This window comes from Aquarana catesbeiana, linkage group LG11 (genome assembly GCF_042186555.1).
Source record: "Aquarana catesbeiana isolate 2022-GZ linkage group LG11, ASM4218655v1, whole genome shotgun sequence".
Taxonomy (NCBI): Eukaryota; Metazoa; Chordata; class Amphibia; order Anura; family Ranidae; genus Aquarana; species Aquarana catesbeiana.
In genome coordinates, this window is record NC_133334.1 from 51968636 (window position 1) to 52029588 (window position 60953).

The 60953-nt window shown below is 44.5% G+C and overlaps 1 protein-coding gene and 1 long non-coding RNA gene across 3 annotated transcripts; both read left to right on the forward strand.

Moving 5' to 3' along the window:
* The first annotated feature begins 17095 nt into the window (after positions 1–17095).
* On the forward strand, positions 17096–21959 carry LOC141112021 (uncharacterized). The gene is made up of 2 exons (XR_012236497.1): positions 17096–17556; positions 20570–21959. It is a non-coding gene; the product is annotated as an uncharacterized lncRNA (long non-coding RNA).
* Positions 21960–35609: 13650 nt separating this feature from the next.
* PSMC3 (proteasome 26S subunit, ATPase 3) lies at positions 35610–59992 on the forward strand. 2 transcript variants are annotated; one of them, XM_073604353.1, is made up of 12 exons: positions 35610–35767; positions 38200–38283; positions 40727–40852; positions 43293–43397; positions 45127–45189; positions 47511–47648; positions 47735–47878; positions 47959–48107; positions 51229–51325; positions 53269–53414; positions 57435–57516; positions 59774–59992. In XM_073604353.1, exons 1-12 carry the CDS (start codon positions 35741–35743, stop codon positions 59882–59884), a joined length of 1272 nt encoding a protein of 423 aa, XP_073460454.1. In that variant the 5' UTR covers positions 35610–35740; the 3' UTR covers positions 59885–59992. The 2 variants fall into 2 exon arrangements, with proteins under 2 accessions (XP_073460454.1, XP_073460455.1); XM_073604354.1 differs by having other exon boundaries at positions 35614–35767; positions 38203–38283.
* Positions 59993–60953: the final 961 nt, after the last annotated feature.

Here is a 60953-nt window from a genome sequence, read left to right on the forward strand (position 1 = left end):
GTATTTTTGGTATCCCGTTGGCACAGGATAAAACAGAGGGCCCGACCACAGTGCTTAGCTTCTTGGGTATAGTCATTGACTCCGAGGCAATGGAATGTCGATTGCCGGAGGACAAATTGGTGTCTTTGAGAAGGGAGATTCGGGCGACTGTGGCGTTGCGTAAGATTCAGCTTAGAGGCCTGCAGTCATTGCTGGGCAAGCTTAATTTTGCATGCCGCATAATTCTAATGGGCAGGGTTTTCTGCCGACGGCTGTCGGCAGCTACAGCAGGTATCAGGTCCCCTCATCATTTTATCCGGATGACCCGTGAACATCGGGCCGATCTGAGGGTGTGGGACACCTTTTTGTCCACATACAATGGTAAATCGCTGTGGTTGGCGGGGCCGCTGAGCAATTGCGATTTGCAACTGTTCACGGACGCAGCCGGGTCTTCGGGTTACGGGGCGTTTTACCAGGGGCATTGGAGTGCTGAACCCTGGCCGAAGGAATGGCAGGAAGCGGGATTCTGCAAAAACCTGGTGCTGCTGGAGCTGTTTCCGGTGGTGCTGGCAGTCGAAATTTGGGGTGAGTTGTTCAGGGATTTGAAGATCCGCTTGAACTGCGACAATTTGGGGGTGGTGCAGGTGATTAACCGCATTTCGGCTTCATCGCCACCGGTAGTTCGGCTGTTGCGGCACTTGGTGCTGCGCTGCTTACAGATGAATATCTTTTTGTATGCGGTACATCTTCCGGGGGTGGATAACAAGTTGGCTGACGCCTTGTCTCGTTTCCAGTGGGACAAATTCCGGGACTTGGCTCCGTCGGCAGACCAACAAGGGGTTCGGTGTCCCCGAGGGCTGTGGTCGATCGTTTTGGAACCCTCACTCGGTGGATAAAGGGCTCGGTGAGTGTATCCACCTGGGGGGCTTATGAAAAAGTGTGGGCCGAATGGTTTGAGCTTGTCAAACAAGTGGGAGTGGACCCTGGATGTGAAGACGTGAGGTTGCTAGTGGTCTACTTTGTCTCCAGGAATCTGGAGCAAGGGGTGTCGGTTTCGATGATGGACCGCAAGCTCGCCGGTTTGGCATTCTTGTTCAAGTTGCAAGGGGGGACAGATTTCACAAAAGAATTTTGGGTGAGACAAGTGATGAAGGGCTATCGGCGGTCGCAAAAACGCAAGGATACTAGGAGGCCATTGACTTTTAGCAACCTGCGAGTTCTATCTGATCAGTTGGGCAAAGTATGCGCGTCGGCTTACGAGGCATTGCTATTCCGGACAGCTTTTTCGCTGGCCTTTTTTGGTGCCTTTCGGATAAGTGAACTGGTTAGCCCTTCTAGGAAGGTTTCGGGGGGCTTGGGGGTACAGGATGTGAAGGTCACGGGAGTTAGCTTGGAGGTATGGTTGAGACGGTCAAAAACGGATCAGATTGGAAAAGGGGTTAAAGTGCAACTATACCATATGCAGGATCCTTTGGTATGCCCGGTGAGCGTTATGAGGGAATTTTTGGGATGCCGCCCGGTGAGGGAAGGGACTTTGTTGATCCACAATGACGGGTCTCCTTTAACAAAATTTCAGTTTGTGGCTGTTTTCAGGAAATGCTTGAAAGCGGGGGGTTTGGATTCTACGCAGTATGCTTCGCACTCCTTCCGCATTGGAGCGGCCACAGAGGCGGCTCGATGTGGGTTGGACGAAGCGGCTGTTAAGCGCATTGGCCGTTGGGAGTCTAGGAGATTCAGTACATATGTGCGGCCACACTTGGTGGTGGAGTAGAAGGGCGGATCACCGATGTTTTTTGGGGAGGTCGAGAATTAGTTTTGTGGCAGGGGATTGATTATGGTGTGTGTTATTTGATTTTGGTTATCTGTGGTTTTTTCTCTTTTCTTTTAGGTGGAATCAAGAGGGGTCTCGTATGGATATTGGGCCACTCTTATGTGTTTTGGGGGGCAAAACGGGCAGATATGAGACCTAAGGGGAGACAGTTGGGGATTCCCAGGGAGGATGCTTGTGTACGTTGGGTGGGCAGGCCAGGGATGCAATGGGCTAGGGTTTTGCCTGAAATACAGCATTTTGCACGCCTGGACAGACCACCCGACGTGTTGGTGCTTCATGTTGGAGGCAACGACCTGGGTGGGCGTCCCAGCCGGGAGCTCATAAAGGACGTTAAGATCGATTTCTTACGTCTGAGAACTTCCTTCCCTGAGATGGTGATTGTTTGGTCCGATATTGTGGCCAGGACAAATTGGAGATTGGCCAGGTCGGTGGACCGGCTAAACAAAACCAGGATTAAAGTGAACAAAAGGGTGGGCCAGTTTGTCATACGAAATGGAGGTTTGGTAGTTCGCCACAGGGAGTTGGAGAAGGATGTGGGGCTATATTTGAGAAGGGACGGAGTGCACCTGTCGGAAGTGGGTATTGACCTTTGGTCCATGGGTTTGGAGGAAGGGATTCGGAGGGCACTGCGTGTGTGGAGGAGCTCCCAAGGGTAAGGGGGGTCACCCTTGTTAGCGTTGGCGGTGGTGGTGGTCTTTGATGGTGGTAACTAACCCAGGAGATGGAAGTGTGGGGGGACTCAACGGTTATGGGCCCCTATTGGTGTGTACAGTTAACACTGATTAGCTGAAGATGGTAATGGTGACACTGCGGGTAACGAGTTGTCTTTGGGCTGATGTTATCACGGCCATAGGCCTTTTATGATAGAAGGCCCGCAGTGTAGATGTGGAACAGAATTTACGTTGGGAAGTGCCGTCATTGACCACCAGGAGGAGAAACTGACAGTTGATATTGTTACGTTTAAAAGGTTACAGATTTATATATATATTTATATATATTTTATATAGTTTTATATTGGTTAATAAAAGGCTGCTATGGCCAGTTTTACTCCAACAAGGTGTTGTGTCATCAATGTAGTTAAGGATAATGGGGACTTAAAGTTGGGGTATGATAGATGGCGGCAGCCATATAAGAGAAAAGGTGTGCATCTTATTTGCACTGGTCAAGGGAGGCCTGGAGCAGGTGGAATAGAATGAAACTAGCAGAGGGCCGGCATGACAGGGAGATAAGGGTACAGCAGGGGTTAAAATAAAGGTTGTTTTAGATTTGTAAGCAGGGGATTGGGTAAAAGTTAATGTTTTAATGGGAGGGGTTTAGGTTATTTAAGGGTCAGGAGGGGTCTCCCGGGCATCATTGTGGGGAGAATTACAGTGAGGAGGAAGTTTCCCACCCACCCTCCCTGAATATGTGTTTTGTGTATATTGGTTAATGTTTATTTACAGGTGGTATGAAGGATTACGTCGTGGCAGCAGATGGATGGCGGTGGTGGTGGTCTTTGATGGTGGTAACTAACCCAGGAGATGGAAGTGTGGGGGGACTCAACGGTTATGGGCCCCTATTGGTGTGTACAGTTAACACTGATTAGCTGAAGATGGTAATGGTGACACTGCGGGTAACGAGTTGTCTTTGGGCTGATGTTATCACGGCCATAGGCCTTTTATGATAGAAGGCCCGCAGTGTAGATGTGGAACAGAATTTACGTTGGGAAGTGCCGTCATTGACCACCAGGAGGAGAAACTGACAGTTGATATTGTTACGTTTAAAAGGTTACAGATTTATATATATATTTATATATATTTTATATAGTTTTATATTGGTTAATAAAAGGCTGCTATGGCCAGTTTTACTCCAACAAGGTGTTGTGTCATCAATGTAGTTAAGGATAATGGGGACTTAAAGTTGGGGTATGATAGATGGCGGCAGCCATATAAGAGAAAAGGTGTGCATCTTATTTGCACTGGTCATGGGGTCCGGTGCATTTTTGAAGCATTCCAGTGCGGTTTTTTATGTGTTTTATTGCCTTCCAGTGTAGCAAAAATGTAGCATTTTCTTTTTTTCTGGAACTGGAAAGCCCCGGGGCACTGCACTGGTGTGACCTCTGTCATTGGAAACCATATAACCTACTTTTCAATGCGTTTGGGGGAAAAACGCACTGGACTGTATGTGGTGTGAATTACATTTTTTTTTTTTTAATATTTCGGACATTAACCACTTCAGCTCCAGGAGATTTACCCCCCTTCATGACCAGGCCATTTTTTGTGATACGGCTCTGCGTTATTTTAACTAATAATTGCGAGGTCGTGCGACTCTGTACCCAAATAAAATGTACGGCCTTTTTTTCCCCCACAAATACAGCTTTCTTTTGGTGGTATTTGATCACCTCTGAGTTTTTTTTTTTTGTTTTTGTTTTTTTTGCACTAGAAACAAAAAAAGACAATTTTGGAAAAAATAAATATTTTTTGCTTTGTGCTATAAGGGCCGGTTCACAGTGGTGCGCTGTGCGAAATCGCATGTGATTCACACCGCACTGCAGTGCAAATCACATGCGATGCAATTTCAGCCATATGGATAGTATGGCTGAAATCACATTCGGACCAATCTCACACAGGACCCGTTTTTTGGTCCACACCAGAATCGAATCGCAGGGGTGATCACACCTATGGGATCCGATTCATGTCCGAACTGACAGTTCCCAGTGCGATATGCGAGCTGAAATGGGGGTGTCATTAACATTGTATTGACACTCCCAGCGGTTCACATGTGGCAATGGGAACTGCCGTGTGAGTCGGGTTGGGTTTCTTTGCCTGCACTGTTTTAAAACAAAGTTCACCTTTTGCACCATGTTACATGTTAAACCCATATTTAGGGTGTTACATGGTGCAAATGTCACCTCTCCCCCGCAGCCGCTGTCACTTCTAAATTGTGTGAGGCTTTCCAGGGCCATTTACCGTTATCCGCTGGGTCCTCGGGACCCGGCGGTCACGGATACTCCCGCGTGCGCGCCCGATTCTGGGAGGACGTCATAGTACGCCCTCCCAGAATTATCGAGCCACACTGTAGCCATTTTTTAATTTGTTTTTTAAAGGACTAACGTCTATAGTAAAACTCTTGGTTCAACCCCCCCCCCCCCATTACCCCAGTAGTATTTTCAACTCTTATTAATCTTTATTTTCTTGCTCTCTTAATTTTTTTTTCCCCCCACTGTTTGTGTGTAAAAAAATTAATTTTTCTCCATTTATTTACAATATATATCTCAATTTGCTGATATTGAATACATTTGAATATGTTTATTTAAAAAAAATAAAACGTTTAAACACAATTATGGCTTTGTTAATGTGTATTTTTTTTTAAAAAATTTTATTCAGTCCAACAGAAATTGTGTGTGGTATTTGCAAGGCTGTTTTAAATGGGCTTTTGCATGCATCCTCTGCAGCATTAAAAGGGTATACTGGAGGCCACATATTAATGAGGTGCATTGGCTCGATCAGATTCAGGGTGAAAGTGTGTTCTGCTAACTCCAAGCCAGGATGTGGTCTGAGCAGGGAAAAGTGTACCAGAGGTATGTGGTCTGAGCAGGCTAAGGTGTGTGCGAAGAGATCCAGTCAGAGTATGGGGTAAGGTCAGGCCCGTCTTTAAGGCGGGGCAAAAGGGGAAGTTGCCCCGGGCCCAGTTATTTTTGTGGGGTCCAAAGCAGCTGCCCCTTGAGCCCAGGGGTTGCTCATAGCTACAGGGGCCCATGCTGCCTCCCTATCATATCAGTGCAGCTGAGCGCTCTCCCCTCACACCGCTACACAGGTCACTACAGGTCTCGGGTCTGCTGTGCTATCACAGGGAAAAGGTGCAGCTGCAGGTTGTCTTTGTGCTCGCAACCTGCTGCCCCCCCCCCTCCTCCTGTCAGCAGCCAGCTCTGTCTAATCGCCGCTCGCTCGCTCTTCCACCTCCCTTCAGCTAAGCAGAACAAGCTGCCAATCAGAAGAGACTTGAGAGGCATGAATGGGACATGTAGTCTCAAGGAATTGCCTATTCATGGAAGTCCATGGGGCCTGAACTTGACCCTGCTTTTTGAATAGGGAGCAAGATTTGCCCAGGCAAAAATTCACCAGGACGGCCCCGTGAGAGACTGAGCTGCTGAAAAACCACCAAGCGAGTACTATGTGGGGGAGACTGGAAGAGTGAGAGGACGTGTTGCTGAGCCACTGCCAGGATATAGACCTTGCTGCAGTGCCTACTGGAGATGTCACAGGCAGGCAGTGAGCTTTAATGATGTGCTGTTATCTCTAGCAACCATTAAGTGGTAATGATGCACAGTAACCTATAGCAACCAATCTGTGAGCGGTAATGTGCAGTAACTTTTAGCAACAAAGCAGCTGTAATGTGTGCTGTATCCTCTGGCAACCAATCTCAATTGCTGCCTGATCTGCTGTAGTAAACTTATTTTGAGTCTAGCTGCTCTCCTAGCTGGTGGAGAGTGAAATTGCATGGCGCCAGCGGCGGTGTGTCCATAAAGGGCGCAGGAGCGCCGCCCCCCCCCTCTCCTGGCACCGCTCTAATCCCTATAGATAGCTTCATGCATTGCATGAAGCTATCTATGGTCGCTGCTGACACCCCCTATTCAGGTGTCCGGACCCTTTTCAGGCACCGAGCACCTGAATTACAGTGGTGGGGGTGTTTTTTGGAAGCACCTGATTAGAGCCTTCAGCTCTAATAGGCGCCCAAAAATGTAAGGAGCGGGCGCAACACTGTGCGTTCGCTTCTCACTCAGCTGTATGTTAGAAAAACGAAGGAATTCACTTTGCTAACATTGAACCCCCTTTCAGCCAATCAGGTGTGCCAGGTCTGTGTTACCTGTCACCTGATTGGCTGAAACGACAGGCACTGTGATTGGACACCTATCAGGCGTCCAATCATAGCAGAGGAGGAGTGGGCAGGAGAAGATGGGGAAGAAATGGAGGACACCGCTCGCCGCCGTCACCAGCTGCCCACCCGAGACAAGGTAAGTGCCGGGCAGACGGGGGGCACAGTGGCAACATTTCGGGCACAGTGGCTGCATTTGATAGGCACGTTGAGGCTGCAATTGATGTTTTTTTTTTTCAGAATTTTTCAGTTTGTTTCTGCCCCCCAAAAAATTTTGAGCACCAGCCGCCATTGTATGGCGCATGGCCCAAAAATGTATGCCCAGGGTCCAATCGATATTAAAGACAGCCCTGGGTAAGGTGCAGGATAGTTGTGTGAATCAAGTGTTAGCTTTGCAGGAGGGAACACCATACCCAGGAACCCCTCTTGTGCTGCCACTGAATGACTGTGTCAGTGCTTGTACCCAGCTGCTGCATCACCAGGCTTCCCTGTATCCCTAACTTTGCAGCTCTGTAATCAATACATCATTAATGTGTATGTATAGCCAATAATTTATTATAAACCCCTTGTTCTGTTTGGAGATTTATTCTCCGTATTTGTCCTGTTGGCTAATGATACTGATGTGAAAAAGACAATTTTACAGTTGTCTCCACACCAGGAATAGAGGGGAAATCTTCAAAAGGGGATAATAGTTCTGGGGACAACTTTCTAAGAGGGGAGTTACCTTTCATTCATAGAGATTTTTTTTCTAAATTCCTGTTCTGTCTAAATCAGAACCGGCGTCAGCCTTTTGAAGTCCCTATAGCAAGGCTGGAGTTTGAGAAGAAGCCGCAGTACAAGGAGCCATGTTGTGAGCTGACAAGAAGCGTGTTAATGAGAGGAGAAAGCAAGAAGAGACATAAGGTCATGACTTTGCTGCTTCTCTCTCCACTGTTCAGTCACAGGCTGGGACAGGTCCAGGATGAACTGGGCTCAGAGGAAGTGGATTGAATGATGCACATCTAGTGGCAAAAATAGTACTGGAGGCGAAATCGTAATTCCCTTGTGCTGTTCATTTTATCTTGTGTTTTTTTTTTTGCTGGAGTTCTGCTTTACATTTTGTTACCTTTAATTGAAAAGCAAACTTTTTCAGTCATATAAGTATTAAAATTCCAGTGGATCTGGGATTGATCGAGTCTAGTATAATATTGAATTTCTGCCTAGAATATGATATAACCAGGGCTTTGCTTAGAGTGTGAAATTCCTGGGGCCCCTGTCAGGCACTCTAAGGAGAAATATGACAATGATTCCCTTTGGCCAAACTCTACGGACAGTGAGATGCACTTAGAGGCAAAGCTAAATAGAGCCTGAGACTGGTCACTGCATACACAGCACACACATTTCACAGTCCTTCTACCCACCATACAGGCTTCCATTACCGTGCTACGTGTAAGAGACTTCGCTACATATAAACCTCAGCAAATATGTATATCTCTTCCTGTGGGATCTCTGGGACAGGAAGTGATCTAGATCAGCTCCAGGGATACTATTTCTTTTGTGGGATTTATTGAAGTTTATCCAAAAACTGATGCAGCCATTTTGTTTCCATCTCCATAGAACATACCCCTTAAAGTGTTCTTGCAGGCTCCACCACTGCGCAGGACCAGCATTGGGGTGATAATGAAGGCACTTTGGAGTGTCTGCACTCAACTCACTTTTCTTGGTCACTGACACACTCCTGACATCTTGCTGCTCAATAGGGAGCCTCACTATTGGCCGTGATGCATTGCATAGTTGTATGGCAAGAACATGACCAGGCGATAAGGTGTTTGAGTTACTGGCTCATAATAAAGCTAAAGGCCATAGTTACACAGTTGATAAGGTGGAATAAAGACACCAGGTCAGAAGTCTTTGTTCTGGGTGAGAAATTACTAAAATCTGAGCTCTTGCAACATTTTTAGAAGTCCAGCAATAGCAGTGCATACATTTCAACTAGAAGCTAAAGAGTCTTCTTTTCTTTCTGGACATTTCCCATTGGGTGTCCTTTGGCGGGTTCTCCCAGGTTCCTGAAAAATCCAGCAGCGTAATGATGTCACAATAAGAGACAACGGAAAGAAACCAGTCAGTAGTAGGCCAGTAGTGATCAGGAGCTTTCCGTCAGTCACCAGTAATTGTCCCAGGAGTGCAGCTGTATTTACATTCTGGTATGCAAATATGTGGCCGCTCAACGTCAAGGCCCGCCCACCAAGAGGCTGCGTATATTTGCATGCTGTCAGCGAGGAGGCGTTAATATAAGCAGATCTAAAGTCTGCAAGGCTTTCTTCCTCGCCAGATGTGATGTCCACAAGTTTCCTTGTTGACACTTCCATCTTTGCCCAGTCTTCCATGCTAGGTGTCTTCAGATATCTTTATTGGTCAGTTTGTGATGTTGGCACTCTTACACATGTTTATGGGAGCCTCTCCTGCAATAAAATCCTACTTATCAGCAATTTTCAAATTAAAGGGGTTGTAAAGGTTCATGTTTTTTTACCTTAATACTTTCTATGCATTAAGGTGAAAAAACATCCGACGATTAGCGGCACCCCAATTTACTTACCTGAGCCCTCGAAAGTCCTGCGTCGTGAACGCGCTGGCTTCTCGATCGGCCTCCTCGGCTCATTCATTGGATGATTGATAGCAGTGCAGCCATTGGCTCCCGCTGCTGTCAATCAAATCAATGACGCGGCGGGCCAGGAGGCGGGGCCGAGTGATACAGACGAAGGCTGTAGCCGCCCACTGTATCATGGGAGCGTGCCCGCAAGCTAACCCCCTTGGGGGAGAGCTTCCCAGAGGGGGGGATAGCTGATACGGGGAGGAGCCGAGACAGCCGCCGAGGGACCCCAGAAGACGAGGATCGGGGCCACTCTGTGCAAAACGAGCTGCACAGTGGAGGTAAGTATGACATGTTTGTTATTTAAAAAAAAAAAAAAAAAAAAAAGGAACCTTTACAACCCCCCCTTTAAGGCTATAGTTTTTCTTTAGCCCCTCACGCCTAAGGGTAAAACAAATCTTAATGCCTAAGCACAATTTTGCAACTTTGACATGCGTCGGGCACAGGGTTCCCCTTAATATCCATACCAGACCTGAAGGGCCTGGTATGGAATTTGGGGGGACCCCCACGCAATTTTTTTTTTAAATTTTGGTTCAGGGTTCTCCTTAATATTCATACCAGACCCGAAGGGCCTGGTAATGGACTAGGGGGGGATCCCATGCCGTTTTTTTCAATTACTTTTATCTGTATTGCCGAGACCCGACAATTCATTATAACAGCTAGTAGTTTTAGATCACTTTTTTTTCCTTTAGAAATGTAATTTTGCTCTCGGACTGTTCTAAACACGGGAAAAATGCGCCACTTTACAGGCATATTATAGACACCCCCCGGGTACGAAATTTAAAGGAATATTTATTATTAAAATCACTGCTCCCGAAAAAACGGACATTTTTAAAACTTTTTTTGCATTGATACATGTCCCCTGGGGCAGAACACGGGTCCCCAAACACTTTTTATGACAATACCATGCATATAAGCCTTTAAAATTAGCACTTTTGATTTCTCCCATAGACTTTTAAAGGGTGTTCCGCGGCTTTCGAATTTGCCGCGAACACCCCAAATTGTTTGCTACTCAGCGAACACCCGATGTTGGACTTGTACTTACGTTTGATTTGAACATCCGGCTCATCCCTACTCCTAGATAACAACAGAACCATTATACCTCCCAAAATTAAGTAACAACAGACCCCCCCTATACCCCCTACTCTTGGAAAACACCAGAACCACTATACCCCTCCTCCACACACATACACTATACTACCAACTATGGGCAATGTGTGCCCCCTTGGCAGGGATCTCTGTGCCCACATTGGGTGGTGTGTGCCCCCTGACTGGGATCTCTGTAACCCCTATAGGCGTGTGCAGCCTATTGCATTAGGGTGTGCACTCCAAAGCTCAAACACACATACGTGTGTGTGTGTGTGTGTGTGTGTGTGTGTGTGTGTGTGTGTGTGTGTGTGTATATATATATATATATATATATATACACACACACACACACACACACACATATTGTCAAAAGAATTGTGACGTCTGCCTTTACACGCACGTGAACTTCAATGGCATCCCAGTCTTAGTCCACCCTTTGCAGCTATAACAGCTTCAACTCTTCAGGGAAGGTTGTCCACAAGGTTTAGGTTGCGTTTATGGGAAAGTTTGACCATTCTTCCAGAAGCGCATTTGTGAGATCAGGCACTGATGTTAGACGAGAAGGTCTGGCTCGCAGTCTCTGCTCTAATTCATCCCAAAGCTGGTCTATCGAGTTAAGTTCAGGACTCTGTGCAGGCCAGTCAAGTTCCTCCACCCCAAACTCGCTTATCCATGTCTTTATGGACCTCGCTTTGTGCTCTGCTCCAAATCATTTGGTGGAGGGGGGATTATGGTGTAGGGGTTGTTTTTCAGGGGTTGGGCTTGGCCCCTTAGTTCCAGTGAAGGGAACACTTAGGGCACTTTCACACTGCCAGCGCCCAAGCGTCGGCGGTAAAGTGCTGCTATTTTTAGCGGCGCTTTACCATCGTTTTAGCTGTGCTATTTGGCCACTAGCGGGCCCCTTTTAACCCCCGCTAGTGGCCGAAAAAGGGTTAAAACTGCCCACATCGGCGGTTTGCCCGACGGTATGGCGGCGCTGCCCATTGATTTCAATAGGCAGGGGCGCTTTAGGATCGGGCTATTCACCACTCCTACAGCGCTGCAGAGAAGCCGCCTGCAGGACTTTTTGTGATGCCCTGCCAGCGCAGCGTCCCGGTGTGAAAGCACTCAGGCTTTAACACTGAGATTGCAGCTGAGGCTTTTTTAGCGCTAAAATGCCTGAAAAAGCCTCCAGTGTTAAAGGGGTCTTAAGGCCTCAGTATACCAAGACATTTTGGACAATTTCATGCTCCCAACTTTGTGGGAACAGTTTGGGGACAGCCCCTTCCTGTTCTAACATGACTGCACACCAGAGCACAGAGCAAGGTCCATAAACATGGACTTAGCAGGGGTGGCGGAAATGAACTTCAAGTACAATAATTCACATTATAATAGTAACTAAAACATTTAAAATTAAGTGTAACAATCTAAAAAATGTAAATTACAAAGTGCTATAATGAAGGAAACCTCCCAACTAAAAAGTTGCAATTAGATAGTTTGTATTGCAATTATCTGTAGAGGGGTTTCCACCATCCCTGCTAAGTTTAATTTGTTATGTCTTGTTTTCAGTTTGATGTGTATTATATGTGAAGTTACAATAAATATCACAGAGATCGGTATTGTGGTAATATTGAAGTTTATTGAGATTTCCATACATTGGAGGATTCCACCATTATTGTTAAAGTGGTGTTCCGGCCGAAATTATACTTTTTAAATAAAAATACCCCTATAATACACATGCTTAATGTATTCCAGTAAGTATAGTCTGTAAACTAAGGTCTGTTTTGTTAGTTTATAGCATTAGTTTGTTATGTTATAAACTTACAGCAGGCCGTGGCCATCTTAAGTGTGGGCATCTGAAGCCAGACTGTATTTCTTCCTGGATCTCATCCTTGCAGATCTCGCACATGCTCAGTGCAGCACAAGCAGTGTAATAGGTTTCAGGTCAGGTTTCCATAGCAACGGCAGTTTCAGAGGAAGTTGCCAACCCCTTCCCAGAAGGCATTGCAAACAGGAAATGGTGCGATGGGCCGCGGCCAGGGAGGAGGAAGTAAAAAATGAACACAGCAGATATACAGTAGGTGCTAAAAAAAAATATATATATATATATATATATATATATATATATATATATATATATATATATATATATATCCAATTTGTTTACAGTGCACAGTTTAGTGAGGGATGCTGAAGAGTTGTAAAAGTGGGTGGAACTCCACTTTAAGTTATTGATTAGTAAGTTAGTGCTGCACTTTTTTTTCTGATGTGGGAACACATAACAGTGCTTAGCGGCAAACCTTTTACTGACACTTTTTTATTTTACCTCCAGTAGTTTCTTGTAAATAGTAGTGTGGTGATTACCTATTATACTAAAGATCGTCATGTGACATTAATAAACATCAACGGATTTCAGTTGTGCCCCCCCAATGGATAATGTGCCTGGCTGCTGAGTTCATCTCCCCATCCCTGCACTCAGTGTACTGATGGGCACTGATTGGCAGCACTGATGGGCACTAATAGCTGCCCCTCATTGACACTGATAGGTGGCAATGATTGGCAGCACTGATAGGGCACACTGTTGGGCACTGATTGGCACTGATAGGTGGCACTGATTGGCAGTGTTAACCACTTAAGGACTAGCCTCGTTTTGAGATTTTGGTGTTTACATGTTTAAAACAGTTTTTTTTTGCTAGAAAATTACTTAGGACCCCTCAAACATTATATATGTTTTTTTTTCTAACACCCTATAAAATGGCGGTCATTGCAATACTTTTTTTCACACTGTATTTGCGCAGCTATCTTACAAGCGTGCCTTTTTTGGGGGAAAATTCACTTTTTTGAATAAAAAAATAAGACAATATTGAAGTTAGCCCAATTTTTTTTTTATATTGTGAAAGATAATGTTATGCCAAGTAAATTGATTCCCAACATGTCACGCTTCAAAATTGCGCCCGCTCATGGAATGGCGTCAAACTTTTACCCTCAAAAATCTCCATAGGCGATGTTTTAAAAAGTCTACAGGTTGCATGTTTTGAGTTACAGAGGAGGTCCAGGGCTAGAATTATTGCTCTCACTCTAACGATTGCGGCAATACCTCACATGTGTGGTTTGACCACCGTTTTCATATGCGGGCGCTACTCACAAATGCGTTCGCTTCTGCACATGAGCTCGTCGGTACGGGGCGCGTTTAAAAAAGTGTTTTATTTTCTTATTTATTTTACTTAATTTTATTTGTTTTTACAGTTAAAAAAAAAAAATTTGGGTCACTTTATTCCTATTACAAGGAATGTAAACATCCCTTGTAATATAAAAAAGCATGACAGGACCTCTTAAATATGAGACCCGGGGTCAAAAAGTCCTCAGATCTCATATTTAGACTAAAATGCAATAAAAAAAAAAATAAAAAATTGTCATTTGAAAAAAAATGTGCCTTTAAGACGTATTGGCAGAAGTGACGTTTTGACGTGGCCCAAGAAAATGTATGCCCAGGGTCCAATCGCTATTAAAGACAGCCCTGGGTAAGGTGCAGGATAGTTGTGTGAATCAAGAGTTAGCTTTGCAGGAGGGACCACCATACCCAGGAACCCCTCTTGTGCTGCCACTGAATGACTGTGTCGGTGCTTGTACCCAGCTGCTGCATCACCAGGCTTCCCTGTATCCCTAACTTTGCAGCTCTGTAATCAATACATCATTAATGTGTATGTATAGCCAATAATTTATTAAAACCCCTTGTTCCGTTTGGAGATTTATTCTCCGTATTTGTCCTGTTGGCTAATGATACTGATGTGAAAAAGACAATCAAAAGTATTGGGACTTCTGCCTTTACAGGCACATGAACTGCAATGGCATCCCGGTCTTAGTCCGTAGGGTTCAATATTGAGTTGGTCCACCCTTTGCAGCTATAACAGCTTCATCTCTTCTGGGAAGGCTGTCCACAAGGTTTAGGTTGCGTTTATGGGAATGTTTGACCATTCTTCAAGAAGCGCATTTGTGAGGTCAGGCACTGATGTTGGACGAGAAGGCCTGGCTCGCAGTCTCCGCTCTAATTCATCCCAAAGGTGGTCTATCGAGTTGAGTTCAGGACTCTGTGCAGGCCAGTCAAGTTCCTCCACCCCAAACTCGCTTATCCATGTCTTTATGGACCTTGCTTTGTGCTCTGGTCCAAATCATTTGGTGGAGGGGGGATTATGGTGTGGGGTTGTTTTTCAGGGGTTGGGCTTGGCCTCTTAGTTCCAGTGAAGGGAACACTTAGGGCACTTTCACACTGCCAGCGCCCAGGTGTCGGCGGTAAAGCGGCGGTATTTTTAGCGGCTCTTTACCGTCATTTTAGCGGCGCTATTCGGCCGCTAGCGGGCCCCTTTTAACCCCCGCTAGCGGCCAAAAAAGGGTTAAAACCGCCCACAGCGGCGGTTTGCCCGATGGTACGGTGACGCTGCCCATTGATTTCAATAGGCAGGGGCGCTTTAGGAGCGATGTATTCACCGCTCCTACAGCGCTGCAGAAAAGCCGCCTGCAGGACTTTTTGTGACGCCCTGTCAGCACAGCGCCCCGGTGTGAAAGCACTCAGGCTTTCACACTGGCATTGCAGCTGAGGCTTATTTCAGGCGCTATGTTTAGCGCTAAAGTGTCTGAAAAAGGCCTCCAGTGTGAAAGGGGTCTTAAGGCCTCAATATACCTTTTGGACAATTTCATGCTCCTAACTTTGTGGGAACAGTTTGGGGACGGCCCCTTCCTGTTCTAACATGACTGCCCACCAGAGCACAGAGCAAGGTCCATAAAGACATGGACTTAGCAGGGGTGGGGGAAATGAACTTCAAGTACAATAATTCACATTATAATTGTTACACTTAATTTTATATGTTTTAGTTACTATCTAAAAAAATGTAAATGACAAAGTGCTATAATGAAGGAAACCTCCCAACTAAAAAGTTGCAATTAGATAGTTTGTATTGCAATTATCTGTAGAGGGGTTTCCACCATCCCTGCTAAGTTTAATTTGTTATGTCTTGTTTTCAGTGTGATGTGTATTATATGTGAAGTTACAATAAATATCACAGAGATCGGTATTGTGGTAAAATTGAAGTTTATTGAGATTTCCATACATTGGAGGTTCCACCATTATTGTTAATTTATTGATTAGTAAGTTAGTGCTGTACTTTTTTTTTCTGATGTGGGAACACATAACAGTGCTTAGCAGCAAACCTTTTACTGACACTTTTTTATTCTACCTTCAGTAGTTTATTGTAAATAGTAGTGTGGTGATTACCTATTATACTAAAGATCGTCATGTGACATTAATAAACATCAATGGATTTCAGTTGTGCCCGACCCTCCCCCCCCCCCCATGGATAATGTGCCTGGCTGCTGAGTTCATCTCCCCATCCCTGCACTCTGTGTACTGATGGGCACTGATTGGCAGCAATGATGGGCACTAATAGTTGCCCCTGATTGACACTGATAGGTGGCAATGATTGGCAGGACTGATGGGCACTGATAGGCAGCACTGATTAGTGGCACTGATGGGCAGCACGGATTGCCACTAATTGGCAGCACTGATAGGCCGCACTGTTGGGCACTGATTGGCAGCACTGATTGGCTGTGTTAATGGGCACTAATTGGCAGCACTGATAGGCAGCACTGATGGACACTGATTGGCAGCGTTAATGGGCACTATGTGGTGGCACTGATTATCAGCACTGATAGGCAGCATTGATTGGCACTGGCAGGGCAGAGGGGGGATTTCACACACAGCAGACAGTGAGACTTGTCAGATCCGCTCTGTGTGTGAAACTGTCTGCAGATCATGGAACTACTTGCAGGAGAGATCACAACTCAGCCGGTGTTCTGACGAGAAGTGTCCCCCCATCAGATAGTGTCCGCCCCGTACTGCGCAGGTGCAGCGCTTGTGCAGTACGGAGAACAAGGAAAGTCTCTGAAGTTGACCAGCTGACCATCAGCTGTACACGGCGCTTGGGCACTTAATAGTCAACGCTTTGTAACAGGGCCCCTCACTTCGCTCGGCATATTTATATTCTACCTCTATGTCTACTTGGATAGTGGGGCATAAACCTGGACTCAGGGCAGAATAAGTGCGCAGGCGCCGTGTAGAGCTGACATCAGCTGTTCAACTTCGGAGACTTTCGGCGTCTGGTTTGTCCTCCGTACTGCGCCTGCGCAGTACAGGGCAGACACTCCGATGGGGGACAGTATTCGACAAGACACCTGGATGCCGGGGATGGGCGGGCCTAAGCAGCTATCAACACCAGCCAATGATTGGGCTGCTGTAGAAAGGGGGCGGAGCCACATAAATGGAGCGGGCCGCCCACACTCCATCCCATTGGCTGATGTGTGATAACTGTTCGGTCCCGCCCACCCCCGACATCCCCTCTGAATAGTGACAGCTGATCTTTGTCTCTACAAGCCGTGACATTATCTGACAGATCTCACACTCAGCGGCTCTGACAACACTCACCATCTGCTGCCTGTCAGACTGTTCTATAGACAGCCAGCGGGGGTCACACACAACATTTCGGGGCAGATCTCCGGGAGACAGCACGGGTGATTAGGGTGTGCTCAGACACTACCGGCACACCCCCTGTGTACTCCTATGGAGTCTTCCCTCAGACCAGAAAGGAGGAGAGAAAACACTGAGAGATCATTACACAAGCCGGGTCCAGCTCTCTATTGTCCCCCCCCCCCCCCCCACATCCCCCCACTGGACCCCCCTCACTGATAAGGTGACATCACTGATAATGACACTTACTATGTTCTCCGATAGATGGAGATGAAAAGCCGGGGATGTAGTTTCCGATTAGTCCACTATTGGGCGCTGTGCCGGTTCTGTCAAAAAAGCTGTCGGAAGACACGCCCTCTCCGTGACGCAGCGACAATAGAAATGGCGCCGCTAAGCTGTCCCGTGCTTACTATGAGTCATCCACCCGCCGCCTCCGCCAATCAGAGGAAGCGCGTGGATGACCCCCCCCTTCCCGCCTGCCCAACAGTAGCCACGAGCTCGCGCTCAGCCCCGATCTACAGAGACAGGAGAGGAGTACAGAAAGCTGGAGAGAGGATTCGGGTTACTCCTCCCTCCAGCCTGCAGGTGGCAATAGAGAGCTGTACAGTGAGAGAAGGCTGCCGTTCTACCTCCGTCTCTATCCCCTTGTCACATGACTGGAGGAGGAAAGATGTGTCTGTAAGTACGAGGGGGGAGGGGAGACAACTTACCCCACACCTTCCATCTCTACTCCTCCTACAACCCCCCTCTATTCCTTATACCCCACCAGACACCCCCTCTCTTATCTCCCCCCAGACACCCCCGTCTCTTCCTCATCTCTCCCCCCCTCTTCTCTTCCTCATCTCTCCCCCCCTCTTCTCTTTCTCATCTCCCCCCCCTCTTCTCTTCCTCATCTCCCCCCCTCACAGCTAAGGAGCTGCTCGATTGTTCACAAGCAGGGGGAGCGGACGTCCCCCCCCCCAATTTAAGTACTAAGTACCGTAGTTTGTCATCATTCCACAAGTGTGCACAATTTCAAAGCATGACATGTTAGGATTATATTTACTTGGTGTAACATCTTTCATATTATCCAAAAAAAATTGAGCTAACATTACTGTTTTGTTTTTTTTTAAATTCATTAAAACGTATTTGTTCCCCAAATATTGTATTTGAAAGACCGCTGAGCAAATATAGTGTGACATAAAATATTGTAACAACCACCATTTTGATCTCTGATATATATATAATTTTTTGGGGGGGTTCCAAGTAATTTTCTAGTAGAGTTGTTCTGATACTGGTATCTGTGCCGATACTGAGCATTTGAACGAGTATCGGTACTTGTGCAAATGCCCCGATACGTGAAACCGATACCTTCGGCTCGGTACTTTCAGTTGTTAGCTGAAATTCTCCACTAACAGTTGAAATTTACAGAAAAAAATGCTGGCAATTATTGGTTGTTAAGGAACAGGGCCGTCGCATCCTTAACAACCAATCACATGTCCTCACGATTTCCCTCCCTGCCGCCTCTTTCCCTCTCACCAGCTGTCATCAGGCTCGGGGCCGCATGTCCGTGTAAACTTCCTGCATTAGAGGTGAGCAAGCCCAGCCCCCCCCCCCATCCCACTGTCCTCCCCCCCCCCCCCATCCCACTGTCCTCCCCCCCCTCCATCCCACTGTCCTCCCCCCCCCATCCCACTGTCCTCCCCCTCCTGCCGGGTGCAGCTCTCACATTTATCTCTGCTCATCGCCGCTCCACTATTTCTGTCAGGAGTGAGTCCCGTGTGGTCCCGGCACAGATCTGTCCTTTCCTTGGCAGCTCCACAGCTCTGCACATAGCGAGGCTTCTCCCAGTGCCCTGTGTGTCCATCCTCTCCCCCCTCCCCCCCCTCTCTCTCTCTCTCCCCCCCCCTCCCCCCCCTCTCTCTCTCTCCCCCCCCTCTCTCTCTCTCCCCCCCTCCCCCCCTCTCTCTCTCTCTCCCCCTCCCCCCCTCTCTCTCTCTCTCCCCCTCCCCCCCTCTCTCTCTCTCTCCCCCTCCCCCCCCTCTCTCTCTCTCTCCCTCCCCCCCCCTCTCTCTCTCTCTCCCTCCCCCCCCCTCTCTCTCTCTCTCCCTCCCCCCCCCTCTCTCTCTCTCTCTCCCTCCCCCCCTCTCTCTCTCTCTCTCTCTCTCTCTCTCTCTCTCTCTCTCTCTCCTCCCCCCCTCTCTCTCTCCCTCCCCCCCTCTCTCTCTCCCTCCCCCCCTCTCTCTCCCTCCTCTCTCTCCCTCCCCCCCCTCCCCCCCTCTCTCCCCCTCCCCCCCCTCCCCCCCTCTCTCCCCCCCCCCCCCGTTTTATGTTATTAACACTATATAGATAATCAGAATTTGAGACAGTAGTGCAGCACATCTATTTATACTTATTTTTGGTGGGGAACATTGGGTGTTTGCACCAGCTGAATGTATTCAATCACGTTTAAGTGGCAGCACATACTTTTTTTTTTTTTTTTTAATTTCAATAGACAGCAGTAGCCAGGATTGTGACTCCCCTCCCCGCTTTATCAGCCCTCCTTCTTTTTTTTTTTTTTCTCATTTAGCACATCTTCACCCCAGCCTCACCCAACTCCCCCTACCTCCCAAACCACCCCTTTACCTACTCTTCTATAGGTATCGGTATCGGCAAGTACTTTAAAAAAAAGTATCGGTACTTGTACTTGGTGTCAAAAAATGGTATCGGTGGATCCCTATTTTCTAGTTAAAAATACTGATTTTAACTTGTAAGCATCAAGTGTCAGAAAAAGGCCTGGTCTTGAAGTGGTTAAATCCATGTTGTGTTTTTTGAATACTATACTGCTTTTGCAGCCTGGGCAGTGGTGCTGCTTTGTCCCTCTTCATGATGGGTCGTCACACAGCTTACCCTGCAGACTCTCTACTTCTCCCTGCCAGAGCTGCTGGGCTGGAGAAGAGGAGAAAGAGGAATCTGCGGGTGCTGGACGGCGGTCCCACCTACCACTCAGACAGCAGGAGGGCAAGGATTGGCTGCAGAATATCCTGGGAAGGGAAAGCCCACCCAGGGAGCTGCGTAGGGCTGCTGGGAACTGTAAGGATTTGTGGGGGATGTAGTCCCCATCTGGGGACTTTAACTGAGAGACTTGGTGGTACTACAAGTCCCAGGAGGAAGTTGTGCCGGATGGAGGAGGAAAAAGGAGAAGCCTGGGCTTGGGGGCGTGTCCCTAATACAAAGCGTGACCCCGTTCTCTGTAACGAGCCAATGACTTGGCTCTTTAAACATGTGATCGGCTGTGTCTAATCACAGACGATCACATGTAAATACGGAAGTTCCGTTTATTGGTTCTCCTCGCCTCATATTGACAGAGTGTGAGGAGAGGAGAGCCAATCGGTGGCATTTCCTCGCAGGGGAGACCTGTACAGATAAATCAGGGCACTGATTATCAGTGCTGCATATCGGTGCCACCTAATCAGTGCCCATAAGTGTCGCCTCCTGAGCGCACATTATTCTTTGTCTGTCTGTATGTACACTGCACAGTACCACTTCTCTTGTCCCCTGTGGGTATAATTCTCAGTATCTGTTCTTATTCTGCATGTAAGGAATCAGCACAGTAGCACTTCTCTTGTCCTGTATGTTGGGTGTAATTCTCTATAATGCTGTAATTCTTTCTGGACTCTACAAACAATTGTGTGGCACTTACTGCTTTCTTATGTTTTTGGATTTCTTCCAGGACCCTCATGGAAGGAGGATTGCTGTGCCATATGAGACCACCTCTGAAGCTAGTTGGCATGATTATCTGAATGTGTCATCTGCTCTATTTGATCTTAAAAACAGAAGATCTACTACATCTTACACAAGTACATAGATTGTGAGCCGTCTGGTATCGGGAAATGGTGGGTCACATTACAGGGTCATCATTATGGTGGTGGGGTACATATATTGTGGGGTGCCCCTTATGATGGGAATGGATGGGGAATCATACATTGCAGGTTGTTGGGTACAGGTGAGGATGGAAGAGGGAGTCCCAGTTTGCAGGGTGATCCTTAACCACTTGCTTACAGGGCACTCAACCCCCTCCTATCCAGACCAATTTTTAGCTTTCAGCGCTGACGCACTTTGAATGACAATTGCGCGGTCATACAACACTTTACCCAAATGAAATTTTTATCATTTTTCCCCACAAATAGAGCTTTCTTTTGGTGGTATTTGATCACCTCTGCGGTTTTTATTTTTTGTTAAAAAAATGTAAAAAGACCGAATTAAAAAAAAAAAAAATATATATATTTTTTTTTTATATTTTGTTATAAAATTTTTTAAAAGGGTAATTTTTCTCCTTCATTGATGTACGCTGATGAGGCGGCAGTGATGGGCACTGATGGGTGGCAGTGATGGGCACTGATGGGTGGCAGTGATGGGCACTGATGGGTGGCAATAATGGGCACTGATCTTGTACACTGCTAGGTGGCATTGATTGGCACAACTGGTGGGCATTGATAGGTGGCACTTGTAGACATTGATACGTGGCACTGGTGGGCACTGTGATGTGGCAATGTCAGGTGGCACTGGCAGGGGGTAATTGTGGCACAATTGAGGCATTATTGCCTCCTCCTCTTCAGGACCGATGTCCCTTGCTGGTGAGCCGGTGATCGTTTTTTTTTTCTCCTCGCACTTTCAGCGCGAGGAGAAAAAAAAAAACGATCACAGAGCTTTTGTTTTGATCATGTGATCAGCTGTCATTGGCTGACAGCTGATCACATGGTAAGGGGCCGGGACCGGCCCCTTACTTGGATCGGTGATCACCCGAGTCTCAGTGACTCGGTGATCACAGCGCGCTCCACACGCGCCCTGCAGGGCGCGTGCACAGGGGAGGCCGTCATATGACGGCCTCCCGGGAATTCAGGTCCGCGCTGTAGCCGTCATTCGACTATAGCGTGGATGTCAAGTGGTTAAGAAAGGTAAGGGGGGGGGTGATCATCACAGATTAGGGGGTGCTCATTACTAGCTGCATAAAAAAGTGAAGGCAGACCTTCACCATTCTTGATAGCCTCAGTAATATAAAAATGTTTTCTAAATTGTATTACTGTCTTTTGTAAAATGAATAAAAACGATTGAAACAGAAATAGTGATGGCAGAAAAAGACCAATCCTTTTTTTTTTGTTTTGTTTTGTTGCCTGAGTATAGATCTAGGTTTGTCCCAAGCATGTTTGAAGCCATTTACTGTTGACTGTCTCACTACCTCTGCTGGCACATTGCACCCCTGGATGAGAACTTGCTCATTGCCAATGCTTACTAGCCCACAGCATTGCAGTAAGCAAATGTATCACTCTTATGCAGGAACAATCACTGACCTTTCCATACAGTGACGCTGGAGAAATCAGCAATGACAGGGGAGGTCTCCACTCTTCTGTCACCTCTCTCACACACCTGTACACAGCACTTCCTCCCACTCCAAAGAGCTCACCCTAAGGACTCCTGGGGGTTGTAGGATTGTCACATTAACATCAACTTCCATGAAAACCAAGAAAAAAACTAAACCTATTTGTGTCAAAATACTTTATTAAAAGAGCTTACATAGGTACAAAATTGTTTTTATAGAACATAATAAATTATAAAATGACTTCAAGCATTTCAACACATACACCAAACTGCGAGAAGTATCCAGAGCAAAATACTAAAATATTTAACATCCATACACTAACTTTTCTTTTATGAAATAAATTCTAAGCCCTAAAGCAGGCCATACATTAACCACTTCAATACCGGGCACTTTCACCCCCTTCCTGCCCAGGCCAATTTTCAGCGCTGTCGCACTTTGAATGACAATTGCGCAGTCATGTAACACTGTACCCAAATGAATTTTTAAATCATTTTCTTCACACAAATAGAGCTTTCTTTTGGTGGTATTTAATCACTGCTGGGTTTTTTATAATTTACAGAAAAAGTTTTTCTTAGTTTCTGTCAGTAAATTTTGTAAATGAGTAATTTTTCTCCTTCACCGGTGGGCACTGATGAGATGGCACTAAAATGCTGCACTGATGGGCGCTGATATGCGGCACTAGTGGACACTGAAAGGCAGCAGTGACTGGCATCACTAATGGGCACTGATTGGTGGCACTGGGTGGCTTTACTGTAATTGGGGCACTGATGATCAGTGCCCTGATTACATGTCCGGGTGTTCCCTGCGATGAGATGCCGCTGATCAACTCTCCTCGCCACACACTCTGTCAGTGTAAGGCGACGAGAGCCGATCACCGCCACTTCCGTGTTTACATGTGACTGACTGCGATTGGACACAGCCGATCACATGTTTAAAGAGCTGCGTGATCTGCTCTTTACATAGATCGGGGTCGCACTGTGTCCTAGCAAAATGGCAGTGATCGCTGCGCGCCCGTTCTGGGCACCGTCATACGACGTCCACCCAGAACGAGAGCCACACCGACCCTCTGTCATTTGACGGTGGGCGGGCGGCAAGCGGTTAAGCACTATCCCACAATTAGCTGTAAGCACACTGTAAAAGAAAGGAACCACCCTACAAACAAGAAGGTGTGATAATGTGGCTGGCCGAATGAGGATGATGAGGTTTTAGAAGTATGAGACTCCACACCTTCGCCTGGACCTGCTTTGCTGAAATATGAAAAAAAAAAGTGTGTGTGTGTATATGTGTGTGTGTGTGTATATATATATATATATATATATATATATATATATATATATATATATATATATATATATCTCTATCACTTACAGTGTATAGATTGTATTATATGGACTGGAGTGGCCATATTTATAATTGAGAAACCTGTGTTAAAAAAAAAAAAAAGTCTCTAAAGGAATACCTGCAAAAGAGTACTTACCTACCCACACTGTGCACTTGCATCAGAATATCACTTTGGTTAACCACTTACGGACCGGAAAGATTTACTCCCTTGATGACCAGGCCATTTTTTGCGATACGGCACTGAATCGCTTTAACTGACATTTTTATGCGGTCGTGCGACTTGTACCCAAACAAAATTTATGTCCTTTCCCACAAATAGAGCTTTCTTTTGGTGGTATTTGATCACTTCTGCGGTTTTTATTTTTTGCGCTATAAAACATAAAAAAACGACAATTTGGGGGGAAAAAAAAAACAATGTTTTTTACATTATGTTATAATAAATGTCCAATAAAAAAAAAACACATTTCTTCATCAGTGTAGGCCAATATGTATTCTTCTGTATATTTTTGGTAAAAAAAAAATCACAATAAGCGTATATTGATTGGTTAACCTAATATCACCCAATCCTGACCTAACCTCAATACCCCATACACACTATTAGATTTTCTGCAGATTTTTGTCTTCAGATTTACCAAAACCATATAATATGAGGCCAAACCTTAGGCTGGCCATACACTATACAATTTTCTTGTTCAACTTTCCTTTAGATTTACCAAAACCATATAATATGAGGTCAAATCTAAACACTTTCAATTTGTATGCAGTCAGGCAGGCTCTGGCACTACATAGCTGAAGATAAATCTAAAGGAAATTGAATAAGAAAATTGTATAGTGTATGGCCAGCCTCAAGGGTTTCAATTTGTATGCAATCAGGCAGGCTCTTGCACTACATGGTTTTGGTAAATCTGAAGACAAAAATCTGCAGAGTGTGTATGGGGTCTTAACTTCCTAATATCACCCAATCCTGACCTAACCTAATATCACCCAATCCGTCCTCTTTGCTCCTCGCAACGCCTCCTGCTCTCTACCCCCTTGTCTCCTCCCGCCATACTCATTTCCGGGACTTCTCCAGAGTCTCTCCCATCCTCTGGAACTTGCTACCCCAATCTGTCCAGAGCCTCTCCCATCCTCTGGAACTCACTACCCCAATCTGTCCAGAGCCTCTCCCATCCTCTGGAATTCACTACCCTAATCTAACCAGAGCCTCTCCCATCCTCTGGATCTCCCTACCCCAATCTCTACTGAGCTTCTACCATCCTCTGGAACTTCCTACCCCAATCTGTCCAGAGCCTCTCCCATCCTCTGGAATTCACAACCCCAATCTGTGCAGAGCATCTCCCATCCTCTGGAACTCCCTACTCCAATCTGTCCTGAGCCTCTACCATCCATTGGGACTCCCTACCCCAATTTCTCCAGAGCCTCTGCCATCCTCTGGAACTCCCAACTCCAATATGTACAGAACCTCTCCCATCCTCTGCAACTTACTAGCCCAATCTATTCAGAGCCTCTCCCATCCTCTGGTACTCACTACCCCAATCTATCCAGATCCTCTCCCATCCTCTGGTACTCACTACCCCAATCTGGCCAGAGCCTCTCCCATCCTCTGGTACTCACTACCCCAATCTATCCAGATCCTCTCCCATCCTCTGGAACTCCCTACTACAATCTGTCCAGAATCCCTCCTATCATCTGAAACTCCCAACCCCAATCTGTACAGAACCTCTGCCATCCTCTGGAACTCACTACCCCAATCTATCAAGATCCTCTCCCTCTGGATCTCCATGCATCCTTCATATACTCTCCTATACCCTGTAGAGCGCACCAAACATGCCCCATGCACTCTTCTCCATAGCACACTCCATACATGCCCCATACACTCCCCAGTACCCCATAGCACACTCCAGGCATGCCCCATACACTCTCCTATAATCCATAGCACACTTCATGCATGCCCCATACACTCTGCTATATGCCATAGAACACTCCATGCATGCCGCCCCATACACTCTCCTATACAATATAGCGCACCCCATGCATCCCTACACACTCTCCTATACCATATAGGGCACTAAGGTTTAATGAAGTAATAATTATGCACACTACAAATCCCACAGTCCATACTTCATCTTGGAAGTTAGCAGGAGAAGGTGGCTACATTCCTACATACAGTGGGATGATGGGGAATGTAGCCATCTTCTAACAGAAGGGACTTTTTGGAGTTCAGAATACACACATGAACAGATGTTATGTTTTTAAAGCAATGTTGGGTGTCACTTTAAAGTAAACCTGTGAAGGATTTATAGGGGCTGCCATTGCAGACCTCCTACTCCAAAAAAAGAAAAAAAGCTTGTTTCTTGGCTTTGTCTGACTTTGGCTTCATGCTTCAAGGACACTTTCCGGAATCTGACGTAAGTTGTGGGCACATTTTCCCACCCCGGAAAATAATTCCCAGCCCGTAGTCATGAATTGCTGTATGCTAGCAGTACACGGGTATACGCCATGCTAAACAGACATGTGTAACTGATCATGATGACTGACCAATTCACCCAAAATAAGGTTGGATTCGTAAGTAGTTTGGCTCTTGACGGCGAGGAACAAACCGTATGCAAGTCACAACTGTCACCTCCGCCATGGCAGCCTGGATAAGCGCTTTTTCCTCCAATGCTATAACAAGCAACAAAGGCAAACATAATAAATGTAGACGTTTAGTACTAAGCACTCATTTTTTTCAGTTAATACACTGTTACCAAGCCGTGAAACATGCTCTCCTCTGTGCCCAACCCAATATCTCCATATCCTGCAAATCTCGGTCCCAGCAGAAGAGCACCACTTATGTGAACTTCTGGGTAGCGTGGCACCAGAGGACACAGGTTGGGGGGGGGGGGGGGGGGGGGGACTGGCTTGCCATTAAAAGTAATGCGAAAGAATAGATGCATGATGAGAGTGTGCCCTGCAAGGGTGACTCCATAGGGCCCTGTAAGAAGAAGATAAGTAGATGTTCTTTTCTATGTCCACTGGACCTAAATAAGCAATTGACCCTTGCAGTGCAGCCCCACTGTATGGGATCATTTTTATGTTTGCAGAGTTTGGCTTCAAGGCAGCACTCTCTTGTGCAGAAAACCAGACATGGCCTTTTTTTTGGTAGCACAACACTGTGGTGCGCTACAACAGATACATCGTATTAGAGTGTTGGGAATGGGATGCCATTCAAATTTGTAAAATATGAGCTTGGTGGTGCCTCCTCTAAAGGCTCCTATACTCAGTAGCCATGCTGAACACATGGGGCCCTGGCGTGTACTGGGAGGAACAGTGCTGATATGCTGAATGGGCCCTAAAGCTGCCCCATTGGTACTGCCCCATGAGTGACACAATGGTAAATATAGCCCTGAGTCAGCGGATCATTATAACAGCCAACAACCTGTGTATTTTTTGGCACATTTCCTTTAAATTGGAACTATACTCACATTCAGTCCAGCGATGTGGCATTCTGGAGCTCCTTGATGGCCGCTGAAATCTTTGGGTGGCCAGCTTCTGGGTATCAACACCGGGTATCAATCACCGGCCACTTTCCTTGGCCGGGCCAAAAGGATGTCACTCAGTTCAGTCAGCTTGGCATTGCTGAATTTGTACAATAAGCTGTGTGTGTGTGCAGATCACTGTACGGGGCGGACAGGCAGGTAAGTAACTTTAATGCAGAAAACACATAGCATGCCTCTTCTGCTTTAAACATCCTGCCTGTTCGCCCATTTTTAACTTAGGCCATAAAGTTCCACCTTAATAAAACTCCGAAAATATTGAAGCATAGACTTGTAAAATTGTAATAGTCAAACTAAAAATTGCTTTAAAGTAAATCTAAAGGCACAACTTTTTTCAGACAGAGTAGGGAATCTCCCTTTGGGTAGACTTTCCTTTACTTCCTGTCTCCACATACAACAGGAAGTAAGAGGAGACCTTTACAAAGGATGGGGACATTTTTTTCTTCTTTTTCTTTTTTTTTAAATACAGTTGTCGCTGGAGTATCCACTTTGGAAGATTTACCCTCTATTCCTGTTCTAGTGACAACTCAAAATTTCTTCTCACTTGTAGTACCAGTGACAGTGGCATCCAGGAAAAACACAGAGGGTGAATCTCCCTAAGGGGGGGCACAGATAGCTCTAAAAACCTGGGGAAGAATGAAGAATAGGAGCACCACAGTTATAAACTATTGTTCACATTTGTTCGGGTCCTCAGTGCCATGTGTGCATGGCCAGTCAAATGAAATGGGCTGCTGTACCTGCATTAAACATTTTCCAAAGTGTGTGGGGGTGCCATTAGGAATTAGTGGCATCCCTATGCACCTCAAAAACAGCAAATGTTTAAAGAAAATGTACCCTGGGGCCTCATTGATTGGTGGGCATGCTGAAAGCTTCCTTTTCAGCTTTTGGCATTTGGTCACATGACATCCCGGAGCCAAAAAGGAAGTTGGTGCTGGAAGACTTACATACAGGAAGTGAAGGGAAATCTTTACCATGGGACACAGGGGGCAAAACAAACAAAAACTAACAATTGTTTTGACAATTCCCTACTCCGAGAAAAAACTTTGGCTTTAGATATGTTTTGACAGCAAACTGGATCTTCACTTTAAGCCTCATTCGCACTAGTGAGATTTTATATGCGGCTTGAGTTGCCCAGAATCGCAGGACATTGGAAATCCCATTGTTTTCAAGGCTGCCCGTTCACATCAATGCAACCCAGCACAGAACAATTTTGGTGCAATTCCAGCATGATTTTGGCCCCATAGATATGCAAACCACTTAAAATTAGCATCCAAGTTGCACCACGTAATCTCACTGAAAGTCGAGATGCAGATAGATGCAGTGTGAACTTAGCCTTAAATATTTAGGCCTCTTGAGCGGCTGAGCCTGGGCAACATAAATTCCAGCATATTTCTGCACCTTGGAAAGCCCAGGTGCTGTGTACAGCTGCCCATAGACATGAATGACTGTGCACGGCTATATCTGGGTGTATGTCAAAGCTTTTGTAAACATGAGTATAGAGTACAGGTATATGCCAAAATTAGTAAATGTTCCACTTTTTGCATGTGTCTACATGAGAAATGGCGTATACCCGCTACAGCCATTCATGTCTATGGGCAGCTGGCAGCTGTACACAGCACCTGGGCTTCCCGGGCAGAGAAAATACCTGGAATTTATGTTGCAGAGGCTCAGGCACCCATGTGCAAGAGCAAAAGAAAAACTCACCCAAGCTCTACCGCTCTATAATGTAGTTAGTGTGCAGAGTGGTCGGTGATCTGGCTAATTGAGTTCACAGAGAATCCATAAAATGTACAAACCGGTAACACGACAGCTTCTCCATAGAAAAGTTTATTGTAGCATTACAGCAGTAACATCATCCAAAATGCTAAAACAAAAACATACTTGGGGGGCACACCCTAAAATGCTTTACATTCAAGATGGTGCTGCTATAGGACCAAAAACAGTACAAAACAGATTACAGCGCACACATACAAAATTTATCCTGCAAACACCTGAATATATATATATATAACTACCATAAATACATATGTAAAACTTTGGAGCTCTATGATCAGAACTGTCTGCTATAACATGACTGGGATCTGAAGAGTAACACGTACTGTAGTTGTCAGACAATGTATACGGCACGTTGACTGTTCCGTCTTTGGATTTTGGCCATAGACAAGATTTTCCTCTACAGATGATAGCATTCCTGTTCCTTTTCACAGCGATATCTCCTTGTAGCATGAATCGGGAAGTGCCTATATGGATATAAACAATGATTGTACATCATGCCTTCCATTACTGAGACTGAAGTATAACCTGATGTATAAATTAAACCCATTGATCCACTATCATTAGCCATATCTTCTAAAGTCCAGCTACAAGTTAAGCCAATGTCTGTGCGATTTATGTGGCAAAAAGAATCACTGGTTGGCCTACCATATCCTGAAGACTCCCTTTGTGAGATATTGTGACCTGATATGGTTCCACTAAAACAGCTGTATTCGATCAGAAGTCAACTGATGGTCTTGCATAACTCCAATTAAATCTTCATAATAAGCAAATCAATGGGCAGACTATCTGTGCCAAATTTACACCTTCATTAAATCCTTGTGAGTGGACAGAAAGCTAATCTACAGAAATATCGGTTTTGTTTGACCTTAAAACATAACTAAAAGCAAAACTTTTTTCTCTTTTTTTCGATAAAGTAAGGGAGGGTTATAACCCCAATGTCCCCCCATCTATGTCCCATTGGGGAGATTCCCCTTACTTCCTGTCTCATTGCCAAAACAGGAAGTGAGACAAATTCCTCCCAAAAGTGGGGAATTCATTGTGGACACCAAGGTCACCGGAACTAGTCTCCCCATTGAAAGATTTCACTCTATTACCGTTCTGGTGTCAACCCAAAATTTAGAATTTACTTCCACATTCGAAGATAATGGTAAACAGGACAAATAGAGGGGGTGAATCTCCCAAATGGGGGCACAGACAGCTGTTCACATCCCTCTCCACCCTGTCACAATCTGAAAAAAATTATTTGACTTTAGTTATACTTTAACTTGTACAATATTTATTTTCATAGTCTTTAAATGGGTCTTCCAGCTATTCAATTTCCCAGAAAAAAATCAATCCCAAGTTGTTTTATGAGTGTCTCCTCAAAGGGAACTTTGACTTGAACTTTTCTAAATGACCAGTACTAAGTGTATCTATACCCCAAACTTTATTTTTAGTTGTGGATAGGATGAGTAAAGTTTAGACCCCCTGTCAAATATTACTTCTATCTGAAGCTCTGTAGAAAGATGTCCCATCATTTACTGTCCTGGGGACAACTTTTACCAGACAGCTGAAAGAATCTCTACAACAGAGCCTCCAATGGCAGTAAAACCAGACAGGGGTTCTGATTGTATCCAAAAATGATTTTAAAAAAATTGGTAGATGTCACAATGTACAGGCGTGTGTTTTGGTTCCAAATCTTTTGTTAGACTCAGGAATCCTCAAATCTGTCTGAAATCAGGAAGTCCTCCTCAGCTTCACTCCAATTTTGGAGCTCCAGAATCCCATCGCCATCCCACAATCCAGTATGGCACCTCTCTATTGGATGCTGAGGAGCCTTATTAAAGGGTGAAGGTTATCCAGAGCTTCAAAAATAAAAAAATAAAAAGGTTGAGAACTGAATGTTTTTTAAGTTTTGCTGGGATTAGGTACATGGACTTGTTATGACAGAAAATTGGGAGCTGCTATTCCTGACTTGTTTTGGAAGGTGCATGCTTCATCCTAAACTCTCTTAGTGATTCACTCAAGACGAACAAGCATGTGCAAATCCTGTGTCAAGACACTTGATATGTGTATTCATGTTCCAGGTCAGGGACTCACTAAGAACCACGTCACACTGGTGACTATCACTAGAGAAAACTTGCCAGCAGCAGGATAAGTTTGAAGGTTGAGAATACTCACCTGCTTGCTGCAGATGTGTCCTCTCTGCATTTTCTAGTGACCCTGGCGTGATGATGATTACTTCCTTTCTGGTTTGCGGGCTCCGGCTGTATGAATGGCTGAACCCGTGGTGACGTTACTCCTGCACGTGCGTGTGGGAGCCCTTGGCTCGGGCACAGAACTCAGAAGGTACAGCACGGGTATGCCATCCCTTAAGAGCGCATGCGCCAGCGACGTTGTCAGGGACGTGCTGGCCATGGCATTACTGGTGCTCTAGGGCGAATGCTAATGCGCAGGCACAATCCCCCAAATGTGCACACGCGCCAATAAACGTTGGTGCCCAAATGCCATATATAAGTGCAGCAGGTTCACTAGTGCTTTGCTGTCTGATCTGCAGCTTGTACCCTGTATACCTGTTTCTGTGATCCTTATCTGATTCCTGTGTTTGACCCGGCTTCCTCTAACTACACTTGCTATCCATTATCCTGATGCCGGCTTGCCTTGTTGACTTTGCTTAATCTTTCTGCTGCTTGATATCCTGTTGCCAAACCTTGCGTGCATCCTGACTATTCTTTGCCTGCCGTCTATGCCTGCATCTGATTGTCTGTTACCAACCCGGCTTGTCTGACCACGCATCCTGTGTCTTTTCTGCTCTGCATGCGCCTGCCTGGTCCCTACTTCCTGCTGCCACCAGCCTGGAATCTGCTGGCCTGCCAAAGCCTGCCATTTAACTTACTGGTCCACCCTAGTGACACCTCCACCACACAGAAGACGATCCAGACACTTATACACTGCCATGCTCTCATGGCCACTTTTACAACATCGGTGGTCCCTGAGCAGGGGTTGAATGAGAGGCCTAGCCTCTGCATGTCACGCTCAACCGTCAGGTACTTGACCGGCAGCATCGCTTGTGCATATCTCCTAAACAGTGCACGTTTAGGAGATATTCACTGTACCTACTGGTAAACTTAATTTTAGGCCTACCTGTAGGTACATGTTCAAAAGTGGAGTTTACCTCCACTTTAATAGCACCACTTTTACAAAATGTCACTATGACTGCAAATTCAAAAAGAATTACCTACAGTTTGTACATAATGAAGCTGGAGGTAATTAAGACCTACAGTAAATGGAGTACAGAAACAGGCAGAGTGCCTGTCTCTGTACGCTGTATAGTAGGCCGCATTTTTCCCACCACTATCTGTTCCCCTCCCCACCTGTCACCTGGTAAGGATGCTGTCGCCTTCACAGCTGGCAGCCTACTAGCAACCTGTGATGCTTGCAGTGGGTGGAGCCTGGTGGGGAAGCTGAGACTCTCCTCTCTTGTAATTGACAGCAGGCAGTGGGGGGATTTTATGCTACCAAAATTAGTGTGCTGTAAATTGCCTCCAGCATTGCTCCTGTTTCTTTTTGCTGGAAGCTGCCATTTTGCTGAAGCCCAGAGCCCCTGAACAGCAGTAATTGTTTAGGCCAGGGATATGCAATTAGCGGACCTCCAGCTGTTGCAAAACTACAAGTCCCATAATGCCTCTGCCTCTGGGTGTCATGCTTGTGGCTGCCAGAGTCTTGTTATGCCTCATGGGACTTGTAGTTCTGCAACAGCTGGAGCTCCGCTAATTGCATATCCTTGCTTTAGGCTATCAGCAGAGCGGCCTCTACAAATATGGCACAGTGCCTAAAAAAAAGAGAGCAATTGAGCATGTGCAGAGCAGGGTGAGACAGGGTGAGCCATCCCTGCCAGGAGAGCACAATGATTACTGCTAGCTGCTATAGCTGCTGGAAATAATCGTATGTTATAAATCTGACATACGGTCTGTACCCAAGTCGATTCTTTTACCCCCAAAGGTCCCCCAAAATACATAGCAGACACTTAAAGGGGTTGTAAACGTACATTTTTTATTTTTTAAAAACAAGAAACGTGTCGTACTTACCTCCACTGTGCAGCTCGTTTTGCACAGATTGGCCCCGATCCTCCTGTTCTGGGGTCCCTCGGCGGCTCTCTCGGTTCCTCCCCGCAATAGCTAACCCCCTCAGGAAGCTCTGTCCCGAGGGGGTTACCTTGCGGGCGTGCTCCCGTCTCATACACTCTGCATCCATAGACACAGAGTGTATGTCTTGGTCCTGCCCCCCCGGCGGCCGTGTCATTGGATTTGATTGACAGCATTGGGAGCCAATGGCTGCGCTGCTATCAATCTATGCAATCAATGCCGAGACTCCGTGGAGAAGAGGACGCCGGGAACGAGCCGAGCAGGTAAACTGGCTTAGGTAAGTAAAACGGGGGCTGGGGGGCCCGTCATTGCCAGGTGTTTTTTCACCCTAATGCATAGGATGCATTAAGGTAAAAAAACGCAAACCTTTACAACCCCTTTAAAAGACAGTGCATGTCCTTTTGTGGTTTTTATTTTTGGGTAGAAGTTGGATAGAGTGAGCCTAGAGATACTTGACGATGAGGACTCTAATTCTGTACTATGACTTCAGGGTGAAGGCATCCCCTCTGAAGTGTAAAGCTGAACAGTAACAAACCGGAATCCCTCAACAGGAACACAGTCCTGGATATGGAAAGTAGTAGCTAGTGATCTCCCAGGACTCACTGAAGGTTGGTACTCACTGTCTCCTGATCTCCAGGCAGCCACGTGCAGGGTCATCAACTTCTGTACTTCATCAGCCTGTGTCCTGGATCTTTTAGCAGCTTCCCTTGAAGAAGGGGACACACCCTGAAAGCTTGTCCTGAAAAATTGTATGTTAGTGCAAATAAAAAAAGTATCACGGACAGTACTCAATCTTCTCTGTCACAATTGCACCAATACGGCTACAATCACATCAAGCAGCTTCCTAAGAATGCTCCAGGAGGACAGAACGGAGGTCCCAAAACCCAACCGTAGCCGGGACCCCATATTGCTCAGTTCACATATGAGCCGCATGCTGCTCACAGCAGGGGTCCGGTGCGCGCTGGTTCACCATTTCAGGTCCGATTTCAGCCCGAATTTTGGGCTGATTTTGGACCTGAAATGGACCAAAAGACGCACAGTGTTTTTGTGCAAAACGCACCGGAGCCAATGTGGAGATATGTGATTCCACATCCAATTCACAATGGTGTGAACCCAGCCCAACAGTGCTTGCAGCTTTAGGCAAATCTCCCAGGGATGCCACAGCCCCCAGGCCGGGTCTTACCCTCCCAGGATCATGAGAGCTCCGCTCTGGGCTCTGGCCTATGTATACTTCCCTCAGCCTCCTGCTGGTCACCTGCAATATTGACCAGAGATTGGCTGAGAAGATATTAAAGTGATATTAATGGCAAGGTTTTAAAAAAAAAAATAACAAACCTATTATACTTACCTGCCCTGTGCAGAGAGCAGCCCAGATTCTCCCCTTCTTGGGTCTCTGCCGGCGCTCCTGGTCCCTCCCTCGTGCCCCCATAGCAAGCAGCTTTCTATGGGGGCACCCGAGCAGGATCAAGATGGGGCTTATTGGAGGGGGGGGGGGGGGGGCTGCTGCACACAGAAGGTGTTTAACTTTATGCAGAAAATGGATGAAGGTAAAAAAAAACATTGAGCCTTTAGAACCACTTTACCATTCAGGCTGGGGTTACCATTCTCCCACCCACCATCCATGTCCCAGGGTCCCCTGGGAGACAGGGGGAAGTAATAAAGTCCAGATCAGACCTAACTAATCAAATAATGCTCCCCCTGCTTGCAGGGAGGCCAAATACTAGATTTAACAGAACAGTAGCTCTATGGGGCGTTACATACTGTATGCAAATCAAAAGTTCTGGGTCAGAGATCCTACAAAAATGAGTTCTGCTTTAACATATGTGCAAAAAATGCAATAAGGGCTCTGGCAGTAAAACGGCTCATTCACACTTGGGGGGTGGTATAACCTCTGGGCTGAGCCACACTTTTACCGCCACCCCCTACACAAACACGCCAACGAAAGAACTATTCCCCTGTGGTAAGCTGTACTGCCGGCTGACCACAATCTATGCAAGTGAATGGGGCTGCTCTGCAATACATACACTTGCGGCTTGCTGCTGTGGCAATGAAGGGGTTAAAGCAGGCAGTAAGAAGGCAATACAACACCTCCTCGCTGACTGTCAGATACTCTTTGAAGAGCAATCCAAATGCGAATCGCTCTTCAAAGAGCACTGCAAGTGTGAACAAGCCCAAAGGGTTAATTCCCAGCAGACCCTGCATGTGTTTTATCACATCTGACCGGAGTGTCGCTTCCCTGAAGAGAAGAATGTCTCCTAAAATAACAATGATGCAGCAATGGGGGGACATTACCCAACAACACAGCAACCTTCACTTCTGCAATGTGATGTATTGGGTGATGACATTGTAACAGAAGTCCTAACACATAGAATACAACTTTTGTTTACAATGATTATTCTCCATTATGGTACATTCATGGAGGGCAGAGAGGAAGACATATGTCACACCCACACACAGTGGTGAGCCCCCACTCTGCCCTCACTCTACTATACACAGTCTATTGCTTCTGCCAGTACTCAAAATGGCGCCTCGGGAAAGAACACCACGCCCTCCAGTCACATGGAATTCAAGACTTCACCACTCCCTCCCTGGTCACATGGTATGCTGAACTTCCTGCCCTCTGCTTCCTTTCAACAAAGGAGCGGGGGAGGAGTTTTCGGAGCACACCGGAAGTTGGTGTGTTCTAAGATTCTGCCGTTTCCGGTTCCTGAAGTGCGAACTCACCGGGCCTGTGCAGAGGAGTAAAGATGTCGTCTGTGTGGGATGAAGCAGAGGTGAGGGGAGGCGGTGGGGTGGTGGGCACTGAGTTGTAGAGGGAGGTTGCATGGCCATGTGGGACTACAAGCACCAGCAAGGCTGGCAATGTTGGTTCTTCTGCAGATCTCCCCCACTGATCTAAATGATTTGGGGGCTATCTTCCCTTGGGCCCACTATTCTACTATCACTTGGGGGGTTCATATTCTCCCCTGGAACCCACTATGTGGCCACTATTCCACTGTCAGCAATGATATGTGGCTATCATACCACCCTCAATAGTTTCCTGGCTATTCTCTCTTCCAGCAGCCAGAGAAATGACTTCTTATTGTAATGTATGGAGGAGTCAGATCCTCTGTCAGGTGTTTATCTCTGGCTGTGTCCCCATTGGGGAAGTTTGCCCTCACTTCCTGTGTTGGTGACCCCGGTCATGTCCTGACATTGGGGATCTTCCAGGGACAGAAGTGAGGGGCCACGGACAGCATTACCCCCCCCCCCACCCCCCCATACAACATCTAACTCTTCCTCACCCCACTGTATACAGAACATAAAGATACCCGTCACCCCCTGATCACATGGCAGGGACGCTCTCTGTAGAATATCATATTGGGGACAATTAACCGACCAGCGTGTCTGTGGTGTGTGTGGGGGGGAGGGGACCAGGATGTGAACCCCAGTGCTGAAAGGCAGACGTACTAATCACCGATCTGTCCATTATACTCCAGGAAGAGTTGGTTCCCTTACACAGCCCCGTCCCCCCTTACACAGCCCCGTCCCCCCTTACACAGCCCCGTCCCCCCTTACACAGCCCCATCCCCCCTTACACAGCCCCGTCCCCCCTTGCACGTCAAAGCCCTCTCCTCCTCTGGGGTCTAATGTTTTTCTCTGTGCTGGCCCAGCTCCTCCACCCCTAATTTTAGATCCCTACATAACCTTTTATATAGCCAATGGGAATACTACAAATCAGTGGTTCTCAGCCACTGGGGCCCCTGACCTCACTCTCTCATGGGAGGGGCTTCCTGTCCTCCATGAATGGATGAGAACTCCCAAAGTTCTGTGTTGGAATGACAGCCAATCAGGATCCCGAGAGCAGTGCAGAGCCACACCCCTCCAATCCCTTGCATAGTTATGGGGTTATTGTTCCCTGGGGGTGGGATTTGGAGGACTATGCTGCTCTGGTGGCCACCGTCACACTAACGTCAATGATTTGGTGGCTATTCTCTCTTGGGTCCCACTATTTCACTGACTTCAATAATTTGGGGGCTATTCTCCCCTGTGGCAGCTTATCCACTTACACCAATGATTTGGGGGCTGTTCTCCCCTGGTGGCAACTTGCCTACTGACACCAATGGTTTAGGGAGCTCTTTTCCCCCAGGTGCCATTATTCCAATGACTGCAATGATCCGAGTGACTATTTTTCCCTGGAGCCACTATCCCACTGACATCAATTATTTGGGGGGGCAGCCATCCAGTTTTCTCATGGTGTGTTCCAGGCATAAGGTTGGGAATCCCTAATCTAGGGTGTCACAGGTCTGGCAGCTGTGAGTCTGCTGGGGTTGTTCAGATCCAAGATGGCGGCTCCCAGCAGTAGTCTCAAGGCTTATGGATGTCTATATGAGGGAGCCTCATACTAACCGCTGCTTAGTGTGATGGCCTACCTAAAAAAAACAATGCAGTTTTCGGATGCATTCAGGTTGCCCTTCACCATGTATAGTGTTTGGAAGATCTAAAGATTGCACAGATGGTCAGACTGTTCTTTTTGTCAGGAGATCTGATTTTGAACCTAGTTTAAACTTGCAAAATATGTTCCCTTATTATGGGGTACTTGAGATAATCAGGTGATACACACAGAGATTCTTTTTGTTCAACCTGCAGGCTGAATGAAAATTTTATGACAGATTCCCCCATTCATGCTATACAGTGCAGACTGAGGAATCTCCTGATGCGGCAATTGTATTCTGACAGCTGAAGCCAGCACCCGTCAGAATACCTGAATAGCGGCTGCATTTGATTGGATGCAGTTGCAGTTTGGCTGACAATTTCCTGCACAGCTGCCGATGTCGGGCGGTATGTGGCTAACAGGACCACCGCATAGCGTATTTCATTTGGTTCTTCATTAGCCGCATGAAATTCATAGCTACTTTATAAACCATTAGTGGTGCCTAAAACTACAGTGTTGGTGTGCTATGACTTATTATTTGTCATTGTTCATCTTATTATTGTCAATTCCGATTTCAGACAGGAAGCGATGGAAAATCTCCCCCCCGAGGGATGGGGGCGGGGCAGAAAATAAATGACTAGCAGAGATTTTAACCCTTGCTTATTCTATTTGAAACTAAAATAAATAGAGTTGGGCTTTATTCTAATTAACCACAAATGTGTTGGGAAAAATAACTATCCATGGAATTAATTAGTGTGTGTATTTATTATTGTTATTCTTTGCATTTTTTAGCAGGATGGAGTTGGACAAGAGGTTCTTAAAATGTCCACAGAAGAGATTATCCAGAGGACACGGCTCCTGGACAGTGAAATAAAGGTCGGAGTAACACTTTTATAAAAAATCAATTTTTTTTTATATGTTGTGGAAAAGAATTCCGGATCCTGTGCTCTATAATATACAGTATATCTATAATGACTATAGAGTAGAAGTAAGGCTACATGTATTTTTACATACCTCAAGCCATTTTTTTTGTATAGATGGGGTATAAAAGTGGTTGTAAACTCCACAAAAAACCTACAAGACAAATGCATAATGAGCTAGTATGCATCGCATACTAGCTCATTATGAAATACTTCCCTTAGATCAAAGCTGTTCCGGTCCCCGTACACCGCTGTGACTGGCGTCATGTCTCCCGCAGTTATTTCCGGGTTTGCGGGCTCTGGCGCTGTGATTGGCTGGAGCCGCAATGACGTCACTCCTGAGTGTGCTGGCAGGAACCACCGGTCACGGCACAAGCCGGCCATTTCTTCAGTGCGCATGTACCAATGATATTGGTGCTTGCGGATACAGAGAATATCTCCTAAACCGTGCAAGTTTAGGAGATATTCACAGTACCTACAGGTAAGCCTTAACATAGGCTTACCTGTAGGTAAAAGTGGTGTAACAGGGTTTACAACCACTTTAAAGTGGTTGTAATCCCCAGATTTCCTTCCACTGTCCCAGGGCACACCACCATCAATCAGTTTAGAAAGATGGAAACATTTTAGAATGAATTGTATAAATACCCTTTTTAAACCCTTCCTTCTGTGTAGGTTACATGACCATTTCTTCTATTCTGCTCGGTATGGCCCAGTTTGGGGTTGGGACTTAAAGTGAATGTAAATCCTCACATATACCCAGTGAAATGAACAGTCTCAGATGATACACAGAGATGAAACAAATCTCCCTACATAAGTTTTGCTTGTATATCTGCTGTCTTCAGCTTGCTATATTCTTTAAAATTCTAACATCAGCTTAGAATTTTTACTTCCTCGTTCAGCAGTAGGAGTGGATTCTTGGCATACACTGGGACACAGCTGATTGGAGGAAAGGCACCCCCCCCCCCACATAGGTAGAGTAAGGAAGGAATGTGCAGAGCTGTGCTGTGACAAGACAAGCTCTCTGCTAATCTATTTTATAGCAACCTCCCATGACACAAATTTCAGGCTGGTTTTATCTTAGTTGATGGAAAACTTGTCAGAAGTTATCATGCTGATAACAGAGCAACGAAACAACAGAAAGACACAAGACTTAGTGCTTTGGAAAGAGGTAAACACTACAGATCTATGTGCTTAGGTCAAATTTCATGAATCAGGTTTACATCCACTTTAAGCCTGGAACACCCATTACATTTTTTTTTTTGTTTTTTTTTTCAGGCTGAACGAAAAAACTGACAGATCGCTGTACTAAGTAAGCAGTGTTAGTGCAGTGATCTTTCCAGCTGGGCCTTTGTGTTCTGACAGGGGGACTCCGAAAACCCGCTAGAACACACTGATCAGAGCTCACAGACATGGACTGCTAAGCGGTGATCGGATGCTGATTCTCCAGCATGTCCCTTTGACAAAAGCCAGTCCTTAGACCGGCTTCTGATAGGACAGCTGCACACATGGTCTGATTGTCGGCTGGTTTCCGCTGAAGCAGCCAATATTCGGTCTGTGTGTACCCAGCTTAAACCTCAACATGCCACTTGTCCGTCCCCCACTTCCCAGCCATGCAGAACGGAGTGGAGTTGTGTACCCTGTAGGTTTGCTGCTATGACCTGGGTGGCTGGGACAATTATGCCCACACAGTAAGGCCTCATGTACACTGCTGCTGGTAAACGGATGTTCAGTTGGATGCTTTATTCAGCTGCCCCTGAACTCATCCAATGTTATCTTATGTGTACATGTACACGGGTTTGTTTCATGTCATTTTTAGGCAGTTGCGTTTATAGGCTTTCCTTTGAAGGCAAAAAAATTAGTTCAGACGCCGAAGTTTCTAAAGTTTCAGACGCTAAACGCAGTAACTCGCGTTTAGTTTACTGGCATTTTTCATTTTTGGCTATTTTGAAAAAAAAAAAAACCACGGCAAAACAGACGTTTTAAACGTGGGTTACTATCTGTCAAGTTAAGCGTTCAGGAGAGGTTGTAAAAACGTCCCGTGTACATGAAGCCTAAGCCATTTATATATTGGTTTTTATTTTTTGTTTTTTTAAGCTTTGCTGTCTAACTTGTTGAAGATAAATCCTCTCTTAGACAGTGGTCCCCAGAACAAGTGTCCCCAAGTTTCCTCTCACTTCTTGTTCAAGGGGCATTCTTTATATCAGGGTGTCACTTAAAGAGAAAGAAAGAGGAGCCTGCCTACCTGACTGTATACTAAGTTTAAAACAAAGAGAGATTGTAATGGAGTTTAGTTATTTAACATTTATCCCTCTTCCACACAAAAATAAGGGCTCTTCTATTATACAGATGACATATTTTAGTGCGTTGTCCAAGTAATGAATGATTTGACTGCATTTCAGATCATGAAGAGCGAGGTTTTACGAGTCACACATGAGTTACAAGCCATGAAAGATAAAATTAAAGAAAATAGTGAGAAGATCAAAGTGAATAAAACTCTTCCCTATTTGGTATCCAACGTCATTGAGGTGAGTGTCTAATTGTTTTCTTTCCCAACAGGTTTAAATAATGTGCCAGTGTGAAAGTAAAATTCAGATGGCACAAGCATAACGCTCCTATCCCATAATAATGCAGCTGCTGTAAGTGTTGTATCATACTATAGTAGCATTCGCTGCATGTAGAAAGTAGAGATGATTTTTATTTATTTTTTATTTTTCTCCCCCTTGCGAGAATTCTCTGCTGAAGCCGACAGCTGTAAAAAAAAAAAAAAAAAAAAAAAAGATAAACAGGCAGTCTGACAAGTATCACAACATTCCTTAGCTGCAGAACGAACTATAAACATTGTTACGTTTTGTCCTTTAGATCAAAGGAATGAACCTCGGTGTGTAAATGAGTGGAGTTTAACCACTATATATTTTTTTTTTTTAGCAGAGACCCTAGAGAATAAAATGATGGTTGTTGCAATTTTTTATGTCACACTGTATTTTCGCAGCGGTCTTTCAAATGCAATTTTTTGGGGAAAAAATACACTTTAATGAATACAAAAAAAAACCTAAACCGTAAAGTTAGCCCAATTTTTTTTGTATAATGAAAGATGATGTTATTTCGCGAGTGATCTTTATTCTATGCAAAAATATCTGGGATTCTCATTTTGGCCAGAATCGTGCAGCTCTAGTAGAAAGCAGTGCTGTCTTCTGGCAGCAGTTCCGGCCATTTCTGTCTTTCACCAAAATTAAGAAAAAAAAAGATTTGAACTGAGTGCTTCTCCACCTTTCAGGAGAAGCCTTGTATTTTTATTTATAAATGAAAGGCTTCTTCTGCTGTCTGAGGTGGAGAGATGGGAGCACCTCAGCCAATCAGAGGAAGCCTTGTGATGGTGTGGCGATGATGCTGCACTTCTGCTGAATTTAGAGCAGTGGTGCCACTCACTTAAGTACGCGCCGCCTCCTTGCACTACAGTGAGTTTAACCTCTTCATGTCAACTGTACGCAAATATGCAGCCCCACTGAACTGTGCTTTTTTTGGCCTGGGGCCGCATATTTGCGCATCTTCCTTCATGCTGGGAGGATGCCGCATGGTGCGCTCCCAGCACAGAGCCCCGGGCCCTGTACTAATGATCAGGACCCGGAGAGCTCGATTCCAGGTCACCTGATCACTGTGATAGCCTCTGATTGGCTATCACAGTGATCAGTCACTGTGAAGCCCGCCTCCCATGGTTTTCTTTTTCTGTGAATGGAGGAGAGAGGTACTTAGTATCTCTCTCCTTCAATTAAAAAAAAAGGTAAAATAAAGTGTGTGTGTATAAACTAATAAAAAAAAAAAAAAAAAAAAATCTAGATCAAACCTGGTCAGTATTTTATTTTTAGTGTGGTTTTTTTTTTTAGGTAGGATAAAAAAAAGCAAAATGCGCACTATTGTTTTTGGGATACGTGGTTTCACTGTGATCGTCAGGAGCAGAATTTATTTTGGGTTGTTCTTTGGTGGTAAGTTATGGTAGTAGCAAGAAATATACAGCTACATTTAAAATAATTAAAACTGATTAAAAAAACGGTTTACTATTTTTTGGACCTGTTTTTTCCTTTGATAATAACAAAAAAAAGAAAATCCAGAGATATCCATTACCATTTACCACCAAATGAAAGCCCAATTTGCCCTGAAAAAACAAGGTATCCACCTGGATGCACAAAGTAGTTGTGATGATATGTACGGTTTTACTAACTCATGTCAAAGTTGCAAAATTGTGCTTGGGCATTTAGATTTGTTTTACCCTTAGGTGTGAAGGGGTTAAAAAAAAAAAGAGGTTGCAGAGACATAGCTAGTGGCATTGCTTATTCTCAAGTCTGTACCTTGACTGTAGCTTGACAATCAGTACCTGGCCGTAACTAGTCCTGTCCACTGTTTTCTGGATTGACAGCACTACCTCCAGAACTAAAACCTTCCCACTCTGAGCTGCAGTGTCAGGGAGGGGGCGTGCATGACACACAAATGAAGGAGGAATGGGCCAGTCAGAGGAGGTTTTTAAAACCTTGGTAGGACTCTTATGACTGCTGCTAAGGTGGTGGTTGTGGTTTTCCCCATTATTTCATATTTACCTCTCGAGACAATCGGGTAATTGACTAACAGCTCTGTCGGTGTCTTTGGCATTTGAAATTTCCATGAGTGTCTGATGTCTGTTTCTCCCGCTGTGTGCTGTGGTTCTGTCGCCCTGCCCCTTTTTTGTTACTGCTGAACTCTCTAGTGCCTTAGGGGTTTGAGAATGGAAGCAGGGTGTGTAGACACAGGTATACAACATTTGTGGAAGTGTTGAAGGCCAAATAGTCTTACAGAGGCTACAATACTGTCCCTAAGGGAAGGTGGGAGACATTGGCCACTGGTGATGTGATTATAATACTTGCAGGGCTCTTTGATCTGTTTTCTTTTAAACTGTAATGTATGTAAAAATCCTGTCATCTCCTGTTTTTTTTTTAGCTGCTTGATGTGGACCCCAATGACCAGGAGGAAGACGGTGCCAACATTGACCTAGATTCCCAGCGAAAGGGAAAGTGTGCCGTTATTAAAACATCCACTAGACAGGTAAAATGCAAAATTCCTCTGTACTGACTTGTGTGTTTTTTGCTGCATAAGTTTACATTAAATGTCTAAAAAAAAAGTTACAGTGCAAGTTTTGTGTGCAACTTCTAGTTATATGGGCATTGCAATGTTGTTGAGCCCCCCGTTCACACCAGTGCAACTTAGAAATCATGCTTTTTCAGCTCGATTTCAAAGGCACACATTAGCATGATTTGTACTGCCGATTTTACTGTGGCTCGTGACTTCAATAAACCAAAGTCAATGCAAGTTGCAGTGAAATTGGGGAAAAAAAGTAGTGCAAGAACCTTTTTCAAAGTCACCATGACATGAGTCGCGGTTATTTACAGGGTTCCATTGCCAGCAACGAGGTGCGAATTGTCTTGGAATTTGGAAAGATCAAATCGCACTGGTGTGAACGGGGGCTTAATGTCAAATGTGGCCTGTTTTGCTTTGCCTTGTAAAAAGGGGTGTTAAAGCAGATGTTGCATTACTTGCAGGGCCACTGTTTACTTTTGCCTCCCCACCATGCTAAGTCATTCTAGGGGAAAAAAAATATATATTTGACTTGCATTCCCCCTTGGTTCTGTGGAAAAGGGGATGAAATGATCATACTCTGATGAAAGCACAGCAAATGCTGGGTACTCGAAATCTCGCAAGCAGACCCTGCAGCACAGTACTGGAAGCATATTCTCGGTGAGATTGAGTACTATAAATTCCCCAGATCTTGCCCAAAGGAGGATAATGTCACCCTTGTGTAAGAGCCATTGGTGGAGCCGGGGTAAAGGTGAGTATGGTATGTGTTTTTTTTTTTTTTTTTTTTTCTTTTTTTTTTTTTTCCAGCAGTTCCGCAAGGGGACACATTTAGGGGCAAGGTCCACTTAAGAATCAAAGCCAAATCTATTTTTGCTTTGGGTAGAGTGGGAAAGATTAGAAGCTCTGTCAGGTTTTTACTGCCATCCGCTTATTTACTGTCCTGTCTGGTTGTAGTGCTATAACCAGACAGGAATGGAGCAAAATTCTGCATCAAGGGCTTAGACCACAATATAACATTGACATGGATTCTGGTTTTCTCTTGCTCTGCTTAAAAAATAAAATGGGGGGGGGGGGGGGGGGGGGCAAGATAATCTTTATTTTTCATCTGTTTTGCATATGTTCAAGTCTTGGCTGTAGTAAAAGTGTAAATTCAGCTTTACAAAAAACACACACTATGCTCTCTTTTTCTATGGGTATAGTAGTGCCGTCTTGTTCATTCAGGTCACACATGCCCAGATGTACGCTCTGCTGTTTCCTATGATGAGTTCAGCAGCCACAACAGGAAAAAGTACACATTGTGTATGCAGGACGTCACTCCCTCCCTTGGCCCAAAAAAAAGCAGTGGTCCCAACACCTGCTCTGTCCAGGTTATTGTAGTCTTTAATGCTTCATTTAATGTATTTTTAAAAAAATTCAAGCTGTATAAGTATCGGTATTCTACCTGGTACCAGCCTCTGGCAATCTCTGTACAGCAGAGCTCATTTGGCAGGTAAAAAAAAGTTCCCATGTGTGTATTCAACTGTTTGCCTGGATTTTGACTTTAACTTATTTTTTCTGTTTTCATGAAAAGCGGACCCCTGTTCTGATCTGGGGTTATCCATTCCATTTGACATGATGATGTTGTCTGTGAAGCAATGCTTTCTGTTTGAAGAAAAAAACATAGAGCTTCTGATTAACACTCTGTCCTTCCTTTCACCAGACATACTTCTTGCCTGTCATTGGGTTGGTTGATGCAGAAAAACTGAAGCCTGGAGATTTGGTGGTAAGTATTTTACATAGATGGTATGTACTGTATGTCTATTTTGAAGCCAAGAAATCCATCTTGCTTCTAACTCCCCGTGTAAGCTGAAAACCCAGCCAGTGTTGTCAGGCCTCCCTAGTACGCTTTTTGCAGAATACAAAACACCCCCTCCTTACCTCTTCTCAATAACATAAGTGTGAGATGTTCTGTTGTCCAGCAGGTGAGAACTAGGCAGTGTTGACAACACTACTTGGGATTTCAGTTTATCTGAGGCTAAGCTGTCAGCTCACAATGGAAGTTAATGGCTACCTGGATTTCTGGAATATCAAAAGTTTTTTTTTTTTTTTTGTTTTTCTGTAGTTGTATTTTAGACAAAACATAGGGAAATGTGTATATATTTTAGAATAGGAATTAATCCCACACATTTGACCGTTGTCAGGTCAGTGGGCACTATAATGTATGTTACTTTGTGTAAATGTATTTTGTTGCATTTTACCAGTTCTTCAGAAGGTGTCTGCAGTTTACTTTTCTCAGACATTTTCCTCTTTATTTTCACCTGGTATTCTTGTGAACAACATACTCCTTGTACCTGTTGGCTATATTTGACATTGTATTTATCGAAGGGTCTATTGTAGCCGGCCAGGCTGGATCTTAAAGATTTCTCCCTTTTGTTCATCTCTATTACATAGGGCCTGATGGGACTAGTAATTTACACAACAAAGATAAGCTTCTTTTGTGCTTACAGTTCAGCCCACTGGAAATAACAAGGACACTGCATTTCTGGTTAGGTCAACAAGTATTTTCTGTACTTTTTGAAAATGTTGTTTGCCTGAAAATAAGAAAACTAATACAGCCAATGCTGTAATAAGTCCTTGTTACTCGCATATTCAACAATAGTCAATAACCTGAGCTCCAGAAAGTGCAAGGATTCACCTCCTGGTCCTTATTTGGTCTCACATATCACAGGTCTATCTGGGGCAATTGTTGAAGGACTTTCAGACATTGCAAGAGGAATATGGGTTACCAAACCATTTATTCTATCAATATTTACAACCCAGGCATGCCATTTCTTCTCAATCCAGACTGTCAACTTGGGTACTGATAGAACCCAAAATACTTACACAACTGGCTACCTCACTCTCTAGAAAAGGACAAATTTCATCCTTCTATACTTTTTTATCCCTGGTATCGAGCCATGTCTCTCAACTGCAGAACTCAGTGGTCGGAAGACATAGGACATATTTTTGATGAGGAGTGGCCCACTGTCCTAGATAATGCACATAAGGTGCCCGAGGTGCGATGTGGAGAATGGCACTCTCCTCATGCTATAGAAGTGTCCAAAATTGGTTCCATACTGGACAAAGGTAAATGATTCTATTAATAGGATATGGAATCTTAATCTTACCTTAGATCCTAAACTATGCTTACTGGGCTGGCTAGCTGAGGAACAATACACCCCTCACACATTCATAGCTATTCTTAGAGTCCTGTTTATTGCTCGAAAACGTATTGCACAGAAGTGGCTCTCTGCAACACCCCCCTCTTATGATGAGTTGGTTTCGGCAAATAGTAGTCTTGCACAGGGAGAAACTGGTTTACCAGCATAGGGGTAGCCCAACAAAATTTGAACAAATCTGGGATGCATGGTTAGACACCCCAGGACTTGCCCCTAGTTCACAATAGAATCCTTGGTGGAAGAGTTTCCTCAGACTTGGTGTAATATGGTTCTAGATGCTGTTCTGCTAAATATGGAATATCTACTCTTACAGCATTTATCAATATTGTTGAGTAATGTTGCTATACAGTATCTTTATGGTGCCTAGACATATAAAAGCTGTTTATCTGTTTTGCACTTTTTTTTTTTGTTTAATCAGTTTTTTGGTTTTTCCCTTTTTCTTCTTTTTATTCCCTTCTCTTGTTTTTTTTTTGAGAAGAGGGGAGAGAAAGAGGTCTTGAGGTTCTTGTGCATACCATTCTCATTGCTGAAAATACATTTTTTAGAACAAGTATATTGTTTAATTTTGTACAATGCTGTGTATGAATTTAGACTCTTAATCTCTTGTTGTGTATGTTTGATAAATCTCAATAAAAACAATCTGATTTAAAAAAAAAAAAAAAAGTACTGGTAAGCTGCAGTATATTAGTTTTGTTTTTGGGTTTATTTATGCTTTGTCACTTGGAGTAATATACCGAGGACACAATGCTGACATAGGTTCAGCAATGAGTAAGATTGCAACATCCATATTTATGGTATGTAAAGGATTTTTTAGTTTTCCACTGCCTTAGGTTGGGAAATGGTTGTAGAATTCCTTTTAATTATAATCTGGTCCCTGTTTCTTCAGGGTGTGAACAAGGACTCCTATCTTATCTTGGAGACCCTTCCTACAGAATATGACTCTCGTGTTAAAGCAATGGAGGTGGATGAAAGGCCTACTGAGCAATATAGTGATATCGGAGGACTGGATAAACAGATTCAGGAAGTACGCCAGACCTTGTCTGCATTTCTTTAGCATTCATTGTTTCATTGCAATCTTCATTTTCTACATATAACTTTTTTTTCTTGCAGCTGGTAGAAGCTATTGTACTACCCATGAACCACAAGGAAAAATTTGAAAATCTTGGCATCCAGCCCCCTAAAGGGGTGCTTATGTACGGCCCTCCCGGCACAGGGAAAACCCTGTTAGCAAGAGCATGTGCAGCACAGACCAAGGTAGGCGGTTGTTGAGTAGCACTAGGACACAGTAAGTTTGGGAGGCACAGGTGGTTGTGACACTTGCCTTTGTCTTATAGGCTACATTCCTAAAGCTTGCTGGACCTCAGTTAGTTCAGATGTTTATCGGAGATGGAGCCAAGCTTGTCCGGGATGCCTTTGCTTTAGCCAAGGAGAAGGCACCGTCCATTATTTTCATTGATGAGTTGGATGCTATTGGAACAAAAAGGTTAGTTTTCTTGTTCAGCATAGAGTAGTAATGCACAGCCATGCTGAATTCAAATGACAAACTGCTTTTTGAAGGTGCAACCTGTAAATTACAACCCTAATTCTAAATAGGTTGAGGCGCTGTGAAAAAACTACATAAAAACAGAATGCAATGGTTTTGCAAATCTCATAAACCTATATTTTATTCACAATAGAAAACATGTCAAATGTTCAGATTGAGAAAATTTGCTATTTTAAGAAAAAAAAGATAATTTTGAAATTGATGGCAGCAACACATCCCAAAAAAGTTGGGGGAGTGCAACAAAGAACTGGCACTAACAAGTAGTACTTACAAGGAAGAGCTGGAAAAACATTTTATAACTAATTGGGTTAATGTAACAGGTCAGTAACATTATTGGGTATAAAAAGAGCATCTTCGAGAGTCAGAGTGTCTCAGAAGTAAGGATCGGCTCGGGCGTGTTCGCAACCCCACGCACCTGAGCCCACCAGGAAGCTGATGTGCAGTGTTAATCACAGGCAGTGAGACATTTCCTGATCTGCAGCTGCACAGCTTGGGAAATGTCTCACTGCCTGTGATTAGCACTGTGCAGTGTCAGCTTCCTGGCAGTCTCGGGGATGTGGGGTTGTGAACACAACCATCACTACTCAGAAGTAAATGTGGACAGAGGTTCAATAATCTGTGAAAAGCTGCGCCTTAATATTGTCCAACAATTTCAGAATAATGCTCAACATAAAATTGCAAAGACTTTGAATATATTATCACCTAGAGTACATAATATCATCCAAAGATTCCAAGAATCCGGAGAAATCTGTGTTCAAGCGACAAGGCCGCATGTGATATTCGGGCCCTCAAACGGCATTGCAATAAAAACAGGCATGACTCTGTGAAGGCCATAACTCCATGGGCTCAGGAATAATTCCAAAAATCACTGTGAATACAGTTCGCCGTGCCATCCAAAAATGCAAGGTAAAGCAGCAATATCTGAACATAATACAGAACATGATACGCCATCCTCTTCTCTGGGCCAAAGCTCAATTAAAATGGTCTGTTGCAAACTGGAAAACCTGTTCTGTGGTCAGACTAATCGAAATTTGACATTCTTTTTGGCAACCATGGACGACGCATCCTCCGGACTAAAGAGAAGAGGGATCATACAGCTTGTTATCAGCGCTCAGTTCAAAATGAATCAATGAGTGACTTGTATAGCGCTACCTATGCGAACTGAATCGCCTCAGGGCGCTTTTTTGCTGCCGGTGTCCATCTGTAGTATAGCACGGTCCTGACACGCTTACAAACACATACAACATACACATATTTGGCCAATTTTTCGACAAAAGCCTCCATCTCTGATGGTATGGGGGTGCATTAGTGTGTAAAGAATGGGCAAATTGCACCTTTGGAAAGGTATCATCGATGCTGAAAGATATATTCAGGTTTTAGAGCAGCATATGCTCCCATCCAGATGACATCTTTTTCAGGGAAGGCCTTGCAGGACAATGCTAAACCGCATACTGCATCTGAGAAGACAGCATGGCTTCCTAGTAGAGTCCAATTGCTTGCAGTCCAGACGTTTCACCAATTGAAAATATTTTTGGCGTTCCTTGAAACGAAAAATATGACAAAGACGACCCAGAAATGTTGAGCAGCTGAATTCCTATATCGGGCTAGAATAGGACAATATTTCTCTCCCACAACTCGAGCAACTGGTCTCTTCAGTTCCCAGACGTTTGCAGAGTGTTGTCGAGAGGGGATGTACACCGAGTTACATTTTCTTAGTTTAACCAATTCCCGCCTGGCCTATAGCAGAATGATGGCCAGGCAGTGGTTGTTATCCTGACTGGGCGTCATATGACGTCCAGCTGAATAAGCCGCGATCTCGCGCCCATCGGTGGTGTGGGTGTGTCAGTCTGACACACCACATCACCGATCTCGGTAAAGAGCCTCTGAAGGAGGTTCGTTTTGAAGGAGGCTCTTTACCACGTGATCAGCCGTGTCCAATCACGGCTGATTACGATGTAAACAGGAAGAGCCGTTTTATCGGTTTTTCCTCACTCGCGTCTGACAGATGCAAGTAGAGGAGAGCTGGTCGGCGGCTCTTCTGACAGGTGGGGTCTGTGCTGATTGTTTATCAGCGCAGCCCCCCCCCCCCGCAGATGCCCACCCAGGACCATCAGGATGCCGCCAGACCACCAGGGATGGCCACCACACAGGACCACCAGGTATGCCAATCAGTGCCCAGGCAGCTGCCAATCTGTGCCCATTAAAAATGCCTTCCAGTGCCACCAGTGATGCCCATCAGTGCTGCCTATCAGTGCCCATCGTCGATGCCACCTTTTCAGTGCCCATCAGTGAAGGAGAAAACTGACTTTTTTACAAAATTTTATATATAACAGAAACAAAGAAAAAAACTTTTTTTTTTTTCAAAAGTCTTTTTTTTAATTGTTTAGCAAAAAATAAAAACCACAGAGGTGATCAAATACCACCAAAAGAAAGCTCTATTTGTGGGAACAAAATGATAGAAATTTAGTTTGGGTACAGTGTAGCATGACCGCGCAATTGTCATTTAAAAAGTGACAGCGTTGAAAGCTGAATATTGGCTTGGGCAGGAAGGGGGGTAAGTGCCTGGTATTGAAGTGGTTAAACATTTATTATGTTTTCTCATTTCTGTTGTGACTAAAATTTGGGTGTATGAGACTTGCAAAATCTTTGTATTCAAATGTTTGTATTCTATTTTTATGTAGATTTCACATAGTGTCCCTACTTTTTTGGAATTGGGGTTGTAGGTAAGCAAGGGGGCTGTAAGGGGACTGCTGTGTGTGACCTTGATTGATCTTGTGCCATAAATATGGGTGTACCATGAAACAAGGTCTAAAAGGTGAACCACAACTTTGCGGTTATATTTGGAGAATTAGAAATTCTAGAACTTTGTTTTCACAGGAGTTCTTCATTAGCCAGCTCTCAAAATAATGTAGCCTTTTTCTATGCTGTTTAGTACATGATCTTATGAAGTGTTTTTTTGTAGGTTTATTGGCTTCTACCTAGGTTGATAGAAGTATATGAACACTTAAAATCAACAATCTCATTTGTATTGGGTTTAGAGCTCTATTATTTTGTCTTGCAGGTTTGACAGCGAGAAGGCTGGAGACAGAGAGGTACAGAGGACCATGTTGGAGCTTCTCAACCAGCTGGATGGTTTCCAGCCCAATACTCAAGTTAAGGTATGTACTCCTCTTCACTGTGCTGCAGACATTTTTATTAATAAATTTGTTGTAAAGCATGAAGTTTTTTTTTTTTTTACCTTCATGCATTCAGTGCAGTGACGCCGGGGGACCGATGCTGCATCCACCTAGGTAAGTATAATGGGTGGGAAGAAAACGGATTCCCATACTTCTCCTTTTAAGAGGATTACTGACACAGGGAGCTGTAATGTTTTTAGAAAGCCATGTACAGCACCCTGCTGGCCCCTTTCACCAGCCACGATCTGCCTGCATTGAATAGATAAGCACAGACACTTAGTGATGATGTGATTTGGTCTACAATAAGCTATGTATTGATAACAGGTTTATTTAAAAATCGAATTAGCACATTGTTGAAGAGAGAAGGGAGGAACCAGAAAAGGCCAACTTTTATGCATATTAAACTTAGCTTTAAACACTTGGCCCCTTGTAAGACCTAGAAAATGAAAGGTGTTATTTCAGTGTGACAGTGTATCTAGTGTTGTGACTATAGTGAGGCCTTAAATAACTCTCTTCTCCATAAATAAATACATTTTGTTTGTACATGACATGGCTTGAAACTACAATGTGATAACACCTTTACCAGTTTTCTCACTATGAGGGAGCAGCTTTATATGCAGATTAGGACTCTAAAATAATATGTCTGCAGTATTCCCCTGCAATATGCCAAGATTGCACAGAAATCTGAAATGCGGCATCATGGAAGCTGAGCTCATTTCCCTGGTTCAGAAATTGCCCAGCAATGTTAATATCAGAGGTTACACACAGATATAAATGGAAATACCATAACCTCTTGGCAAGTAAAGAGATGGAGGCCCCTTTCATCAGTGTAGATTGTATCATCAATGTTATTTATTGTGGTTAATGTATATAGCGCTGACAATTGCAGAATGCTCTGGTCGAGATTTAAACCCAAGGACCCAGTGCTGTGTAAAAATAATTATTTTTACATGTGAAGTTTTGCTTGGGTACCTTTTTTAAAAGTTCATTATTGTTGCCATTTCATCTTTAAATAGTGTTATCATATGGATGTGGTAAGTTTGAGGAAACCAGAGTACCCAGAGAGAGCCCACAATGCAAACACAGGGAGATATGGAAACTCCTGGTTGGGATTTGCCCTGATTTAGGGTCTAGTGCTGTAAGGCAGCAGTGCCAGCCACTAGGACACTGGGCTGCCTGAATGATTTTTATACTTGTGTTAATAGAAGTTAGTTGTAATTCTGATGTATTGATCCTATACCATCAGACTGCCTGTTTAGCCTGTCTGGTTCAGGATAAGTTTACAGTATGTACAGTAACTACCAATCAAGAGAAACCTGCCAAGGTACAGATATAGGAGCTGCCATTGCTGACTTTTGTTTTTAATGGTTCAGGCTTGGGGGACGGTCTTCCTGATTTTCACTTAAATGACTTGAATCAAACAATCTGGTCAGAGTTCTGGCTCCGCTGGCTGCATACTTGTTCTAGGTCTATCACTCTGTATTAATAAAAGAGGATGATGATGACCTTGGTGCACTTTAAAACAAACTAAAAGGATCAATCACCTTTCCAATGGTCCCTCACCAGCATCTTCTGCTGTGTGGTGGCTTTCGGTCATCTTTATTGGCAGGTGCGGAATACCATCACTCCTGCGCATTCACAGGAGGTAGCCATTCCGGCACACAGGGATTGAGCTGGCCACTGTAAGCTGAACTGCACATGCAAAGCTTTGTTTATATTCTGGGGATCCCTGTGAGCAGGCATGTGTATTTTAGAAAAAGTTGCCTGCTGTCAGTATGCAACAGCGGAACTTTTATTTTGCTTTAAAAATAAAAACCTCAGTGACTGCTGCTATATTTTACCCTGACGGATTCTTATTAACTCTTTGTTTTGCAGTCTCACATGTGCCTGTAAATGTATTCAATGTTTTTCATATTTTCCTGCAGGTTATCGCTGCTACCAATCGAGTAGATATTCTAGACCCTGCATTGCTTCGGTCAGGGCGATTGGATCGCAAGATTGAATTCCCTATGCCCAATGAAGAGGCCCGTGCTCGAATCATGCAGATTCACTCCCGAAAGATGAATGTCAGGTATGAAAAAGAATGCACTAAGGTTTGCTGTTTTTTATTTCTGCCACTTATTAAATCTTACTTGCAGCCCCTAACTTGGATGCTTAAAGTCCACTTTGTGATTTTTACCTCCCGGTAAACCTATCATAAGGCTTCAAATGAATATCTCCTAAATGGGCACGTTTTAGGAGATATTCACACTGGATACAGCCGGTGACTTCACCAGCGCAGGCACTCCAAAGGTCCAGCATATCGTGCCGGATCTTTAGAGCATCGTACCGGAACCGAGGGCTCTTGCACGCATGCACAGGAGTGATATCATCGTGGCTCCGGCCACTCACACTGTCAGTCTGCAAACCTGGAAGGAAGACAAGGGAAAGATGGAAGCCCTGTCAGCAATGACAGCGCACCGCTGGAGTGCTTAATTTTAAGGAGTGTATTTTATATGTGCTAGTACAGTGTGGGAAAAAGTATTTGATCTCCTGCTGATTTTGTATGTTTGCCCACTGACAAATAAATGATCAGTCTATAATTTTAATGGTAGGTTTATTTTAACAGTGAGAGAGACAGAATCACAACAAAAAATCCAGAAACACATTTGATAAAAGTTATAAATTGATTTGCATTTTAATAAATGAAATAAGTATTTGACTCCTTTGCAAAACATGACTTGGCACTTAGTGGCAAAACCCTTGTTGGCAATCAGAGGCCATACATTTCTTGTAGTTGGCCACCAGGCTTGCACAATCTCAGGAGGGATTTTGTCCCACTCCTCTTTGCAGATCCTCTCCAAGTCATTAAGGTTTCGAGGCTGACATTTGGTAACTCGAACCTTCAGCTCCCTCCACATATTTTCTATAGGATTAAGGTTTGGAGACTTTCTTGGCCACTCCAGGACCCTAATGTGCTTCTTGTTGAGTCACTCCTTTGTTGCCTTGGCCATATGTTTTGGGTCATTGTCATGCTGCTAGGTGGTGGTGGTGTTTCTTCTATTCAAGATGTCACGTGCACACTGATCCATCTATGAAGTCTCATTTACATTGAGGACTGTTATTACCTTATATGAGTCACATATTCACTGAGGACTTAAATTTTTTGGATGTACTTTTTTGTTGCCCCCTTTTCTTTGGGTTTGTCTGTTTGAGGATGTAATGGTCTTCTATGGTCATTTTTATTTGTCATATTAGCGCTACACTTATTTTATTCTTTGTCATGCTGGAATACCCATCCATGACCCATTTTCAATGCCCTGGCTGAGGGGAGGAGGTTCTCACCCAAGATTTGATGGTACATGGCCCCCGTCCATCATCCCTTTGATGCGATGAAGTTGTCCTGTCTTCTTAGCAGAAAAACACCTCCAAAGCATAATGTTTTCACCTCCATGTTTGATGGTGGGGATGGTGTTCTTGGGGTTATAGGCAGCATTCCTCCTCCTCCTCCAAACAAGGTGAGATGAGTTGATGTCAAAGAGCTCGATTTTGGTCATATCTGACCACAACAATTTCACCCAGTTCTCCTCTGAATCATTCAGATGTTTCATTAGCAAACTTCAGACGGGCCTGTTGTGCTTTCTTGAGCAGGGGGACCTTATGGGTGCTGCAGGATTTCAGTTCTTCATGATATGGTGTGTATTACCAATTGTTTTCTTGGTGACTATGGTCCCAGCTGCCTTGAGATCATTGACAAGATTCTCCCGTATAGTTCTGGGCTGATTCCTCACCGTTCTGGGCTGATTCCTCACCGTTCCCATGATCCTTGAAACTCCACGAGGTGAGATCTTGCATGGAGCCCCAGACCGCGGGAGATTGACAGTTATTTTGTGTTTCTTCCATTTACGAATATCCGCACCAACTGTTGTCACCCTCTCACCAAGCTGCTTGGCAGTGGTCTTGTAACGCACTTCAGCCTTGTGTAGGTCTACAGGGACAGGTGTCTTTTATACAGGTAACAAGCTGAGATTAGGAGCACTCCCTTTTAAGGGAGTGCTCCTAATCTCAGCTTGTTACCTGTATAGAAGACACCTGGGAGCCAGAAATCTTGCTGATTTGATAGGGAATCAAATACTTATTTCACTCATTAAAATGCAAATAAATTTTAACTTTTTTTGAAATGCGTTTTCTGGATATTTTGTTGTCACTCTCACTGGTTCAAATAAACCTACCAATAAATTTGTAGACTGATCATTTCTTTGTCAGTGGGCAAACATACAAAATCAGCAGGAGATCAAATACTTTTTCCTTCTCTGTATGCAATGCATACTAACACATTATGCAATTGTCTTATAGGGGAATGTGTGGTGTGTATTATTTTTTTTTTTTTTTTTTTTTCTACTGCAGCTGAACTCCCAGCAGATATTTTATATAAAAGTAGATATAAGTACCTGAATTCTGCTTTTTGTCACGTGTACAACAGCACTCAAGCCAGGAGAGGGTAGAATCAGAATTGATCCCATCAATTAACTTGCTTACTGGAAGGGGGAAAGCACAGAGATGGTTTCTGTTGCAACTCCGTCATTCTTCAGACAGACTGCTGTGATTCCTGGACTATGTTGTATTGCTTAACTGAAGTGAAGACAAGGGAGATCAGGGACCTGGATGTGTTACAGCAGAAGAAACTAGATCACAAAAGTGATCTATATACAAAGACGTTGAAACGTCCCTCAAAGCACTGCAAAGCCCCCCCCCCTCCCTGCAGTCCAAAGCACAGAAAGGGTGCTGGGTAAAAGGGTATTCAAACAAGCTAATGCAGGCTAGCAGAAGCAAATGAGCAACAGAAGGTGGAAACGCTGAACACCAGAACCCAGCCTTTCTACGGAAGGGAAGATATGGCTATAGCCTAGGCTCCTCCTGAGTACACTCCTCCCACCCATGGGGCTTAGTTTTAGAGATAAGAGATCACAAGAGTGCCTGAACAGAAACCTAAAATTATTTTGCTGGTAAAATAGTTCATATATCTGCAAAAGTGTGTTCTCTGTGTGTTCAGCTTTTAAAGAAACCTGTCAAGACAAACTAGGAGGCTGCCTTTTGATTATCTCTTTCTGAAAGAGAAATGTTATTCAAAGTGTTCAGCAGATTTTCATCACTTTCCTTTTTATCTGGCCATTTTGCCATCTGTATTTCTGCATTACACATACTCCTATGGTCACATTGTAAAGCCCTTAAAGTAATGCTCTCTTAAAGCGGAGTTCCGCCTGGGTAAAAAAAAAAAATTTCAAAGTCAGCAGCTACAAATACTGTACTGACTTTTTTATTATAAGAATACTTACCTGTCCAGGGAGCCCACGATGTCGGCCCCTGAAGTCGACAAGTCCCTCGGCTCTGGGTGCATGCGCTGGCATCCTTACTAAAGGAAACAGGAAGTGAAGCCTGTTTCCTACTGCGAATGCGTGAGTTGTGCTTTCTGAATGGTTCCTGCTGTCTTCTGGGACCTGTGTGGAAGGAGAAGGGGCTGGACATTGCGTAGTTTGCCGCACAAGATTGTGGCGGTCTTTTCCCGGAAGTAGGAGCGCATATCTGTATTTGACAGGTATCCACTCCCTCCTGAAAGGTGCCAAATGTGGCACTTGAGGGGGGAGCAATCCGATCCATGGAAGTTCTGTTTGAGTGGAACTTCACTTTAAGAGAGATATGCAAGGGGCTACCATTGCGGACCTCCTACTGAAAATGCTAGCTTTCTGACCGTCATGCTGCATGTAAATAAAAGTTGATGCAAACGTTGCTTTCTATAACTGATCTGTATAAAGTTGTGGTAACCAGTAATTCTGACTGCCAAACATTTTTGCAGCTCATAGCCTAATAATGTGAAGTAAAGAGATCATAGTTTTACTGCAGGTGGCCACTTCACTCCCAACAGTTTGAACTGTTGATCATGGTGTGTCCAAGCAATGTTTCAAAATGCAATGTTTCAAAAACAGTCCTATACATCGCTGCCTATTGTTTTACAGTAATCTATCTGCCTGTCTACCACTGCCTGAGATGGAGCTATTGAATACAGCTAGAAGTGATTTAAAGTTTAATTGGTTTATTCCGGTCTCTTTTTCAGCCCCGATGTAAACTATGAAGAGCTTGCTCGCTGTACTGATGACTTCAATGGAGCACAATGTAAAGCCGTTTGTGTAGAGGCGGTGAGTATAGTGTTATTTGATTGTTGAAATGTCTGTTTAGTAGTTATTCAGCTTTTTATTTACAGTTTAAAAAGCAAAATATAGTAATTTTTTTTCTTAAATATATAAAAGAGATCAGAACAAATGAACATTGTAAGGCTAGGATCACATCTGTATGGGTTGTTCCCGCTGCTGGTCCCTCAGCCACAACCACCCACACAGAAAAACATAGGAGATATGTGCGGGTGCCATTAATCCTAATGACACGCATGTGCCTGAAATCTCTCCCGCACTAGGAATCGCACTGCACTTGTACTTCCTGCATGGGCTGCAATTCCAGAAATGGTGCAATGACCTTTTTCCCTGCTTTTCAGGAGAAACTGCAGTCTATTCAAATGAATGGGCTGCCGTGCCTGCACAAAACGTGTCTCACAGAACCGCATCAATGTGAACCTAGCCTAAGGGGGAATTTATAAAAACTGGAGCATGGCAATCTGCTTCCATCTTTCATTTTCAAAGCTTAACTGAATAAGCTAAAGCTAGAAGCTGATTGGTTGTAATACACAGCTGCTGCAGATTCTATCTGCTCCAGTTTTGATAGAGTGTGTGTGTGTGTGTGTGTGTGTGTGTAAAAAAAAAAAAAAAAAAAAAAAAAAAAAAACTTTTTTTAGTAGGTATAGTTTTGTACTGTATATGTATCTGCTCATTTAGGTATGCAGGCTTTGCTTTCTAATGCATTTCATCTGGAAACAGACATAATCCTACAGATACTATCTCTACAATTGAGCCTTTTTCCTGTGAAATATATTTGGAAGGTTCCAGGTGGGGTTTAATTTTGTACTCCTCTGGAAACAAAGTTTTGCCATATCACTAAAACCTTTGAAGTGGGGCTGGTTATCTTCTCTAGACTTTTTAGAGGAGAGTCCGAGCAATTATAAGTCCAGCACTGGTATGGGACAGCCGTTCACAAGAGCTATGTAGGCCGCTGGATTTGGGCCTGGTGTTTACTTACTGCTTGCAGGCTCACCGCCTCTGTTTGAAATCTTCAGAATGCTGCAGAGTGGTACATGTGCATATTCACTGCAGCCCCCATTAAAATAGAAGTATGATGGAGGGACTCCTGCCTGGTCTGAACTCTCTCCCCTTCTCCCAAATTCTCTTCCCCTTGGGGACCCTCATTTCTCCCCTCACTCTTATTCTCCTTTTTCCCTTTTTTGACTATTCTGTAAGTTTGATTCTTTGCCCCCCCCCCCCCAACTTTTTTTGGCTATACTTTTGTTTTGGATCACAGTAGTACATTTTATTAATGTTCTCCTGTGACAGTGTCATCTGATAGTGGGCTTTAAAGTGGGGTTCCACCCAAAAAAAAAAACTACATGAAAAATTAAAAAAAAAATACAAAAAAACATTTGGATTTTTTTTTTTTTTTTTTTTTTTTTACTTACCTCTAAATGGCTGTTGCTAGGTGGTCCCTCGTAGTCTGCCTCTTCCAGTGCCTGGGCTGGTGACATCACTCCTGTCAATCATCTGGGACCCATTACAGGTCCCAGGTGACTGAGCGGCCAATCACGGCGCGCGGCACCGCTCACTCATGCGCAGTGGGTGCCAGGCTGTGAAGCCACAGCCCGGTGCCCACAGTTGCAATGCCAGCACCGCTGAACGGAGGGGGGGGACGAGCGGGGCTTCAATCCCCCGCATCGCTGGACCCTGGGACAGGTAAGTGTCCAATTAAAAGTCAGCAGCTGCCGTATTTGTAGCTGCTGACTTAATATTTTTTTTTTTTTTTACTGGACCTCGGGTGGAACTCCTCTTTAAGTTCAGGAAGGATTCTGGCAATATTGTCAGGAAGGCACCTGACTGACTGGCGCTCAGCCCTTTACCCAGCTTATCACTCCAGTGAGCACTGAAGTTGCAGAGAGCTGAATGACTAGATGTCAAGTGATCGCTCAACTTGTGCTGGGGAGGGGATATGAAAAAAGATAACCCCCCTAAAATTCATTAGTGCCCGTTCAGAACTGTGCATTGCAGTAGCACATTTTAATTCACACGTTTTTAACATGTGCTTCTGCAGTACATTACTGCACCACTCAATCCTTTTTAATAAGCAGCCCAACACACTAAACCAGCAGTCACCTGACACACCTGTGTTGTGGTACACCGTGTCTGCAAAAATAGTGCAGCTCTACTTTTTGGACCATTGTGATATTGTCTTATTGATTTAATCAGCCTGTGCTAGTAACCTGACCTGTGGCATTCTCTCTTTTTTATTCCAATCCAGGGTATGATTGCTCTGCGCAGAGGAGCCACGGAACTGACACACGAGGATTATATGGAAGGCATCTTGGAAGTCCAGGCTAAGAAAAAAGCCAATTTGCAGTACTATGCGTAGAGCCCAGATGGGGTGATCTGGTGGGAAAACTCACTACTTGTTGTGTCTGGACTGTTTGCTTTATGTTACAGAAAGATAGAAATAAACCTGGCCTCTTTAGTTGTAAAATCTTTTTCCACAAACCGTGTCTGTTTCTGTATCAAGCTCTGCTGCAAGACATTCCCTTGATCGCTCTTCCTGTACTGTGACAGAAAACACGCAGGGCTCTGTTTGAAATGTCAGGTTTTTCAATGCAAGAATCATTACTACTATCATAGACAAGAATCTTGCATTAGATAATTTTTTTTTTTTTTTTTATAAAGTATATTTGTGAAGGTTTGGAGTGAGAGCAGCTCAACCTAAAATGACACACAATCTAAAGTTATCCCAAATATAGTGCTTAGGACTGATGGTAATCGTGAAGCTGGCTCTTGAAGTGTCCATTGACATGTAATATAATCCCACTGGAGGTTCTTCATAAATCACAAAGTTTATTAAATGGCTTAAAAAAAAATGTATGTCTTGTAACAATACAATTTGTCCATGAGCAACAATCTCTTGAATATAAAAATAAGAATAAAATCAAGCCCCTGTGTGAAGCTTCTAAGGTGCTGACACTTGCATGTAACACAACAGCAATGGTGATGGTATATGATACCTTTTTGGCTCAAGAAAATGCCTCCCAGGGACTGTATGTCAGTGTGCACAGGACCTGTGCTGAAGGCGGTGTCTCTGGATAGATGATAGGAGGAGCGTGTGACAAGCGGCTCAACTCCTAACACTTGGCTGTCACCCCTGCTGGAGCGGATGAGGACATGCAACCTCACCAGTAGCCGGAGAGAGCCGAGGACAGCCAAGGGCCAATCAACTGATGCCGGAGAGAACCGAGGGACAGTCAGTAAATGCTGCAGCAGTGCAGTGGAGACACCATGTTTCGCACGCATGCACTTTATCAAGTCATATGACCCTGGTCATGGACACAGAAATATATAGGGGAATCTTAGAGAGGAGAATGGGCGAGCTCATATTAATGCCTCAGGTATGATGGCACCACCTCCCTCCCTCACATCAATCATTAATAGTACTATAA

Coding starts and splice junctions, on each gene's coding strand:
- PSMC3 (XM_073604353.1), top strand. CDS start 35,741: ATGTCGTCTGTGTGGGATGAAGCAGAG. Junction 45,190..47,510: donor TGAAGCCTGGAGATTTGGTG/GTAAGTATTTTA, acceptor CTGTTTCTTCAG/GGTGTGAACAAGGACTCCTA. Junction 47,879..47,958: donor CATGTGCAGCACAGACCAAG/GTAGGCGGTTGT, acceptor TTTGTCTTATAG/GCTACATTCCTAAAGCTTGC.